Genomic DNA, 72,089 nt, shown 5'->3' on the forward strand with positions numbered 1-72,089 from the left:
GATCAACACTAACAACTGGTAAAAAAAATGTGATCTGTGGTCTATTTATCGTGAAGCTTTGATACCAGATTGATGTCGATATGTTTGACGATACATCAGTCCTATCGTTATCTTGTTATTATCATCCCATGGGTGATAGCTGTGATTTCCCCTGAATCCGGGTTTGATGCTGTAATATCGATTTGCTGTAATATCGAATGTTTTCTTGGTTTTTGCATCTTGATGAAAAATCCATTGTTTCCAATGGAATCAACTCGAAGGGTAAACCATTTGATGCATGAAACAATCCTAATGAAAAGTGTCTTTTCTTGTCCAAAATAAATTGTTTTTGGAATCGGGCCTGCTTCCCTTCCCACCATTTAAGTGTATTTTTGTCCATGGTAGTGGGTTGTGGAAGCTGCTTTCTCCACCTCACTGGTGTAACATCCATCCGAGGGACGACGCTCACCAGGCTGACAGGTTACAGCTGGGTCGGGATTCAAACCCAGGCTAGACAGCTCAGAGGTGAGTGTGCCTACCTCTAAGCATAGGCCATGCTGCCAGCTCCTGTTTTTCCTCCATCTCTCATGATGGCTGCCATGTCTGTAAACCTAAATGTCATTCCAAAGCATTATGGAGATCAACTCATTTCATCTTTTATTCCCTAAGAATAATACAACGCATAAACCAACTTATTTGCATCTAGTCGAGGAGGAAGGATAATGAAGGATGCGTGTCAGGCTCGCCAGGTGTGCGAGTGAGCGGTTCTGAGAACCATACCCACACCGGACAGAATGAACTGAAAATGATGGGTGTGCCTGGGAGGGTCTTGCATGTTTAAAAACAATTTAATAGTCCCGGGAGTTGAGGGTGGAGGAGAACCCCGATACTCTCCATGTGAATGTGTATCGTACAGTGTCACAGTTGGCCATCAAATCTGTGCTACATCTACTGTACATCGCAATTTATTCTTTCTAACCGTTTATCGATTTTAATTCACGGGGAAGGAGGATTGTGGGTGGAGGAGTGGGGATGGGTACAGTGGGGCAGGCACAAACATCACCAGGGTGTTTTATACACATATAATGTGACAAAATGTATATTATTAGTAGTATTTGAATTGTAAATTTTTGGGGTTTTTGTATACAGTCAAGGTTGGTGGAGGAGCTGGAACACAGAATGGATCAACACGTAACAGTAACAAAATGAAGAGTAGAAAGTGGGGGAGGGGGGGTGGGAGGGAGGGGGGGAACACACCAACTGGAGGGTTGATGGACAAATAATAGATGTGGGGAAGAAGGAGGGGTAAGGGAGGATGCATGGGGGTGTACAAGATGGAAGCAGAAGCAAACTCAGGAAGAAAAACTGGGAATTTGGAAAGATGAGGGATTGGAGGTGGGGGAGGAGGGCGTTAACAGGGGTAGAAAAGATAATGGTTTGGATGGGGGATGATCTGAGATGGTGGCTAACAGCTGTCTTGAAGACCTGGAGGAGTGAGAGAGATTGAAGAGAATGTAAAAGTTGGTTCCACATGTAGGGAAAGAGGGATGAATGAATGGAGATGAGAGATGATTCTGGATTTTAAGTGTTTCCCCAAAAGGGGATTGCTTGTGGATCACGTGCACAATGCAGAAATCTTGTAGGGGGAGGGGGGAGGGGAAGCAGAGGATGCAAAAACCAGAAAGGGTTTATACAGAGACCGCCGATATGTCTGCGATGTGAAAGTGATGGTGCAGGTGGTGATGAGGGTGCAAGGAGTGCAGGTGGTGGCGAGGATGCGAGTAGTGCAGGTGGTGGTAAGGGTGCAAGTAGTGCAGGTGGTGGTAAGGGTGCAAGGAGTGCAGGTGGTGGTGAGGGTGTAGGCGGTGGTAATGGTGTGTCGAGTGTAGGTGGTGGTGAGTGTGTGGTGAGTTCAGGCGGTGGTGAGGGTGCACCGAATGCAGGTGGTGGTGAGTGTGCTGAGTGCAGGCCGTGGTTAATGTGTGCCTAGTGCGGGCAGCCTTGATTGTGCAGCAATAGAGATAGGTAGGAATGGGGTCTGGGAGAAAGTTTTTGTTGGTGATGAAACTATTAAATATGTAGATTCTTCATTCTGTAGGAACGTTCGTTCACCAAGAGATGTGTAGTTTTGAATGCGTCAAAGTTAGGGGTATTGAAGGAAGGATAAATGACATCGTAGCCTTTCACAGTGGGAAGATGTTGGTTATGTTACATCTTGGAGCAAATTATGTAGGGAAAGTTTACTCTGAGGATTTGAAAAATAGATCCAGGATATTGGATAAGTGGCTGAAAGCAAAGCGTTGCGAGGTAATGTTTTCTGGGATTTTCCCAAGATTAGGAAATGAAATATAAATTATGAGCAGTGCAATAGATGTCAACCTATGGTTGGAATAATTGTGTACGGAGGAAGGATTTGCATTAAGGCAGTGGGAATAATTTTGGGGGCAAAGGAAGTGCTTTCAGAACGATGGACATACTCTATAATAAATACAAAGGTGGCAACAAGGTGTGCAGTGGGAATTGAAGGAATGCAGGCTTTTTTTTTTTAGGTAAGTAGAGTGTTGGGGAAGCTATGAAGGAAGGAACTGATGATGTCATTATGATTGGTAAGGCCAGGCAGGAAAATATAATTTCAGGAAGGGAAAACGTAAACATATTATATACCAATGGCAGAAGTTTAAATTAAAAGATGGAAGAGCTTGAGGCCAAATTAGAGAACGAGGAGTATTGTATAGTTACAGTAAGTGAGATGAGGTTTAATGAGAAGAGTAACTGGAGGAGATGATTAGAAGGATACAAGGTGTGTCAGTTTGATAGGAAGGGGGAAATAGGAGGAGGTGTATAAATCTGGGTAAAAGAGTATTGTATTGAGAGAAAGGGGATGACATTGAGGGAATTAATGCAGAGGATTCTGGGCAAGATTTCACCATCTCACTGTGCAAAGCTGGTAGAGATTACTTCCAGTATACTTCCAAGAGGTCTTATGCCAACATTTTCTGCTTCTCGTTCTGGATTCCATAGCGAACGAGCGCTATTGCTCTTGTGCAAGGAAGATTCATCATGAACGGTCATGTTCTGACATCTTCATAGTGATCGTGAGGAGGAAGAACTGCGGTTTCCCAAGCAAGAACGATGAGTGGACGGGCGCTGCCTGCTCGCTGCTCTCTCGGCGAGGCCAGGAGTGAGCGGACGCACAGCGAGGCCTAGTTCGCGACAACGAGCATATTTTCCTGCCAAGGACGCGAGGAGGTTTTGACGATTCCTGGCAAGATTCAAGAGCCGATTCGAGCTAAGCGCCATAAACTACACATTTATTTTCAGTTATTTTATCCCTTGTCTGTATGGGAGCGCTCCAATTAGGAATTTAGTTTATCGTGCATTTTCTTTGTTACTGGCATTTTGGTTAATAAAGCCGGCATTTTTTTGTACATTGTAAATACTTTGTCGGTTGAATTAATTATTGCAGGTTTGAAGACTGCTGGTGGGATCCGTGAAGGGAAGCGCTTACGGCTTCTCCCCCACTTGCTTCCCTCGCGTGTAACAAAGGTTCGCCATTGAATTAAACGCCTCGGAGTTAAAGCTCGTTTGGTCCTCCGTGTCAGTCTGCAGTGTTGACCACAGGGCAGTCACACGACAATATGAAGGAGAAGCAGAAAGAGGCCTGGGTGGTTGAGTAGTGGGATAAGGAATGATATTGTTACAGACGTGGCTTAGATGTTATTTACCGAGCGGTTTGGTATGACCACGTCTGCACAAGTTACCCGATTATACCCGAACGTTGACTAATCGCGCTACGCTAGGTCAATGAAGGAAAAGACACACGGCTGGGATTAAAATGACACGACACCATGGATACGGTTCTCAAGACCTCCGGAGGAGATTATATTCGTTCGGAAGGTCAGATTACAGGGACGAGAGGTACAGCATAGAAAGACAAGCACTTAGACACAATCTTATATTAACCCCAACAGACGACAGATAAACGGGACAAAAGGCTGACTCACACGGGGATTGATGGCTAGGAAAGGCAGGATCGATGGCTCCAGGTGCACCTGGGCTCAGGGACAGAATCGGCTCGGTCCGGTCCAGAGATGCAGCATGCAGGGAGGTCGCAGCGCTCGGAGGTAGTGACTTGCTCTTCTTCAAGCTGGGGGCGCATCTGACCTCACATCCGGTGAGTCGCTTCGTATATCCGGCGGGGAGTGACACGCCCTCGGCTCGTTAGCTCCGCCTCGTGGAATCGGCACGTTGCTTCTCATTGGGTGCGTGCGGGGGGTTTACCAGGCTCCGCCCTTGACGAGGAGCTGACAGCCAGCCCCTTCGTGGTAACCCCGTGGAGCGCATGGTCATGGCGGCTAACCGAGCTGGTGGGAGGACGCACACTCCCCCCGCGCGCCGTGGTTGTAGTTGTTGTTGTAGCTGTAGTTGTTGTTGTTGTTGTTGTTTGGGGAAGAAGATGGAAGGAGGTATGGGAAAGGTCCTAAACTCACTACTGGTGCCATATAATCACATTCTGGTGCAACGAAGAGTCAGAATTAATGGAAAGGAGTCCTTAACTGACATAGACTAAGAATAACTAGCAAGATGTCCGAAAGTTGTCTACGTGAGATGCGGTGGACCTGGGCACGACATTTAACGGGGGAAAAAGGGGAAGGTCGGCTCTACTGATTGTTGTTTACAGACAATGGGACTAGGGAATGGGGGATTGGGGATAGTTGGGGAGTATTGGGGAAATAGGGGAATATTTACAAGCGGATATGGAGGCCAAATTCCATATTCGCAACATTGCACCCTTCTCTACCCTCGGGGCGTCCCGACCCGATAAATTTTTACCTACTTTAGTGTGCCACGCAATGTAGTTCCCTCTACTATTAACTCTACCCTGAGTGCGACAGTTTTACAGATATTCACAAATGAGTAAATATGTCCCCCTGCGACGTTGCACCCTTCTCCTCACAGAAACACACCCACAGGCTAACCGAATCCGGAAAGAATCCTCAAACTAAACATACAGCCGGTAGGGAGCATTATTTACACAAGACTACGCTGATATTTACACTACGATCCAGGACCTGTTTCTGGAGGAACACATGCAGATGTTATGCATAGAGAGAGCACGCATGCTAGCATCGATACACCAACCCACGAGTGCTCTGTGGCCTATGGCCTTTAATAATGTGCAGAGCACCCCTTCCAAGCATCAAGCACCACCCCATCACACAGTGAGCACCATCCGGTGCACCAATAAAGTGTCTATAAATCATTGTGTGGTGTCGCAGCCGGCCGATGTTCTGCCGCTGGTCTTGCCTTCGTGTGGTGCACTTGGCCTTCTTACTTCTTTCAAAAATAAAGAAAGGCGCCAACCGCGTCCATTTCTCTATTGTGGCCGTCAGGGGGCCAACTGTTAGTGGTTCACCTTGTATGGCATCGGTGCCACGTTGACCCATAGGTCCTTCCACGGGTGGTGCTTGGCCGCAAAAGAGCTGCGGTCCATTGTGGGTGGCCACAAACATTGCGGTCCATATGGTGTATCGATCCAAGCAGCAAACAGCGAAAGTGCAGGCCCACAACTGCGAAGCCAGCACCTCTCTCTCCTCTCTCTCTACCCCAAAGCCAGATCCTCGGAGGTGGGAGACAAAAGAAGCAGACAAGTGAGTAAGGTGGTAAGGGCGCAAAAGTGCACGCAATGCAAGGTAATGCACACTGGGGGCACATGGGAACCAGGTGAGACAGGTACGTTCCTACCGTACGCTCCCCCCCCCCCCCCCCACCAGGTAACCTACATGGCCCCTCCCTTACCCCTTACTGTATCCACAAAACACAACACTACCCATAAACATCTACTTTACAAATCAACAAACATCCCTACTGTCCTCCCCGTTCCTCCCATATACCAAATTCGTCTTCTCTCCCTCCTAACCAATCAAATTTGCCATTTTCAACTCAACATCATAATTTGCCATTACCAATTCATCATCAGTCCCTCCTAGGGAGGGAGAGATGGAATCACCCCAATGTCTCATCCACGTCGTGATGCGTCTCACAATCCACACAGCAATTTCATTTCCTGCAACAAAACAAAGAAAACACAGGTGTGGAGTCATCATCATCACCACAGGTAAGTGGCTGCGTATGGTGCGACAGGTTCATCAATCCTAACTATTTCCTCAATGACTTTAACAACTTTACACTACCCGGGGTCTTTCTCCGGCCAAACCATTGGCCCTCTTACACTATGGGTTCTAAAAACCAATTCCCATTGGCCAAACTGTGGTGCTTTTCAATTTGGGGTCTCACTCCCCCGATTCATCTCCCGGTGCCCTCGCACAATTTCTGGGCTGTGGCGTGTACCTCTCCCAGCGGGTCTACCCACCTGCACACCTCCACCACTGCAGTTGCCACCCGAGCTTACCTAGCTCCTCACCCTAACCTAACTAACTGGGGCAGGCCCTCTGGCGCTCTCCCCACTCGGTGCCCTCTCTGGCACTGGGCTGCCCGATCCACACCCGGGATCCTCAGGCACCCACTCACAACTACCGGCTCCCAGAGCCCACCTGCGGCCTCACCTGGCCGACATCCTCACAGTGGTGGGGTGCCCAACCAACTACACACACTACAGGCTACACGCCCAGCCATTTCCACAACACTAATGCACCCATTCACAACACCATTCTGCAACCGCACCACAGATGCCAATATCCAACCACAATTTACCTATACCCTCTACCTAACACTTACACTACCCGCCCCGGGTACTCGTGATAGGGGTCCACTCTTCCCCCATCCACACCTTCGCACCATGCACACCACTCCGTACCACTTACTCCAACTCTCTCCACACACCTGTACCTGCACACCTGTGCTCTCACACCTGGTGCCACCTGCACCCTTCTCTCCCCAAGCGCATTCGCGCTGATCCACACCACTCACTACTCATACACTGCTCCACACACCTGTCCAGTTGCACACCTGTGCAATCACACCTGTTCAATTCTCACACACACAGCATCATCTCAGCTAACTACTCCCTTCTGAAACTTGCGCTTCCCAGTCGTCCCTTTAAACTATTGCGCTCCCTCGTCATTATCATCCACACTAATCTACCTGCGTCCCCACTACAGGTATCAGTCACTAACTAAACTTAACGTTACCTAAGGTCATCTTCTCTAGATCCCTACTAATAACCTAACCCACCCGGGCTAGTTTCCACTGCCATCAACCCCATAAGCTATTGCTCCTTTGCCCCCACATGGGAAGGATGGTGGATTTGCCATCCCACCACATCGGGGGTCTCTCACTACCAATTTTGCACATCAAATTCCAACAAATCGAAAATTTGCCAATCACTACCCATCATCTGCCAATCACTACTGCCAATCCCTTGCCAATCATCAAATTTTGTTTTTCTCTAATTTTGGGTCCAAAACACTAACCTCATCACCCAGTCTACTCACTAATGCCTCTCGGTGCGCCAATTCCTGTCCAAAGCCCGGCTTCGTAAAGCCAAGCCATGAATGCGGGTTGTTTGGTGCCAGCGGCTGGATGCGTCCGGCACTCGGTGCAGGGACGGGGGCTTACCCGGGCCGAGATCCCACGCACCATCTCGGCGTGGAGCCATCCAATGTCCCGATCTCGACCTGCCGGACTGCCTCAACAAAAAGTGGTCGCCATGACGACCCTTTCTATCGGGCTGCCCGCTCCGCCTAGTGGAGCACGGACGCGGCCGTTCAAAGCGAGGCCCAGCACGCACCGAGGGCCCGCTTCGGCTAAAAGTCGACCTAACCTCTAACCTGGTTACCGTCGATGCTTCACCTGGATTCTTACACCCCGCAGCCCGTTCCTTGCTCACACCTCCAGCCGTTTCCATGCTCCTCGTACCTTTCCTTACACACCCAGGTACTCTCAGTCCACTCACAGACTTGGTCACACACCTGACCACCGAACACTTTGGCACACATTCGTTGGTCGCACACCTCACCAACACACCTCTTCGCGCCCCTTCCTCGGTCACCTCCTCTGTGACAATCACAGGTGTGCTCTCATTCGCACACCCAACCACGTGCCTCACCACCAACTCCAGCGTGCATTCCCACTCACGCTCTACCATTCCAGGTGTGCATCCTTCCATCCCAGGTGTACATCCTCGCTCACCTGTCACAACCAACTCACTCTCCTTGTCACTCTCACTACTCTCACCTCCATTCTTGACAGCGCACTCACCCTTACTCTTGACAGCGCACTCTTTCCCCATGCACCTGTCCGTCACACACCTTTCTCGCGCACACTCTCCCGTTACACCCTCTGTAACACTCACCACAGGTGGACACTCTTCCTTACTTCTGACAGCGCACTCTTTCCTCATGCACCTGTCCGTTACACACCTCTCTCGCGCACACCCTTGCGCACACTCTCCCGTCACACCCTCTGTAACACTTACCACACCGCGCTTCCATGTGCTCCCTCGCACACTCGCTACGACCGACTCACTCTCGCCAGCACCCTCACTCCTCGGCGTGCACTTTTTCCTCACACACCCCAGAGTCGGACTTTCTCGCACACCTCCTTTTTCGCACACCAGACCTGTCGCACACTTCACCAGTGGCCTCTCACGAACACCCGGGTCTATCTCGACCCCCAAGCTTCTTAAATCCCCTGGCGCATCATACGCACGACCATATTGGTCACCACTTACACCGGGTCCTCTTCCTCTTCGCTTCTCCTCCATCACCTGCGAATCCCTCATCCGGTTAATGAGCACATCCTCACGATCCAAACACAGACTTTGGACCAATTCTTTTACTTCCTCCTTTATCTCCTTCTTATCCCCTCTCCGTCGCTTCTTAATTTCGCTCACCCCTTCTTCCACTTCCTCTAATTTCTGCTTCACCTCCTTTATTCCCCGGTACGTCTCCTCAAGCTCATCCTCTAAGGCTACCTTGACCGTTTCCAGGTGCGTCCTCACCTGCCGGTCCTTCGTCTCCATTACCTCTATCACCTCGTCCAACCTCGTTGTCAGTCCCTCACGTACCATCTGACATTCCCTCTTTGTCGCTATCAAGTCGTTTTTTATGTCGTTTTGTGTCGCTTTTAAACCTCCTAATACCGCAGTGTTCCTTTGAACCTGCTCCGTTACTTCTTTTTGTCCCTCCGTCAGCTGTTCCACCTCCTGCGTCAGGACCTCTATGCCCCCTTGTAACTTTACAGTCCCCTTTCTCACCTCCTTCTCCATGTGCTCCTTACAGTGCCTCACCTCCTCGCGCACTCCTCCGACCTCCTCACTCACTCCTCCTCTGATCTCCTCTCCCATCACTTGCATCTCCTGCCCAGATGCCACCCTCATCTGCTCCATTTCCTCCCTGTGAGCATCCAGTTTAGTTTCTACCCCCATTCTGACCCCCTCTATCTGCTGCCCCATTTGGTTAACTTCCCTTTCCGCTTGGTCCCTCATGTCCCTCAATTTGCCTTCCATACTGTTTTCTAACCCCTCTAACCCATTTTTCACTCCCTCTATCTGATTCTCCTGGGCAGCCATTCTATTTTCTACCCCCTCTAACCCCTTTTGCATTTCCCCTAATCTATTGTCTAATTTCCTAAAATTATTGTCTAATCCCTCACCAGTACCCCTCGCTTCGTCCCTCATTACCCCCATTTGGTTTCCCATTACCCCCATTTGGCCCTCCAATCGCTCACTATCAGCCCTCATTCCCACAATTTGGTTTCCCAACCGCTCACCCAATCGCTCAATTTGGCTCCCCATACTCATCTGTACAGCTGCCTGTAGCTGCGCAATGAGGGCCTGCATGTCAATCGGCTGCATGTTAAAGCCCGTTGATACAGCGGGCTCGGCTACCGCGCGCTCTTGCGAGGCGCCATTTTGCGCGCCCGCAACGTCGGGCGCAACGACGCTATTTTGTGCGTCTGCTACCCTCACTGCTTCGCTCTCCTCATGTCCCTCAATTTGGTCCTGGACCGACCCTGCCTCACTCTCCACTACCGGACCCCAGCTGTCTTGGTCTGCCATAGCGCGACTTTCAAAATTCGGGTTTTTATTTCCGTATAACAAATTCAAATTTCGCCGTTATAATTTCGCGCGGGAAACGCGCTCCGAATCGACTCTACTACAAATTTGGGCCTAATAAATTTAGTCCCGGGTCCGAATTCCACTCCTCGACACCAATTGTTACAGACGTGGCTTAGATGTTATTTACCGAGCGGTTTGGTATGACCACGTCTGCACAAGTTACCCGATTATACCCGAACGTTGACTAATCGCGCTACGCTAGGTCAATGAAGGAAAAGACACACGGCTGGGATTAAAATGACACGACACCATGGATACGGTTCTCAAGACCTCCGGAGGAGATTATATTCGTTCGGAAGGTCAGATTACAGGGACGAGAGGTACAGCATAGAAAGACAAGCACTTAGACACAATCTTATATTAACCCCAACAGACGACAGATAAACGGGACAAAAGGCTGACTCACACGGGGATTGATGGCTAGGAAAGGCAGGATCGATGGCTCCAGGTGCACCTGGGCTCAGGGACAGAATCGGCTCGGTCCGGTCCAGAGATGCAGCATGCAGGGAGGTCGCAGCGCTCGGAGGTAGTGACTTGCTCTTCTTCAAGCTGGGGGCGCATCTGACCTCACATCCGGTGAGTCGCTTCGTATATCCGGCGGGGAGTGACACGCCCTCGGCTCGTTAGCTCCGCCTCGTGGAATCGGCACGTTGCTTCTCATTGGGTGCGTGCGGGGGGTTTACCAGGCTCCGCCCTTGACGAGGAGCTGACAGCCAGCCCCTTCGTGGTAACCCCGTGGAGCGCATGGTCATGGCGGCTAACCGAGCTGGTGGGAGGACGCACACTCCCCCCGCGCGCCGTGGTTGTAGTTGTTGTTGTAGCTGTAGTTGTTGTTGTTGTTGTTTGGGGAAGAAGATGGAAGGAGGTATGGGAAAGGTCCTAAACTCACTACTGGTGCCATATAATCACATTCTGGTGCAACGAAGAGTCAGAATTAATGGAAAGGAGTCCTTAACTGACATAGACTAAGAATAACTAGCAAGATGTCCGAAAGTTGTCTACGTGAGATGCGGTGGACCTGGGCACGACATTTAACGGGGGAAAAAGGGGAAGGTCGGCTCTACTGATTGTTGTTTACAGACAATGGGACTAGGGAATGGGGGATTGGGGATAGTTGGGGAGTATTGGGGAAATAGGGGAATATTTACAAGCGGATATGGAGGCCAAATTCCATATTCGCAACAATATTAAGGAGAAGCATATAGAGGCCTGGGTGGTTAAGTAGTGGGATAAGGAATGACATTAAGGAGAAGGTGGTGGCTTAGCGGTTGGCTGAGCGGTTAGGGTGCCGGCTTTGGATCCTAGGATCCTGGGTTCGAATCCCGGTCGATCGCTGAATTAACGCCAGGGGGGTTGACTCAGCCTGTCATCCTTCCGAGGTCGGCAAATTGAGTACCAGCTTGCTGGGAGGAATGATCACGGTGTGTACCCCGATTTAGAATAGGTACACCGTATCCCTGCGCATCGTAAGAGCGTGACCAAGGGTTGGCGTCAGGAAGGGCATCCGGCCATAAAAACATTGCCTCAAACAGGGAACCATGATTGTCATGGGGCCCGCAAGGCTAACCCCGCTCTAGCAGGGAAAATGGCCTTAAAACGATCATTCTAGTCTTCTTCTTATTAAGGAGAAGCATAAAGAGGCCCGGGTGGTTGAGTAGTGGGATAAGGGATCAGACAGCTCTGATTTCCTGTTTGGCATTGAGGCAGCATTGTCCATTGTTGAGACAGCAGAAGCAGCATGTCCAGAGTAGAGTGACCTGGTCTGAAACCAAATTGATGATCAGAGATCAAGACATTGGAGAAGAGGAAGGATTTAATATCGGAAGCATTGATGGAACCCATGACCTTGCTGATTATTGGGAGCAGGCTGATTGGTCTGTAGTTGCAAGGATCTGTTTTTGCACCTTTTTGTGTAAAGCGGTAATGTTCGCTGATTCCCAAGCTGAAGGCAGATGACCTTGAGCAAAAGAGAGGGTGAAGAGAACAGAGAGAAGGTGAGATAGAGCGGAAGAGCAGGATTTTAGGACCCGTGGGCTGATGCCGTCTGGTCCGGTTGCAGAATCAGAGTCGAGGTTTGACAGAAACTTCTCCACCTTGTTGGGAGAGAAGGACACAGAGTCCTGGAGCAGCTGGGTTCGACTGGGAAAGGTGGGTACAGAGAGAGATTTCGTGGGTACAAGGAGACAGGTTTGAGAGTTCAGTCTTGAGAGTAGAGAGATAGTGCTTCCTGGCTCTCCTGAGGGTAGACACACTTTTTCCAAGCTTGGTGGAAGGAACTGAGATTGCCTTCAGTTGGATTAGCCTTCCAAGAGGTGAAGGCAAGTTGCTTCATGGCAACTGCCTCGCCACAAGATTCAGTGTACCATGGACGGGAGGAAGGGTATGACAACTGAAGACGAGATGGGATAAATGAATTGTTGAAAAATTGGATGCACCTGAGCTCAATTTGGATCGTCATAGCAAAGGTGTTGAATACTTATTGACCCAAGACATTTCAGATTTTCATTTTTAATTATTTCGTAAAAATTTTAAAACAAAAATTCCACTTTGACATTATGGAAGTACAAATGTGTAGATCAGTAACAAACAAAAAATCTTAATTTTGCCCATTTTTAATTCAGGTTGTACCACAACATAATGTGAAAAAAGTCAAGGGGTGTGAATACTTACTTTCTGAAGCCACTGTTACTGTATGTACTTGAACATTGTATAACACAAATCGCCTCTACCACTTTCAAAACCCTTCTGTTTAGAAGTACTTGGATTGGACAAAATATTTCGGCATTTCACGTCATCACGACTAATTAAATTTGCTGCTTGTAGACTCCGCCCATTGCCTTGTTTCTCAAGACACCCTGGGTAATGTGTTCTATGAACTCTCGAGTTACCCTCGCCAGAGGAGAAGGTATTGTATTTGAATCCGTTTGTTTGTCTGTTTGTTTGTTTGTCCGCACAGAATATATGATTTTCTCTGCAACCATTGGTCTGATTGACAGGAAATTTTCACATAGGTGGAACTCCACCTGTATAATTTTTAATGATAATTATGACGTCATAGGTCACGTGGTATGGGCGCCATTTTGGAAAAACCGAAAAACTTTGCACCTCTATATCTCTGAAAGCGCTGCATATAAAAAATTGAGACATGGCTCATTGTAAAGAACTCTCCATGTGGAATAGCATATGTTAATGATGCTGTCATAGGTGCCTCCATTATGACATCATAATTCGACAAGTACAAAACTTCATCAATCAAGATGAAATTTCTTGAGTGTCATCTAGGGATAAATTTATGGAGAAAAATAATAATGTTGACGTCATCGGTCACGTGGTTCGGCCGTCATATTTGTTTCAACACAAAAGCCTTAAAAACCACCGAAAACACGTCCTGGTGAGTGTCTGCAATCTCTGATTGCTCTTTCGAATTTAATCTGTTATTGGTGTGGCTTAGGCATGATGGATGAAATGGTCTCCTCCAGTTGTTATTCCTTATTGAAGTCCTCTACATGGGGATACCCGATGGGGTTTCCTCTTATAGGGTGACCTGGGCTAGCCGGAGAGCCAAGAACCCTAGGCCCTAGTGATATGCGTACTCACATGAGCAGTCTTACCTGGTTTTGAATCTTGACGCAGCTATAACTAGAACGGCACTGGTTGCCCATATCACTCAATGGTGAAGAATCACTTTAAAAATTAAATAATTCTCATATCTGAATCCATATTCAGATCTTCACCAAAACCGAATCTATTTGTCCTTGTCAGACACCCAACTGGTCTACAAAGTTTCGTCCAAATCCGTCCACAACGTTTTGAGATATCCTGCTATGTATCGTGTTTGGGCCCCATCTCCCAATGGTGAAGAATCACTTTAAAAATTCTCGTAGCCGAATCCGGATCTTAACCAAAATCTCATCATTTCGTCCTTGTGACATACGTACGCTACATCTCTGCCAAATTTCGCCCGAATCCGTCCACAACTTTGAGATATTTTTTTCACAAACGTACAGACAGACAGACAACTGGACAGACAGACAGGGGTGAAAACATAACCTCCATCCACCTTTGGTGGTGGAGGTAATGAAAGAATCTTGTCTAGAGGTTTTAACCCTTAGACTTAGATGCAGGCATCAAAAATCCTACATAAATGCAGCCATTGGGCCTCGGAGGCCCAACGGATGTATTCGTGTAATTTTTTTTTTGTTTTTTTTTTTGTTAATAGATTTTTTTCTTGCATATCCTTTTTCAATCCAAGTCGATGCTCATGGATGTGTATTTGCTCAGAAAATATGAATCATTGATCCTATTGTTTGGAAGAATCCCATACAAGTAATGAATGATTTTATTTTTTTTGCAAAAAAAATTTTTTGTTCTTGGTTTTTCAACTTTTTTTCTCTAAAAAGTTGAGGCTCATGGAGGAGTATTTGCTCAAAAAATATGATTCACTGATCCTTTTATTTCGAATGTATATGTCCACAACTGAAAAATCCTACACCAATGCAGCCATTGGGCCTCAGAGGCCCCACGAATGTATTCGTGTACAGTTTATTTTTAATTTTTTTTATAGATTTTTTTTCTTTCATATCATTTTTCAATCCAAGTCGATGCTCATGGATGTGTATTTGCTCAGAAAATGTGAATCATTGATCCTATTATTTGGAATAATCCCATACAAGTAATGAATAATTTATTTTTTTTGCAAAAAAAAAAAGATTGGTGCGGTTTTCACCTTTTTTTTCTCCAAAAAGTTGAGGCTCATGGAGGAGTCTTTGCTCAAAAAAATATGATTCACTGATCCTTTTATTTAGAATGTATATGTCCACAACATTGTCAAAAATCCTACACCAATGCAGTCCTGGGAGGCCCAGGAATTTTATTTACTTATTATGATTATGTGTAATGTGTAATAAGTGTAATGTGTCATGGGTAATGTGTGACGTGTTATGGGTAATGTGTTATGAATGAAGGTTTTACCTTGAATCTGAATGAAATATTTATATATTTATTCCATCGAATTATTTATATCCAAGTTATAGGAGCATACAAGAAGGCTCATGCAAAGCAAAAAATATATATAACATGGATATAACACAAGAAAAATTATGAGGCGCCTCTAATGTCCAAGGCCTGCATTAATGTTATGAATGAAGAATGAAGCTTTTCCCATGAACCTGAATGAAAATTTTCATATTTTTGTCACTGAATTATTTGTAACCAAGTTATCGGAGCATATAATGAGGCTCATATCAAGAAAATAATGATATAACATAGTAGTACAACAACATTTATGTGGGGCCTCAAAGGCCCCAGGCCTGCATTTGTGTCGGATTTGTGGGTTTTAAGTGAAGAATGAAGATTTTCCCATGAGCCTGAATGAATTTTTTATTTATTTATGTCTCTGAATTTTGTGTAAAAACATGAAAGTCGGTGAAAATGAGGCTCATTCCAAAAAAAATTGTACAACATAGTTTTTGCAACAAAAAAAACCTTGTGGGCCTCCGAGGCCCAATCACTGCATCCAAGGGTTAATTAACCAACCCTTGGCTCAGGGACAAATATTCATTTTATGATTTTGGATTTGGCTAATTCGCACAGTAATTGTGGCAGAATTTTCATTGTGCTTGGTGGTTGGATGATTTGGAGTAGTTTTACTGTGAATCACTTGATTTGGTGGTTGGATGATTTGGAGTGGTTTTACTGTGAATCACTTGAGGCCGGTTTCCGGAGTAAAAAAACCCATAAATTACTGCATTAATTTCAACCCGAATACTTAAATAACTCATCTTTACATCACTATCTTTGATCGTGTGAATCCATGGCAACGAGTGAAAATAATTGATATGCATTATACTGTGTATGCGATGAATTTAGAACGTGTAAAGATAATCTTCGCTCCAGCAAACTCGTAAGTGAAGAGGTAGGCCTACACGTTAAAATTCTGCACACACTGGAGAGATGAAAAATGGTCATCAATTTTGGTTCTGCTTTTTAATGTGATGGCCTGGCAGGATGGCCTAGAGGTACGCGCACTCACCTCTGAGCTGTCTATCTGAGGTTTGAATCTTGGCCCAGCTATAAACTGTCATCCTGGTGTTTCACAGTGTGTGCTGTCCCTCGGGTGGCCCAAAAAAAATCAAAAATTATTGTCCTAACCTCCCTGTCCTAAGGGAACAAAGTGCAAAATAATCAAACCCCAAGGGGTCGCTACACCCTTCAGCTGGGTACTGTATGTGGATTGGTAGTCGTAGTAGCCCCCCCTGTGCACACGAAGCAAAAATGGGTTACGCAATTGGTCTCTTTGTCTGTCTGTCTACAGACGTCAGCCTACGATCACGGAATAACTTTTTTTAATGTTACATTTTGACCACGAATCGACACACGAACCTGTAGTTGAGTAGTACTTTGGCTTTTAATTCGTCTCCATGCGCAGGGAGGAGCAAGATCATTAAGCGGTGAAGCCGCTTCAATATTTGGCTATGTCCTACCTTCCATCCGACTGTCAAAAAATGAAGAAGAAGAACCTTTATACCCCAGCGTGTTTAATTCTAAACGGTTCTAAAGGGTATTTTATGAAGAGTTTCGTTTGTTTCAAGGCCATTTCATATTAAAAATGCCAAACTGAAGCGCTTCCTTCGGACACGGGTGCGTTTTTTTTTTTTTTTTTTACAGTCAGTCAAAATTGAAAAATGATTCAAAACTGAAACTTATTGTTTGAGTGAGGTCATAAAGGACACAAACAACAGGCATGAAGTACCAATGTAACATGTTAAATAAGGTGGTGTACAATACGCTGCGTCAACGATGGCGAATTCCAAAAAGAAAAAATTCTACAACCTTTAAAATCTTTATTTTATTTAAATTTTATTATATACTGTAGATCATAAATCGCCCTAATGTCACTTCCAAAACCCTTCTGTTTAGCAGTATTTGGACATAATATTACGGCATCTGACATCATCTCAACCAATCAGATTTGCTGCTCGCAGACCCCGCCGACATCCTTGTTTCTCAATGCAGCGTTGGGTAAGGTGTTCTATGAACTCCATTTTTTCATGTTTTGCTATTCGATGTCGCATTTACATGTTGATTTTCTTCCAGTCCCTTCTGTGTTTACAGCCTGTTATTTTTAGATTCATTGCTTCCACGTTTCGATGTACAATATTGTGAACCTGCATGGTCCATTAAACAGGATATATTAAAGACGCCTGGCAGGATATAGCTTGCAGGTATGTGCACTCACCTTTGACCTGTTTTTAGCCAGGGTTTGAATCTCAAACAGGTTATAAACTGCCATACTGGTGTTTTTGATGCAGGGTGATGCATCAATGTGTCCACTGTTCATCGTTAGGACATTAAGCCAATGTAACTCATGTGACGGTACGGTCATTGGTGGATGATTTTTGCGAAGAGGAGGTGAGTTATCACCGACATTCTGAAGAAATTGCAAATTCCTACCTGAACTTCTTCTTTAAGAGCCACAATTATTCCCACGCTCTTGTGGTGTTGGCCAGGGGAGGCTTGGCACAAGTCTTTCACGAACCGACTGGCCAGGCATGATGTGGTTTTTAAAAAGTTTTGTTTTTGTATACAAGGTCGAGGCTCGTGTAAGAGCCAACATTGATCACAAAAAAGACAAACTGACACATAAAACATATGATAAAGCCTAAAGGGGAGCGGGAGAACAAGATGGAGAGCAGGGACATCGGGAGATCTGTCGGAGGGGGAGGGCTTGGGGGAGGAGGCATGGGAATGGGGGTGGGGGGAGGGGTGGGAGGGGAAAAAAAACACGTGGACACTGTTAGGACTTCCAGGAAAGAAGACGGTATTTCAAAAAAGTGGATCTGGGGTGAATTAATGGTGGTAGAAAAGATCAAGGTTTTGGATGGGGGAAGATAAGAGATGGTGGTGAACAGCTATTTTAAAGACCCTGGAGGGAGGAGTGGGATTGAAGAGAGTGAGGGAGTTTGATCCAGAGGTGGGAGAAAAGAGGAATGAAGGAGTGAAGGTGAGCAGAGAGTCTTGATTTTGGTAGTTTAACCATAAGAGGGTTGCTGGCAGATATTGTGCGACCTGTAGGAATATTTGGGGGACAGATCACAGAGAGAGCTGGGGGAGCAAGGCCGGAGAGGAGTCGGTAGAAGACAGAAAGACCACCAACCTGCCTGCGTTGAGTAAGTGAAAGGCCCTTGGAGTTAGCTTCATCGCGGAAGATTCCAATGATTCTGAAAGCTTTGGTTTCAACAGCGTGAAGCCGAGATAGGTGTGAGGCAGGAGCGCCAGCCCAGAAGGGAGAACAATATTCCATTGAGCTGTGGATGAAAGCCTTGAATGTGGTGAGGAGCTCAGGTGTGCCAAGGAAGGACTTCACACGACGGAGGATGCCCAATCGGCCACTGGCTTTGGAGGCCACCTTGGAAATGTGGTTTTCCCAGGAAAGATCATGGCAGATAGTGAGACCCAAAAACTTGAGTGACAGAACTTCTTGAAGAGGATTGTTGAGAAAGTAAATGGGAGGGTTGTCTAGTCGGTCTTTTCGAAGAAAGAAAGTGAGAGTGTGAGATTTGTCCGGATTGAAAGACATGTTCCTCTTGTTTGACCAGTCTGTGATTTTGTCCAGGTCTTCAGAGAGTGAGGAGGCTGCAGACTGCCGATCTGAGGGATGAGGTATGGAGTGGCAGAGAGTGGAGTCATCAGCAAAGAGATAGAGAGGATTTTCAAGAGAGTCGGAGAGATCATTGATGAGGACCAAAAAAAGCACAGGGCCCAGAACACTGCCTTGGGGAACTCCAGCCTAAACAGGAAGGGGAGATGAGAGAAAACCATTCAGGGCCACATGTTGACTACGATCAGAGAGGAAGTCCACAATTTCCATGGATCCCATGGGAGGAGAGTTTGGTGAGCAGAGCGGGGGGTTTGGGGGGTGGGCCAGACCGTGTCGAAGGCACGTGATATGTCAAGGGAGACAGCTCTGATTTCCTGTTTGACATTCAGGACCTCCATCCATTGTTGAGACAGCACAATCAGCATATCCAGAGTAGAGTGGCCTGTCCAGAGTAAAATGTTCGACTGAGGTTAGGACAGGAGTTAGTAATTTCTTCAGTGTGCCGGTGACAGCTCGCCAACTCTTCACGAAGGACATCTTGGGGTCTTTAACGTCCACCAACGAATGCCAGTAGATGGGACGCTCAGTTTAACGTCCATCCTAGGGATGGCACAAATATTGATGAATCACCCTGCCTGTGAAACACCGGGATGGCAAAAGCTGGGTCAGGATTCAAACCCAGGCTAGACAGCTTAGACGCGGGTGTGCGTTAATCTCGGCCATCCTGCCAGCCCCCAAATTCCTGCCTGAACTGTGGGTAGAAAATGGCCTGCTCTTCTCACATATCTCAAGACATCAGGTTACACTTGCTGCTATCTCAGAGTATGGTTGCTGTTGAGGAACAGCCACGACACCTTAACCGAATTAGTGTACCAGGTGTTCACCTGTGAACGGCCATCGGGCTATAAACAGTGAGCCAACAAGTGAAAGACCAAAAAAAGACAAAAGCTTCATTGGGGATTTGATCAGATATATTGTATTGATTTTGAGTTTATAGGCATAAGTAAGGACAGCAGCTGGTATTACACACTATAAATGTACAAGCAGCAGGTACAACAAAAAATATACCAGGTTAATTTGTGGATGCATGGTAGTGTGGTCATCGCAGCAGTTATGGATCAGAATCATTTGGATATCTTGTCCTGCCAACTCAGCTTTCCACCGTGCGAAGCCATGGTCTGTAATCGGCATCGGCTGTAATCGGCACCGGCCGTAATCGGCACCGGCCGCAATCGGCATCGGCCGTAATCGGCATCGGCCGTAATCGGCATCGGCCGTAATCGGCACCGGCCGCAATCGGCATCGGCCGCAATCGGCATCGGCCGCAATCGGCACCGGCCGCAATCGGCACCGGCCGCAATCAGCACCGGCCGCAATCGCCATCGGCCGTAATCGCCATCGGCCGTAATCGGCATCGGCCGTAATCGGCATCGGCCGTAATCGGCACCGGCCGTAATCGGCACCGGCCGCAATCGGCACCGGCCGCAATCGGCACCGGCCGCAATCGGCACCGGCCGCAATCGCCATCGGCCGCAATCGGCACCGGCCGCAACCGGCATCGGCCGTAATCGGCATCGGCCGTAATCGGGCATCGGTTGTAATCGGCATCGGCTGTAACCGGCATCGGCTGCAATCGGGCATCGGCTGCAATCGGGCATCGGCTGCAATCGGCGTCGGCTGCAATCGGGCATCGGCTGCAATCGGGCATCGGCTGCAATCGGCGTCGGCTGCAATCGGCGTCGGCTGCAATCGGCGTCGGCTGCAATCGGCGTCGGCTGCAATCGGCGTCGGCTGCAATCGGCGTCGGCTGCAATCGGCGTCGGCTGCAATCGGCGTCGGCTGCAATCGGCGTCGGCTGCAATCGGCGTCGGCTGCAATCGGCGGGGGCTGCAATCGGCGTCGGCTGCAATCGGCGTCGGCTGCAATCGGCGTCGGCTGCAATCGGCGTCGGCTGCAATCGGCGTCGGCTGCAATCGGCGTCGGCTGCAATCGGCGTCGGCTGCAATCGGCGTCGGCTGCAATCGGCGTCGGCTGCAATCGGCGTCGGCTGCAATCGGCGTCGGCTGCAATCGGCGGCGGCTGCAATCGGCGTCGGCTGCAATCGGCGTCGGCTGCAATCGGCGTCGGCTGCAATCGGCGTCGGCTGCAATCGGCGTCGGCTGCAATCGGCGTCGGCTGCAATCGGCGTCGGCTGCAATCGGCGTCGGCTGCAATCGGCATCGGCTGCAATCGGCATCGGCTGCAATCGGCATCGGCTGTGTTTATAAATCGGACATCTATGGCATCATCAGAAAACTCAAGAGTTCTGGCAATTTTAACACACACCGCCTTGTATATTCAAATCACAAAATGAAAAGATTATTGCCACACTCTATCAAACATATAATTATGTTTTTAGCAATATGCAGAGTTTTAACATTATATTCGATTGCGGGAATGCCTGTAGCTACGAGACTACTTTGGCTTTCCCCGTATGGCTTTTCTCAAAACGTAATCTCAAGCTCATGTCACACCCATTTCAGATAATAGAGAAACATTTAGAAATTAAGGCGGAGTGGAGAAGTCACTGAAATAAATAAATAAATAAGTAAACGACATTTGGATCGAGACTTGAAAGTTGAACGGTCACCAAATACTATCCGAGACTTCTGTTTCCGTTGAAAGCTTCTTCCATCATGCGTGATTTACCTGTAAAATATGTCGGATTTTTTTTTTTTCATCATTATCGAAATTGAAAAGACTGCAGTGCAGCAAATGCGAACGTACAGTCAAGTCGAGGCTTTGGAAAATACAGGCTCAGAAAGTTTCAACCTTAGTGGCCTTCATCAGGGCCTCATTTTGGCGACAGACCACAAGCTGTGTGTGCTCATATCTTAAATGCCCTCCTGGAGGATGATGACCATAAGGCCGACATTAGAATGAGACCTGGTGCTGCAATAGACCATAACCCGGGTGCCCATTCTGTACCGATGATGAAAATGGTTGCATATATATATATATATTAATATTGGCCTAATGATCATCCCTCAATCGCTCTTCCTTTTGTTAATGTAATTTCGTGCCCCCTTCCTGCTGCTCCTGTTCTGTGCACGCATAAATAGATGGTCCCTTAAGGGTTAAGCCTTTCAGTGCAATTTGAATTAATTTTCTGGTAATTTATACTGAGGCAGCATTATCCAGTCCGCAATCATTATTAGGCGTGACAGACGTGACATCACATGTGGGTCATCGTCAATCAAACATCCATGGCGACTTGGCGTTCTACATTTACTGTTTGAAATTGCTTGAAAAATCAATCTGTTACATTTGTTCCTCTTTGGCGGTGCATTATTTCCACGCAAGGACACAAGGTGAAACTTTCGATAATCACCTGATCTGGATTAATTTATTTATATAAAAAAACGTATTTATTGAATTTTATTTTATTTTTTAAATTTTTAATTAAAATTTTCAGTTAGATTTGTCTGTTCTCGCTTTAAAAGGAGAACTCATTGGCCCATGGTGCTGCGGCACTCGTACGTTGCGTGTTCAATATCGAAGCGTGCACGTGCCACGTCGTAATGAGGATCCAAATTGAAGTGGCCTACCTCCCACACCTTGACTCACACGACTCAGGATTGCAAACGAGCTTTCAGGCTGCACAATGCCCTTATTAAATCGCATTCAATTAAACACGTGAATCTGTTTTTACACCATTATCCTGCCATTTTTTCACAACAGCAAAACAAAAGGGGAGAATTTTAAAAAAAACCATTGTCCATCTTCCTTTTTCTCCCCTAGTTTCTAAAGCTCATGGAAGAATTTGTCTAATCAATGACATGAAGGACAAAGGTATGAACAAAATGTATATATGTAGGATTACATCTTGGGTATTCTCGGCATGAATGATACACTTAACCAGGCACAACGATCTTTCTATTTAATTTTGGGATTCTTCGCCCTCATTTTGGCTTTGATTCGGTTTTCCCCAGTTTTCCAGCTTTTTGCCTCTTGCTGTTGCCGTGGAGCGTTGCCCAGGTGGACGACTTTCACAGGAGCACTCTGACATTAACTCCGATTGTCTGTTTTTATGCCTACAGTGATCCCTCTCCTGTGTGGACATCATAAATAACGCCTTGTTAAATATAACAGCTCAAACTTCAAAAACTGACATTTATGAAGTATATGTTTTATTTTGATGGAAAATGCACCATGAAGCAGCAACTGCCCAACTTCAGTGAAATATTTCGTTATTTTTTCATGGAGGTCGCTCTGTCTTTGGCGTTGGGAGTATCTGATTGGCTGTGAAAAAGCATGTGATGTAAATATGCATTTATCAGCCAACCAGGGATCCACAAAATAAGACAAGGCTGCCTCCACACAAATGAATAGAGAATTCAGTAAATGCCATTTGTTACTTTTATAATGAATGATGATTATGAAACCGAGTTTCGTATTTTTTGGCCGATAAGTCGATGTGGAGTATAAGTCGAATTCGTAAATTTTCCAATTTTCTTTCCTTCATTTATAGATAAATGGATTTGGAGTATAAGACAAGGCAACAATCAACTACAGTAGTTAGAAAAATTGACAGTTAGAACAATGTGGGTGTTAATTCCCTCCCTGACTGTCACAACGCATCACTACGGTACTTCCTGGGTCATGAACATGAATGAGCTGTTTTATGCGTATTATTTGAACTACTTTGTGGGACGACATTTCAGATAAATTAGGAATGTAAATAGTGTTTCAACATATTTGTTATCATATAGAGGTACAGTATTTCAAACAAGCCACAGAATCATTACCTCAGCACGTTACACTTTGCCAATCTGCGACACATTTCTCGCTAACACCTTATTTCCTGTGTGCAACCATATTCCAACCATTTTCCTCAGCGATCCTAACAACTTCCAAATTGAAAGCTGCCGTGTACAACTTGCGTGATTTTACAGGAGGCATTTTGATATTACGAAGTAAGGATGGATACATAGGACAAGGATTCAAAGGAATGGGTCAAACGTAATAGGTGAGTGCGTGCTCTCTTTTGATTGGATAATATCGCAGGCTTCAGTGACAGTGAGCGATTAACGTTGAATTGATCACCCAATCAACGTTCTGGGCAATGATTTCACCGGTGTGTTTTAAATTAACGATTATACAATTTATTTCATTAAATATCACACTTTGCGATTGTTTTTCATCGATACAATTCAACGTTATAAACCATAGATGAGTCGATTCTGAGTATAACTTGGGAACCAGACCTCTGGGGGAAAACGTGCTTATACCGTACGTGCTTTTAAAAAATCGACTTGTAGGCCTACGCGGAAAAATATGGAAATTCTGTTTTTCTGGTTTGACTTGTTTTTTTTTTTTTTACAAGGAACTTCGACTCAGGAATAGAGACCATTAGGTCCGTCTGCATATTTCTGCCAATATCCATCTACCCCGCTACCCCAATAATCCAAAGTACCGGTACCTATCTTATTACATTTTCAACCTATCTATCATTTCTGGTGCCCTACCTTTCCAGGAAGACCATTCCATGCATTAGGGATTAGCTGGACGAAGTCCCAACTCTCAGCTTCTTCTTCTTCTAAAATTTTCTTCTTCTTCTTCTTCTTCTGGTCCTATCACTGTCTATTCTGCTGAAAAGTCTTCTGCACTTTATCTATATCCTTCAGCATCTCAAACATCTCTATCATATCTCCTCGTAATCACTTCCTTGTAACATATAATGGCCTCTCTCCTTCAGTCGAGTCCAGCTAGCCATTCATCATTCTAGCTTCTTGAATTTCAACTTAAAAGTTTCAGTCAGATTTAAATGTTCTTTTATCATCTAATCGAACCTTTGAACTTTATTGTGCCCATACTGCTTGTTTTTAGATCGTCTCGCACGTGTGTGTATATGCATAATGGAACGCAAATCAATGTAGCCTTATAAACATTCATCGTGGAGCACCAACTTAGAATGTGCACTATTCAAAATGGCGGTGATCCCAGAGGCCGGGCTCAGCGGAGTACACCTCGAGGTTTGTTTTGACAATGATGAAACATCTTGGTACCGTTCAATCTCACAGGCCTATAATTCACAGGTCAGTGTAATAGTCGTGTCATTACAAAAGCTTACGACAACCAGTATGACAGCTGTTTTTGTCCTCATTTTTACTGAAGCAACAAGACATTCGAATGAAGCAATGGGATACTGAACCAGCCTCATGTCCATTGTATAGGCCAAAAACAGTTGCTTACGTTTAGGCAATGCAAATGCAGCTACCGTAAAGAAAATGGAGGGTGATGGAAAGGAAAGATGTAAGAGGAAAAGGAAAAGTGATTAATATATCACAAAATGAAAGCAGAGATATAATCAGATAAGAGGAAAGTGAACATAACAGCACAGGCAATCACAAAACGTATGTTTCAGAAAGACAGAGGATGCAGACACAGAGGCACTGAGAGACAGACTCAAACACGGAAAAGACAGAGAGCTGGCAAACATTCCTTTTGGTTTTGGTTTGATTTCTTTATTTTTTCCTCAATGCTACGGCCACTCCTACGGCGACTGCAAGCAAAGCCACTGTGAGACCACCACAGACGAGTAGCAGGCCTGCTCCGGGCTTATCCTTGCCGTCACCGCATTTCCCCCAGAACCCGTGGCTCTTTTCTGAATTATCAGCGTCCCTTTGTTCCTCGGCTCCCGTAGCATCTTGAGCTCTACCTGGAGATCCCGATCCGCTTTTACCGGTAGGTTTTCCTCCTTTTGTGGCCTTCTCTCGGAGCTCGGGCTCTCCTTTTGAGAAGCGGGTTTGAATGACAGCCTCACTAGCGGAGCGCTGCCTCTGCCCAGGCTTGACTAGTAACTCTTGAGGAGCATGTGTGTAGGCCTCTGGATCAACCTTGCTTCTCGAGACAGTCCCAGTTGGCACACTTGGGATCTCCTCCTTCTTCACATGAACTATATCCGAGTTGAAGCTGTTTTCACTTGCCATTTTCTTGTCTTCCACAAAGTTTGCGTATACCTGATCCACAAAATATGTTCTTCTTGAGATTTTAAAAGTTATTCTTCCAGTAAGCTGTCTCCTTCAGAATGCTTGGATGAAAAACTCTGTGGATAGAAAAGCAATTATAGTGATAAGAATGGAACATTTTCCAGAACATGGCACAGTGATACACAAGTCTACATCTCAAATCTGAAATGACAGACCCTCTGATTTCTCGATGATCTATTACGAAGTATCGTGTGTGTGTGTGTGTGTGTGTGTGTGTGTGTGTGTGTGTGTGTGTGTGTGTGTGTGTGTGTGTGTGTGTGTGTGTGTGTGTGTGTGTGTGTGTGTGTGTGTGTGTGTGTAAAATATGTGTAATATGTGTGTATGCAATAAACTGTACAACACGTCGCACATAATATGTGTGTATGCAATACAATATGTGTATACAATGTATAATATGTGTATAATCTGGCTCCGGAAACCCAAAAGCACTCTTCTCGACAATAAACAAACTCCTCCGCCCCCTGGACACCACCACCCAGTCATTCACAGTAGACAACTGCATCTCCTTCCTTTCTTTCTTCCAACGCAAAATTGACAACATCTACAACAGCTTGACCACCGCCGCACCCGCTCCCCCTCCAACCACCTGCCCCCCCTTATCCTGCCTTCCCCTGTCTCAATTCTCCCCGGTCTCCCCTACTGACCTCTCTGAACTCCTCATAGGAATGAAAACTGCCACCTGCACTCTTGACCCCATCCCCTCCAGCTTTGTCAAGGCCTCCCTCCCTGCTCTCTCTCCACTTATCATTGCAACAATAAACTCCTCCCTGTCTACAGGCATCGTCCCACCATCCCTCAAAATTGCTGCTGTTACCCCCATTCTAAAAAAACCTGGTCTAAACCCTGACACCCTAAATAACTTCAGACCCATCTCCAACCTACCCTTTCTGTCAAAAGTTTTGGAACGCGCTGTAGCCACTCAACTCAAACATCACCTCTCTGCCAATAACCTGTATGAAACATTCCAATCCTGATTCCGCTCCAACCACAGTACTGAAACTGCTCTCCTCAAAATCACCAACGACCTTCTCCTCTCCTCTGACGCTGGCAACCTCAACATTCTCGTCCTCCTCGACCTCAGCGCTGCCTTTGACACCATCGATCACACCATCCTCCTCACCCGACTTGAATCCACCTTTAACGTTACCGGCACTGCCCTCTCTTGGATTAAATCATACCTCTCTGACAGACGCCAGTTCATCTCCATCAATAACTGCAAATCCCCCACTGCTCCCCTCCCCCAAGGTGTCCCCCAAGGTTCAGTTCTTGGCCCCCTCCTCTTCATCCTTTACCTGTCCCCCCTCGGTCACTTAATCCACCGTCATGGTCTCCAATTCCACTGCTTCGCCGATGACATCCAGCTTTTCATCTCCACCAAGTCCGTCTCCACTGACACCCACTCTATCCTGACAAACTGCATCTCTGAAATAAAATCCTGGCTTCAAATCAATTTCCTCAAACTTAACTGTGATAAATCTGAAATAATCATCATTGGCCCAAAAACGCTCACAAAATCCACCCATAACTTTGCGCTCAACATCGACGGTATCCCAGTATCCACCTCCCCTCTCATCCGGAATCTTGGCGTCATCTTTGACCAAACCCTCTCCTTCGACAAATACACTAAACAGATCACAAAGACCGCCTTCTTTCACCTGAAAAACATCGCCCGTCTCCGCTCATCCCTCTCCTCCACGGCTGCAGAAACCCTCATCCACGCCTTCATCACCTCCCGTCTGGACTACTGCAACAGCCTCCTCTATGGTTCACCCTCAACAATCACCAATAAACTCCAATACATTCAGAACTCCGCTGCCCGTCTACTCACCGATTCCCGGACCCGTGACCACATCACCCCCGTCCTTTACAAGCTTCACTGGCTCCCCATCTCCCAGAGAATCCAGTACAAAATCCTCCTCTTGACCTACAAAGCCCTCCATAACCTGGCCCCATCCTACCTGGCTGACCTCCTCTCCAGACACACTCCCACCCGCAACCTCCGCTCTGCTGGTACCAACCCCCCCCCCCCCCCCCCATCCGGACCAAATTCAGATCCTGGGGGGACAGGGCCTTCTCCATCGCTGCTCCCACCCTCTGGAACTCACTACCTCACACCATCAGAGACTCCTCCTCACTCACCACATTCAAAACATCACTCAAGACCCACCTGTTCAGCACTGCATTCAACATTCAACCCACAGCATTTAACCCCTGACTATCACTTCTCCTTCTCCATCCTTTTGCTTTAAATATTTCCCTATTGATTCTTGTCTTTTTGCAATTGTTGTTTTCATGTTTTGTTATGCATTATGTTTTGCACTCTGTCAAAGCGCCTTTGGGCTTCATGAAAAGCGCTATACAAAATAAATGAATTATTATTATTATTATTATTATAATATATATACAACAGGCATTTTAAGGCCATTTTCCCTGCTAGAGCGGGGGTTAGCCTTGCGGTCGCCATGACAATCTTCTCCATTTTGCCCTATTGTTACGGATTCGTCACTTCCGCTGTTGGGGTTTTCACCCACTTGACATATTTCTGATATTATGTACTATTATTATTCTCAAAAGGTTTATTATTCAGGAACAGCTATCTAAAGTTAAAAAGGTTAACTTAAAATGATACAGGAAACCAAACCGGAAGAAAAGGAGGTGAAGAGGAAGAGGCGGCACGAGCAAAGTTGGAGAAGATGCGTGACGTCAAGGCTCCATAGCGAGGCTGGTCTACCGAAAGTCACGAGGGAATTTTGAGTTCCTTGAAGGGACATCCGGCGATAGGAATTATCGCTGGAGTGGAAAATCTGCGTAGTCAGATTTGGGTGCTGAGATTTCGACGAATCCTCTCCTAGTCGCATCGGCTCAAGTAAGAGCCGTCGGCCATTTTGAACCCCGCACTTCGGACACCTACAAAGGTTTTGCCTCGTGTCATCTTCACCCCAACATCCTACCGTTTGTCGGGGATGTGTGTGCGCGATCGCTTCGTCTCAAATTACGTTGCGGTTCGCTGAGTGAGCGGTGAAGGTGCCCCTCTGAAGGGCGCCGTTGTACCGTTTCGGCGGGGCGATCACCATTGGCAACTGTACGCGATTCGAATATCGACGGGAGAGCAAGATTCGGGTTTCGACTGGATATCGTTTTCGCGATCGCTGGAGCGAATCACATTCGCTTTGAACTGTTAGGTTATAGAGACATTGAGGAGTGTCCGTTTCACTCGCTGGGAGCGCAGTGAGTAAACTGACTTTATTGATGGTATATAGAGTGCACTCTTAATTGCCATTTGTTGTACCGTTATTCCTGTGTGATTTTCAACATATTATTTGTTCATTTATAATCATTGGTGTGGTTTCACTATTGATTTCTAACACAGAGTAACATATTTTTCTGCCGTGGCTCCTCTCGGGGTTCGGAGGTTTACCGAGAGGAACACGTAACACTATTTTCTGCATCTCTCCTTGTTAACCCCCTTGCCTGCATTTCTTCTTCCACCACCTTTAGCCAAGTCTTTCTCGGTCTTCCCCGTCCTCTACTTCCTTCTACATTCATTTCCATCACTCTTCTCAACCAGTCACTTTCATCCTTCCTCAACACATGACCAAACCATCTCAACCTGTTTCTCTTCACACCATCCATCACAGGCTCTATGTATAATATACTGTATATATATATATATATAAATAAAATATGTATGTATAATATAATAACAATAATAATATGCATCATATAATAATACACATGTATAATATGTGTGCGTACAATACACAGCACAATATGTCACGCACAATATGCGTGCACATAATACACAGCATAGCATGTCACGCAAAACGTGTACAAGGCACAATTGTGTATGTGTATGAGCAAGTCACGACCCATGTACATGTATGAGAAAGTCATGTGTGCACGAGGCACCGCCACCAGTCCTCATCTCCACCCACAAGTCCCCAAGACGAAACTGAGCCCTCCCTGGTCCCGAAGCATCCATCCCCACCCCAGCAAGGAACCACGACCCATGTCTCCACATCTGTGCTCTGTTTCCCCCTCTGTCGTCCTGAAGGGCCTCTGGGGTACACTCAGTCTCTTCCCTCTAAATCTCATCCATCTCAATGTCATCCACCTTGGTCTAATCCTTCCTCGGTCCCATCCCTCCCCCATCGGGATATAGTTGGCAAAACGCATCAAGCCATGGACGCCACCCTCTTTCCCCCACAAAAGCTGCCGCACCCGGCACTGTACTGGATCCCATGAAGCCTGGTTCTCTGCAGGCAGAACGTGGCAAAAGGGGAGTTACCAAAGCTCGGGTTTTGGTTCTCAGCATGATGGGGGTTGGAAAAACCCAGCAAGCTGCAAGGCCAGGCCACATCCAGACAATCCACATGATCCACACAATCTCGGGCACAACGTGCGTGGTCCTCTGCCTCACCAAAGCTGCCGTGCACTTAGAAGCCGCAGCATCTGGTACGATCCTTGATCTCACCTCAGTCTCCCACATCCTCAATGGACGGAGCCCTGCAAGAGAAGGTCCCCCATAGCTCGGGCCTTCCCACCCGGCAACATGGGCTTTCCAAGTCCCATCAAGCTGAAGGCCCAGGTCACATCACAAACGCATGTTGAACGGCGTGATACCATGCACCTCATGCTCATATCTTGATGATGGGGTCAGAAAAACCCAGCAATCCGTAAGGCCAGGCCGCGTCCCATATGATCCACGCGACTCTGAGCAACACCTGCACGGCTTTCTGCCTCACCAAACCTCCGTGCACTTCCCATATAATCTAGTGCAGACATAGCCTAGGCCATCCCACCCGGCAGCATGGGGCCCACATGTTTCACCAAGCCCCAGAGCCAGGCCGCGTCCCAAACAGATGTCAAATGGCAAGACACCGGGCACCTCGTACATATCACGTCTCATCAAAGCTGCTGTTATTGGGTCAGTCTTCACTGCCTTCAAAACTGATGTATTTTACACAACCCTTGGACCTCAGGCGAGAGGGAGGCGGCATGATCGGAAAATCATGCCGCCTCCCTCGTCACCGCCATCTTCTATGTGTGTGTGCGTGTGTGCGTCATGTGAAGAAGAAGCGGGGATTGGAGCCTAATGTAGTAGTTTAAACGGTAACATTTATTATTCTATGACAGCAGGAACTCTTTCGGAGGACATAGGAGGACCACACAAACAACATCTACTTGATATAAAACATCCTTTTTCAGGTATTTCACTTCATTCCACAGTCTCATTGAGATTAATAGAGAAACATGCAATATGTTTGTGAAGTACAACTTGCTGTCTTTTGGACAACTTGTGGACAACCCACCACATGCCCTAACCCTAACCCAGCTAGGTCCCTGCCCACAAAGCGCCGGTGTGACAGGTTTGTAGTCGTGTCGGGAATACAAACCCACGCTAGACAGCTCCAAAGCACGTATGCTACCTCTGAGATACCCCACCAGAGTATCAAACCAGTTTAGACCATTTCTACCTATAAGGAATTTAATGGTTCACTATTTATTTATTTATTTTGTATGCAGAGGTCAAAAAGCTCTTTTCATTTCCTCTCTTTTTCACACCAATGCTGTTATGGCTCCAACATTCAAAGCAAAATTGACACAGCAGGAGCCAAGAGAAAATAAGTCTAAATTGAGCAAAATCAGCTTTTCTGCTCTCAGCAGCAAGATCTTCACGATCGTCACAATGATTAACGGGGAAAAAAAACAACTTTAAACAAGGCACTTCCTCCTCCATTTCAAATAGATTGTTTCCTCCCGAGCGACTTGCTTTCATCGCTGGGAAAATGCCTCCGAGGCCACAAATATGTTCCTTCTGATAACTTGGATTAAAAAATAAAATCTTTAATGCTATTCCTGTGGAATCTACCATATATATTAATGGGAAATCTTTCTTTAATCACAATTTCTAGAATGCAATGAAAACAATATGGCAATTATCGGATATGATGCGAAATACGAGCTCCTCAAGCCGTAACATCTATGTCCAATGAAATTCGATGCATTTCCATTCCCTCTCCTCCTCTCCCTACCCTCTCCACCTCTCCCTACCCTCTCCTCCTCTCCCTACCCTCCCCTCCTCTCCCTACCCTCTCCTCATCTCCCTTCCCTCTCCTCATCTCCCCTGCCTCTCGTCATCTCCCTCACCTCTCCTCCTCTGATCTCCCTCCCTTCTCCTTCTCTCCCTTCCCTGATCTCCCTCCCTTCTCCTCCTCTCCCTTCCCTGATCTCCCTCCCTTCTCCTCCTCTCCCTTCCCTGACCTCCCTCCCTTCTTCTCCTCTCCCTTCCCTGATCTCCTCCCCCCCCCCCTTTCCTCCTCTCCCTTCCCTGATCTCTCTCCCTTCTCCTCCTCTCTCCCTTCCCTGATCTCCCTTCCTTATCCTCCCCTCCCTTCCCTTCTCCTCATCTCCCTTCCCTGATCTCCCCCCACCCCTTTTCCTCCCCTCCCTTCCCTGATCTCTCTCCCTTCTCCTCCTCTCTCCCTTCCCTGATCTCCCTCCCTTTTCCTCCTCTCCCTTCTCTTCTCCTCCTCTCCCTTCCCTGATCTCCCTCCTCCCAGCCTTCCCCCCCTCCATCCTCCTCCTCTCCTCGCTCGCTTCTACCGATTTTTTTAATCCTTTCATTTTACCCAATTTTGCTCTCATTAATTTACATAGCATTTGGAGTTTAGAGAGTTGTTTTCACAAATGTGGTTCCAGGTAATAAAATACCTTCTTTCTCCTTTTCGACTTGGAGGCTGGTGTGCAACCCGGCCTTTTTTATGCCATACCTTTTTTCCTAGAGAGGGCATTCATAAATTAATCAACCATGATGGTATATGGACTGGTGATAGAGACCAGATGATGTGCAACAGAAAGAGCATGAATGAGTCAGCTGGTCTTTTTCTGATGAGGTCATTCATTCCCATGTGGCTCTCTCATTTCACTGAAGCTAATTGAAACCAAACCCTTGAAATTTAATGCCGCTGCCTTTAGCTTGATTAGAAACCACCACCCGTGGAATACATATCAGTGCAGTGCTCTCACCGCTCGATCTTCAATTTCGCAATTAAAGTCAAGGTTTCCAGATGCAAATATCAATTTCACAATTTAAGACTGTACAGGAGAAAACGGGACAGACAGGATGACCTAGAGGTACACACACTCTAAGCTGTTTAGCCTGGGTTGGAATCCCGACCCGGCTATAAACTGTCATCCCGGGGTTTCACAGAGAGGATGATTCATCAATGTCTGTGACGTCCCTCACATGGACGTTAAACTGGGCAGCACGTTTGCAGTATTACTTGGTGGACGTCAAAGATCCCTTGGTGTCCTTTGCGCAGAGTTGGCGAGCTATCTCTGGCACACTGAACAAATTACAAATACCTGCCCTAACTAGTGCTGGGAAGACGTTGGCAAACCACCTAGTGTAACCCTTGCCAAGAAACTGCAACGATGCTCTTTAACAGAGCATGGTACATTAGAAACAGTAGAAAAGGTAAATAACATATGATGCAATCCGAGTACAGTAATACCTCGCTTAACACTCAGGATGTGTTCCTGGAGAAGAGAGCGTTAATCGAAAATGCGCTAAACGGGGTCATTATACCATTGCTTATATGGAGATGCGTTCCCGACAACGTTGTTTCTTACGCATGAGAGGTATATGAGGGCTTCATTGGGGTATCGGTAATACACTACCAGTCAAATAATACAGATGGTAAACATAGTATTTTATAAATACTGTTATACAGATGGTAAATAGCAGCTCAGGGAAATCAAGGGCTGCCACTGATACGGATGCTGTGCAAGTTACAGCGTGCTTAAATCTGTCGAACCAAGCTTAACCGGCTCTCCATCTTCTCCGACAAATATCTCCTTGAACAAGTCATCTTTGTTTTCGTTAACAAAGTGGTAGGCAGAAGCTTTTATCTTATCTGCATTGTTGGAAGTTGTTCTAATGGTCGATGTAGCCAAGTCTAACACACGACCCACTTCCAGCTGATTGGCTCAGAGCGTGTGCATACAACAACAATGGCGGTGGGTGCTTGACTCGCTGAGCGCTGCGTGTTGTGGATCCAGGCCAAAGAGCTTTATAACGAATCGGCATTATATGGGGTAGCGCTAAGCCAGGTATTACTAGACAGATTTTCTGAGATGTTAATTACTCGCCATGTAGGAAATGTAAACTCCAAAATCAGTTGCAAACTCGGCATCTTCCGTCGTTCCAGGATATTCCTCAATTAGAACTACTGTATATACTCACAACCCAAGACCTTTGTCTATATCCCATTGGAGTGCTGCTCTCCCCTATGGACAAGTTTCCGATGATGTCACTGTGATGAAATCGACATCCAAGTTACAACACTGATGTTATTCTCCTCATGGCCGCTACGCGACACCTTCGCGGCTTCTATATATAAGAGACTGCCTTTCAGCGCAGACAGGAGATGTACATCCATTATCGCAATGTAACTCTATAGCTCCTCTGGGCTTCCATAGAAAGGTAACGATTCTGCTATATATATCATAAGCTCATTTATAGTTATACCACCTGTACGCACCTGTATTCACCTGTAATATTAATACAATGTTTATTGGTTTCTCTCTAGATGCTGTTGAGAACGAATTTCGATTAAACCTACTTTTGGGACGATGTTGTATCTTGATTTTACAACACTTAATCGAAATTCCTCTCCTGCCATAGCTCGGAATCGAGATGATGCCCACGCTCCTGCAATGCTCGCCTCGGAGAAGAATGCCCAGCGGAGGACCCGTCGAGCTGGCGTAAGCCACGGAGAAGGGACCGGATGCATCGGAACCACGCAAGCATTTTGTTTCGGAACTACGTCGCCAAAGCAATGACCTGCGGCAGAAACCCGCCGGGTCGACGGACGTGCTTGGAGCCGAAGGTACGAGTCTAGCCGCAGTTGCGGGGAAACGCTAACGGCATTCCGATCGTCAATCGCCTCAACGGAACCTCCTCGACTTGTGTGCCTCGGCCCGAGATGAGAGTCCCACGCGAGTGATCACGACTCCCATGTCGGCCATGCCTCCACACGGCCGGCACACTCCGACCACTCGCTACTCGGTGGAACCATCTCCTCCGCGCGAATCGCGCACTGCTCGTCGGGATCACGCCGTGCCTCACACGGCCGGCTCACCCTGACCACTCGCTTCTCGGTGGAACCATCTCCTCCGCGCGAATCGCGCACTGCTCGTCGGAATCACGCCGTGCCTCTCACGACCGGCTCACTCCGACCACTCGCTACTCGGTGGAACCATCTCCTCCGCGCGAATCGCGCACTGCTCGTCGGAATCACGCCGTGCCTCTCACGACCGGCTCACTCCGACCACTCGCTTCTCGGTGGAACCATCTCCTCCGCGCGAATCGTGCACTGCTCGTCGGAATCACGCCGTGCCTCTCACGACCGGCTCACTCCGACCACTCGCTACTCGGTGGAACCATCTCCTCCGCGCGAATCGCGCACTGCTCGTCGGAATCACGCCGTGCCTCACACGGCCGGCTCACTCCGACCACTCGCTACTCGGTGGAACCATCTCCTCCGCGCGAATCGCGCACTGCTCGTCGGAATCACGCCGTGCCTCACACGGCCGGCTCACTCCGGCTGCTCGGTGGAATCACCTCCTCCACGCGAATCGTCGTGCACTGCACCCATCGCGTGCTAATACTCTGGGAGGCCCGCGATTCCATTCTGATTCCGATCACCTCCTCGCCGCGAAGCCGCACGTTGCTCCCTTTTGCGGGCCCTACTCGGCGAGGCCCACGATTCCGATCGTTGCTCGGAATCACCTCCTACGCGAAGCCACGTGGCACCCATCGCGGGCCCTCTCTGCGACGCCGGCGATTCCTATCGCTGCTCGTCGGAACCCCTCTTACGCGCGAATCACGCGCCGCACCATCGCTGGATGGAATCCCTACTATGCACGACGCGCCATTTGCGCGCGCCGCATCTTCGCTGGATGGACCCCTTTCGCATGCGATTCCTCTCGCAGGCCCTACTCTGTGAGGCCGGCGATTCTGATCGCGGCCGTCGAAATCCCACCTACATGTGGCTACTCAACGAGGCCGGCGAACTCCGCTGCCCGGAATCGCCTCAATGGAGGCTCGCTTGGCACCATGCGAGGACTCGTCGCAGCACGGATGAGTTTCTAAGGACGTCGAGCGGGACCTTCATAGCCTTTCACGACACTCGGGCTTATGATAGATGATCGTATACCATGTGTATTCTATAAGATGATCGTTCTTCTTCGTCCTTTGTTTTACCTGATTTGTTGTTCCCGATCTTCAAACGGCGTATTCGTTAAACACCTGCGACCATTGTACACCGACTGCTTTCATTCCTTTTCCACACCCCGCGTTTCACCCAATTAATTTAATTTGATAAACTGTTGAATTAATGTGGTGTTGATGTAGAGCAGGCTTGACGGACCAAATGGCCTCCTCTTCATCCTGCATGCTCAATGCACCTCAAACGAGACGCTACTTCAGGGCGTGATATGTATTCGCTCCTTTGACCCGACAGCAAAACAAACGAGACGCTACTTCAGGTCGTGCAGTCTATCGCTGCCAAGCATGCTCGCCCTCTCGACTCGGCGTGCTCGCCCCTCGACTCGGCGAAGCCGCACTGGTTCAACGGGCCGAGCTCAACTTTCGGTTTCCCTCGTACGCGGTGCGCCCTAGATAATACTTTTCGCTCGTCGGCCGGGTTCGTATTCCGTATACCGATCTCGAGCCCGCTCGAATGCTGCTGCCCAATGGACGCGAGACTTTAGATTTCGGAGTGCTACTTTACTCCGTCTGGGGGATACCGCTCAGCTAGAACTCGCCGTCACACCCGCCCGCACGCGCCCGAACCAATTGATGACGTCATCGACTGAATCACGCGTTTGCTTTACAGCATCATTAACGTAATTGCGTGCTTCCCGCGATCTCATCGGGGATTCGTTTACATTTCCATGTACCTTGGTAAACTACGTACCAAATGTCCTTTACGTAAACGACGTAAACTACGTAACGCGGCGCTACCTCAAGGTCGCACGCCCGCGCCGTTTAGGGAGTACACGGTGACCTCGTGAAATGGTGACATTGAGCGTCGCGCCCGACTCCCTTGTCACCTGCGCGAGTAACGGGGGCACCGTACTGCCTGCTCGCCCTTGACTCTGGGCTTGCTGTTTATCGGACAGAGTTCTTGGCTCGTGTCCACGCACCTTTCGAGACTGCGAGACGCCTCGTCTGCTTCCATTTTCCCTCTGCCCCAGACTGACTGTGGCTCCGACTGACCCAGACTGTGAAGGTCGTCTGACTTCGGTATGCAGCGCGCTGCTGCCACCTCGGGGGGTGGGGGGGTGGGGTCCCTGGAGGTTATTGTTGCTCCCCCGGATCCCTGGAGGTTATTGTTGCTCCCCCGGATGCCGTCCGGTCTAACGCCTCCCACCTCGCCCCTCGTGGGGACCCAGGATGACGTCCATGGATGTCTTTGTGTATTTTGAGTCTTTGAGTCCGTGGATGGTCAATCCATCCGGGTCATCTTGCATGGATGGACAGTCCATCCGGGGCGATGGGTGTCTTTGGGTCTCTGAGTCTTTGCGTCCGTGGCTGGTCGATCCACCCGTGGTCCGGCTGGATCCGTGCCATGCAATGAAGGCGTTGAATGGATGGATCGGTCGGACATCCGTGGATGGTTTGTCCAGCCGGGACTCTCTCTCGGTTTGTGTATGGGACAATTCAATTCGCGAGAATTTGTCCGATGTCTTTGTCTATCTGGACAATCTTACGGTTTGTGGGTATGACCAGGAGCATCACGACGCTAATCTGAAACGCTTCCTCGAGGTCGCGCGGAAATATCGCTTAACCATGAATGCGGCGAAGTGTCAATACTCTCTACGCACGGTAGACCGTTTGGGGTACACCGTGACCTATGGCTCCGTCTCTCCGGATAAGGAGCGTCTGCGCCCTTTGCTCGATATGGCTCCGCCTAGCGATGTATGCATCACGGAGGTTCTGCACGCTCCGCTGGGGAAGCGCGTTCCGGACGTTTTGTGCGTCGTCGTAATCAGTCATGCCGGTCGTTCGGGCAGCCTACGGAGGGCACCCGTGGCAAACGTTTTGCTTGAAACTATTCGCCGGAGCTTGTAATCCGTACGCGCTGCCATCAGAGAGCGCTCGAGTCTCGTGATTTCAACACAGGGGGACTCCGAGGTATCGCGTAACTCTCGTTATGGCTCTCGTCGGTTCTCTCCCTCAGCAATTCCATGACATGGATCTTATGTGGATCGACCATGTACCCTTGGGAGCCAAGGCTGTTACAGCTTACTGTAAAGAGGCTTACTGATTTACACATCTTCCACATCGACACATCTTCCTGTAATGTGTTGCCTTGCGACGAATGGACATTCGCTCTTCGACAAGGCACACCTTATGTAATGAGTTGCATAACGCAAAGGTACACCTTATCCATCTAGCTACTGTGCCGACTACCCCACTGTTCAACGAGGTACAAATTATCTAATCTAGCTACTGTGCCGACTACCCCACTGTAAGACTACTGCTACCCACGGGCTCATCGTCTTCTCCCTGGGATGAACACTGCTTGCTCGGTTCGATATCTTCTTGATTGGGATTTCCTCCTCGATACATCTATATCTGGGGATTGATTGCTAACCAGGCTAACAGGTTGAAATGCAGTAACTCTGCCATCGGGATTGATGGCCCCTGGACGTTCGACTGGCAGTAACATCCTTCCGATGTATTTCGTTCTTTGCATTATCAGTATGTGTCTGCTGTTCATTACCGCCTAGTTAAGTTCTAAGCGCGGGGAGAATGTGATGAAATCGACATCCAAGTTACGACACTGATGTTATTCTCCTCATGGCCGCTACGCGACACCTTCGCGGCTTCTATATATAAGAGACTGCCTTTCAGCGCAGACAGGAGATGTACATCCATTATCGCAATGTAACTCTATAGCTCCTCTGGGCTTCCATAGAAAGGTAACGATTCTGCTATATATATCATAAGCTCATTTATAGTTATACCACCTGTACGCACCTGTATTCACCTGTAATATTAATACAATGTTTATTGGTTTCTCTCTAGATGCTGTTGAGAACGAAATTTCGATTAAACCTACTTTTGGGACGATGTTGTATTTTGATTTTACAACATTCCTTTTGAGTTTTTTGCCCCGCAAATGTGACGTCACGGAAACTCGTCGATATTAGTGGACGAGTTTCCAATGACGGAGGTGTTTTCACCTGTCCTTGTCTGTCTGTCTGTTTGTTTGTGTCTGTGAGCAGGATATCTGAAAAAGTTATGGGTGGATTCAAACTAATTCATAGGCAGGTTGGGTGTATGACAAGGATGAATTGATTAGGTTTAGGTGAAGATTTGGATACGGATACGAGAATTTTTTCCTGGAGAAATTCCTCTTGGAGGTTGTTCAATGTATTATGCAATGGTTTTCCATCATTAGTCTTTTGATTTTTTTCGTTTTTCTTCCTATCCAAATAATCGATAAGGTCTTAGGCCACCACATTTTTCACTAATTTGTAAATTCTCTCTTGCAGGTGATATAAAATCACATCATGCCCAAGAAATCAAACTCGACGAGGCTCAAAATAATAGTTTTACACCAAGAAGGCAATTCCCAGAGAGAAATATTCCTTAAAAAAGGTATTTCCAGATGTGCCATTAAAGCAACAATACAGAAGCATAATGAGACCGGAGAAGTTAAAGATAGTAAAGAAATTGGAAGGCCAAATAAATTTTGCAAAACAGATGAGCAAATCCTACTATATTAAATAAGGTAATTATATGTATATATGTACGTATATCTGAAAATCATAGAAAAAACCAGTGCTGGATCGATCTCCACCAAATTTTGCATACATTTTGGAAGTGCACAGGGTCAGTCATAGGCCCAAAAAATCCCTCCTCCAACTATAAGAAGGGGAGGGGATGACTTACTATTTTCGCCTGTACACGTGGCACAGTGCAAGTGGTTTACTGACCCCTGCTGCAGACAGAGGAGGATTATTAGCCAAAGCCAAAAATAGATTTGCCCCACTACTCCCCACTATCCCCAGACACCTTCCTCCCCCCCTGAGCAGGCTGCTCCTGAAGGGAGCAGGTGTTTCTTTAACTTAAAGAAAGAGAAAAAAATCCAAGTGCTGAACTTACACGAACTGGCGCAGACATTAGGGATTCAAGCAGATTCATGTACTGTCAGAAGGTCTCATCAAAAGTGGTCTCCACGTTGCTGTGAAAAGCCCTCTCTGCGTAAAGGTTATGAAGCCAAGAGACTTAAATATATCGGAGAATATCAGTTGTGATGCTAATCAGTGGGAAAGGTGCTTCAAGATTGAAATTTTTGTTACAAAGAGAAGGCAGTATGTCAGAAGGAGGGTTGATGAGAAGTATGAGGATATGTCTACAGCCGAATGTGATGCATGGTGGAGGCTCTGTTCAGGTTGTAAATGTATTTCTGCTGCTGACTTTGGTAATTTGGTGAGAATTGAAGGAACAATGAATGCTGACAAGTATAAGCAGATCCTAATCCACCCTGATATCACGTCAAGAAAGAGGCCAACTGGTGACAATGTTGCTTTCCAGCATGATGGCGACACCAAATACTTAATATGTCGTTAAAACATATTTACAAAGAAAAGCAGTCAGGAACTCGACAAATATTAAACGGTCCCCTCTCAAAGTTCTGACCTTAACATCGTGAAACCTGCCTGGGATTATTTTGACAGGAAAAAAAGGCAAATACAACCAAAATCAAAAGACTAATGCTGGGAAGCCATTGCAGAATGCATCGAACAAATGCCAATGTGACAATAAAAACGTTTATTTTCAGTGTCCTAAGGCCTTTAAACAAAATAATAATGTATATATTTACAGAAACACATATATAAATATATATATATATATATATATATATATATATATATATATATATATATATATATATATATACATATATATATATATATATATATATATACATACAGAGTGGTCCAGAAATCTTGGGCACCTTTTGAAGAACGATACCTGCAACAAACAACTAAGTTGATTATTGTTCTTTGTTGCAAAACAAAACATGATTACTCGTTAAATAGTCTAATCAGTCTAATATACATGAAACAGATCAGTTCAAATGTTCAAACTGCTTTCCTTCATTGTCTATGCACAGCTGTAGCCGTGACGAAACACTCTGACATGCAATTCTGCATGCATCAGTCGTTAAGGCAGCAGTCTCATTGCAGATGAATTGTGTCAAGTCTCAAAGGGTTGTAGGATTTCTCGCATACACTTTGTGTTTGAGGAAACCCCAAAGGAAGAAATCACAGGGTGTTAAATCACAAGACCGCGGCACCCATTCAACCGGACCATGACGGCAAATCAATTTGTATGTAAAGTTCAAATCAAAGGCCTGGCATGCACTGGCAGCATAATGAGAAAGTGCACCACCATGCATGAACCACATTTGGCCATCATTGAGTGGAAATAAATGCTGCTCCAACATAAGAAGGTAATTTGCAGCATTCACATTTTCTTCGAAAAATATTGGTCCAACAATGCCCCCAGAAGAAATGCCTACCCAGACGGACACACTAGCTTGATACTGGACGTTGTGCTCAACATTAAATCGTGGGTTGTCTGCTGCCCATATCACACTGTTATGATGATTTACAGAACCAGATAAAGTAAACTTGGATTCATCTGACCACAAGATCCTGTTCTGCAAATCATTGTCCATATCCCTTAACCCAAGCAATGTCTCACATGCCTCAACGCACCTGTCAAAAATCATCCTCAGATAGTTGGTGAATTAATCTGGGTATGTATGGTTTCGCATTTAGGTCTTTCAGTATTCTTTGAATTGATGATCGGCTTATGTTGGTAATGTTTTGATAAACGACGAGTTGATAATGATGTGTTACTGTTGAGTTGTTGTTGAATGACCGCTCTGCTTTCCTCTGTTTGAACAATACGAGGCCTACCTGGTGACTGTTTTGGAAGAATGCTGCTGGTTTCATCAAACTGCTTGTTTATTGAGCTGATGGTTCTTCTGTCAATTGCGTCGGCACCACTTTCTTTGACAAGTTGTTTGTGAACTTCAGCTGAATTTCCAGATACAGAATACAAGCGTACAGCGCAAATTTTCTGTCTCACGATATCCTCCATCATATTAGGGTGTCTAATTCACAATGAACTGAACTAATGCAAAGACAAATGCGTGCAGCACAGTGAGTGAAGATCACCCCGATCCATATCAGGTGATGCACCTCACCCTGTTGCATATCATGTGATGCCTGTGCGTGTTGTAGCGGTCACATCCATTTACAAATACTCATGTTTTGTTTTGCACCAAAGAACAATAATAAACTTTGTTGTTTGTTGCAGGTATTGTTCTTCAAAATGTGCCCAAGGTTTCTGGACCACCCTGACACATATATATATATATATATATATATATATATATATATATATATATATATATATATATATATATATATATATATATGTATGTATATATATATATATGTATGTATATATATATATATATATATATATATATATATATATATACATACATATCTATATATATATATATATATATATATATATATATATATATATATATATATATATATATAAATATATATATATATATATGTATGTATATATATATATATACATACATACATATACATACATATACACTACCAGTCAAAAGTTTAGGTACACCCAACATTTTTTGATATTTTACTGTTTCATGTGCAAAATGAACATAAGATGTGAACAAAACTCTTACTAAAGATATATCTGCTTATCTAGTGAAAATAGTGTGAGGATTGTGGGGGTATATTGAGGAATCCCATAGTAAAGATAGGATTGTATCATTATAGCATGGAACATGGATGCGTAGGAGACATCTTGATGTATTTTAGCAGGGAAACTCGAGCTTAAGATTGTTTGTGTCTTCAGACAAGGGGTGAATAGAAGCTGTGTTAACTAGTTAGGGATTAAGGTTAGTTCTCCCTGGTACGTGATATTCCCTCTGTGATTTTTGTCCCTATGTTTTTACAACTACAACCGGGCCAGCCATGCAAAACCTCCATTAAACCACCACAACCGCCAACAGTACCCCAACATTGCTGATCAGCAAGTAAGGCCCGCCTTAATTAACACTCACACCAAGCAAAGCCAGCAGCCCATGCCCTGAACTTCATGATTGGTCGAGAGGAAAGTAGGGTGATTTGAAAGCACTTTGCGATTGGTCGGGGTGATATCAGAGCAAAGAAGCTTCGAGATGAGTGAGAGGAAGAAGAGTGCGTCTCGCTCGCGCTCTCGATGTGGGTTTTTGCAGGAGGAAGGCAGCGCCATTGTGTGGTCCTGCAGCTTGGAGTTTGGGGCGCACTTTTGAAGAGAATGGGGAGCTCTTGGCTGCGTGGCCAGCATTGTGACGTGTTGTTTTGGCTGTGGTGCTCTTCAGAGGCGTAGGAGGCCGCCAGCGAAGCGAAGGAGGCCATGCTGTCTGCTTGCCTCATGCTGGTGGCTACTTCGGGCGTGGCGTGACCACGATCTTGTGCCGGGTTCCTGCCGAAGAGACATCTAGCTCTGGGCCTCGTCCCCAGCTGCAAACCTCGCAGAGGAACTCATGAGGCCTGAGCTAAGTGACTGCACTATAAAAAGGGAACATTTATTTTATTTTGTCTTTCCCCTTGTCTGTATTTGAGTCCGTAGGTAGAGGTACCTCACATAGGAATTCGTTTTTACCTCAACATTTCATTTGACTTTTTTTTGTCTGATTTATTTTTATTAAATCATTACTGTTGAATTTCCTTGTCATGTCCGTTCGTTGTGGGTTCCGGATTCAACCCGTGTGTTTCGTTTAATTAAATAACTCAAATTCCTTCACTCCCGCGCATGCCAAAAATAACCGTCATCTTCAGTGGATGCCTCAGAGTTAAAGCTGGTTCGGCTATTAGTCCAAGGCTGGTGTTCATCAGCTATGGACAGGACAATATATTGTGCTTCAATGGATCTTTCTTGTGCGAAACGTAGGTTTAAAGCAATTTTTGGAAATAGGTCAAAAAGTGCAATACTGTACTAAATCCAAACTGAAACGTGAAGTTAATGTTATTAACGTTTCATCTCAGGAGCAAAAACTGTTTCCAAATACTCTGCTCTGTGTGGAATGAATGTTTATGTTTGGTTTCTTCATCACGTGCAATGTATATTATTGCCAGGCGTTGCAAAAAATGTTTACAGAAAGGCCAGCCATACAATCTAATGAGTGTTTTTGTGTTTCAGATTGCATGAACATGGGTGCCAAAGCTCAGCTAATGCCAGAAAAAGACAGGAAATTGTAACTATGAGAAAAGAAGGCAAATCCTTGAGACAAATTGCAAAAAATTACAAGTGTAAGTAAATGCAGTTAGTTGCTTGTGCCATTAAACGACAACAAAACTGGTAAAAATGCGGATAGAAAACGTTATTGTCAACGAAGAATCACAACAGAATCGCAGGACAACTAATCTGAGCCACCAGTCTGCACAACAGATGTCTTACAGCACCGGAAATTAGAGCCCAGCTAAACAGCTCCAGCATTGCAACTGTTTCGAGGCCTTCTTATTTTCAAGGGGAAAACACCAACAGCAGGGTTAAGGCCAAAATAGAGGGAGACTTGGAGAAATAAGAGATACGGGTAAAAATGGTTGGCAGGAAAGGACGCATGGGGTGATCAAAAAGGATACAGAAGCAAACTCTCAAGAAGGAAAACCTGGAAATTTTGAAGTTGGGCTGAGGGGTGAGGGTGGACGGGGTGGAGGGGTTGGGTGGGTCAACGTGGGGTCAAGTTAACAAGAAAATATCATGCTTTTGGATGGGGAATAATCTGAGATGGTGATGAACAGCTGTCTTGAAGACCTGGAGGGAAGAATGTGATTCATGAGAATGTGCAAGTTGGTTCCAAAGGCTGGGGAAAAAGAGGAACAAATGAGTGGAGGTAAGCAGTGATCCTGCATTTAGGTAGTTTCACCAAAAGGGGGTTGATGGTGGACAGTGTGTGCCCTGCAGAAACCTGGGGAGAACAAAGCACGGACAAAACAGAGGGCGAAAGACCAGAAAGGAGGCGGTAGAAGACAGAGGGGACACCGACATGCCTGCGATGAGAAAGTGAAAGGCTCATAGACTCAGCTTCATCACAGGTGATTACAATGATTCCGAAGGCCTTGGCTTCTGCAGCATTAAGCTGAAAGTACCTATTTTATGCACTATAGCTACATTCTTATCATTAACCCAATCAAACTTGATGCCCACACCTTTTATAATTTACACATATCCTATTTAAATTATAGGCAGGGAATTTGGTCAAGGTAGCAGCACACAATGCCTTCTGCATCAGGACAGCCATATTTGACTATATGAGTGAATAACACTCTTCCCTGGTCCCCCCGCCCCCCTCCTTCCTGCCCAACACCCCTAACACTTTCACAAGCATTGGTGAATTTGAGGCGAATCCAAAGTGATGTTTCCAGGCAATAGTGTGTAGGGAATTATTATTTTACAACGACGTGTAATTCTCATTTGACACACTCGGCCATTTCTGTAGGGTCTGGATGGTTACATTTCGAATCGATCTCAAACCTAAACTCTACATCTTAGAATTGGTTGACAACTCATTAATATTACTCACTGAGGAAGTCCCGGTTGCTCAAATGCAATTTGGAATGCAGCGCTTTATAATTATCCACCATGTTTCCTGTGAGAAAATGTCACCGCGTGGTCAGCTATTATGGTTCAACAGAAGGAAGATAGTCACGTGGGAAGCAGCCTCCGTAAAAGATGTAACCATTCCCAACGTGTCTTCAGCCCAAAGATGGCCAAACGAAATAGTTCCTTCACCGGTGTGCGTCGAGCGCTTGCCGCACACATGTGAACAGGTAGAGTTATCCCTGCACTGTTTAGGAAACAATGTTACAACAATCTATCTTTCCAGAGACCCCAAGCGAACCTGATCGTTCGATCGACAGGTCCACCACCCCTTAGAAAATAAATAATTCACTGCACAAAGACACAATATCTAAAATAATTTGCACGATCTAAAAACGGCAACTTACACAATATAATACCTATCTCCCCAGGGCCGCCACACACACGAGCACACACAGGACTCGAGTAGTATTCGAAGGACATGCCAGCATCAGGTGGGTCTGTGACCACAGCAGAACATGTGGAAAGCAGGAGAAGATGACGCAGGTAAAGGTAGTTAGTGAAGAGGACTCAGCCAGGCCAGGGACAGAAACTGCAGTGGTCAAACCACACCTCAGAATCCTTCAGTTCCTTCCTCCCTTCTCCCACGAACCACTGAACCAGGGCTTCTACCAATCTCTGGCGGAAGTCTTCCACTTATCTCCACCTCGTTTCATTTGCTATTAAGTACAATCTTGAACTGTAACAATTTTTTCAACCTTAACGAATCTGTTTTATTTTAAATATCCACATTTACCTGTTGAGTGGTGTATATATATCTATATATATATAATTATATATATATATATATATATATATATATATATATATATATATATAATTTTATATATATACACTACCGGTCAAAAGTTTTAGAACACCTCAATTTTTCCAGTTTTTATTGAAACTTATGCAGTTTAATGTCCAGTGAATAACCTGAAATGGTACACAGGTAATCAGTAAACTGCTCGAGGTTAAAAAAAAAAGTTTAGGTTAGCAAAAACGGGAAAATAATGTAAATTGCACAGTTATATTGTAAAAAGAAAAAAAGGCCTTCTTCAGGGAACAAGTAATGGGATAACAACTTACAGCTGTTCTGCAGCAATGTAAGTAAATTAAGCCTTGGAAGTTGATGCAAACAATTCCTTCAGGTGTCCCAACCTCTACTGATTACTTGATTACAAACCCCCTGTCTGTATAAAAGCAGTATTGGAACAGACTGTTATTACACCCTCTGAAGCATTATTTGGACAATATTGCACTGCAGGAAGTAGTATATTGGAAACTGGAGGAAACTCTGACAGGAAGAGGTCTGGTAGACCCAAAGCCACAGCAGAATCAGAAGACAAGTTTCTGAGAGTCAACAGCTTGCGTGATGGGCGGCTCACAGGACAACAGCTTCAAGAACAGCTTAACACTGGTCGAAGTAAGCAAGTCTCAGTTTCAACTGTGAAGAGAAGACTTCGAACTGCAGGTTTGACAGGTCGAGTGGCAGTAAGAAAGCCATTGCTAAGATGGCAAAATAAGAAAAAGAGGCTTGCCTGGGCCGTGAAGCACCCCAGTGGACTACTGGAGACTGGAAGAAGGTCTTATGGACCGATGAATCAAAATTTGAAATCTTTGGTTCATCACGCAGGGTTTTTGTATGCCGTCGAGAAGGCGAAAGGATGGTTCCTCAGTGTGTGACACCAACTGTCAAACATGGAGGAGGAAGCATGATGGTCTGGGGCTCTTTTGCTGGATCCAGAGTCGGTGACTTGCACAGAGTGACTGGCACCCTGAACCAAAAGGGCTACCACAGCATTTTGCAGCACCATGCAATACCCTCTGGTATACGCCTAGTTGGTCAGGAGTTCACCCTACAGCAAGATAATGACCGTAAACACACCTCCAGGCTGTGTCAAAACTACCTTCGAGGAAAAGAACAAGACGGTAGGCTTCAAATCATGGAATGGCCAGCAGTCTCCAGACTTAAACCCCATCGAGCTGGTTTGGGATGAACTGGACAGAAGAGTGAAAGCAAAGCAACCTACAAGTGCAACACATTTGTGGCAACTTCTGCAACAGTGTTGGGAAGAACTTCCCGAACAATATTTGATTTCCATTGCAGAAAGAATGCCACGAGTGTGTTCGGTGGTTATATCTGCAAAAGGTGGCTACTTTGCTGAGTCAAAAATTTAAATTAAATTTTGTTCAACAAAATGATTCTATGATTTCTTTTTTTTAATCTTCAATTGTTTATTTGTTCTATGCTGAATTTCAGAGTACATTGAGACATTAAACTGCGTAAATTTGAATAAAAAGTGGAAAAATTGAGGTGTTCTAAAACTTTTGACCGGTAGTGTATATATACTTATACAGTCACGTGAAAAAGTAAGTACACCCCATGTAAAGTTTTGACTTTTTCAACATATTTCAACATACAGCTATTTGATCTTCATTTCAACAATATTGATAGATAAAGGTGATATACAACAACAACAACAACATGCATTTTAAGGCCATTTTCCCTGCTAGAGCGGGGGTTAGCCTTGCGGTCCCCATGACAATCTTCTCCACTTGCCCTATTTTCTGCATCTCTCCTTGTTAACCCCCTTGCCCGCATTTCTTATAAAGGTGGTGGCGACATTTACAGGTGGTATAATATACCTTATAAAGGTGATATAATATAACAAATATCATGAGACATTTACATTTTGTCATCCATTGTATAATTTAAATAAACATCAATGCAAATTTTGCATGTGGAAAAAGTAAGTACACCCCGACATTTATCACTACTTCAAATACCTAAAATTAGAATCAGGTGCACCAGCTCAGGTGCAAATGATTAGAACATCGTTACAGAGGATCCTGGAGGAAGCTGTCTGATTTAAACCTCAGACATTTAGTTTGGTTTGCTCTTTGTTGTTGAAGTGTGTGGCGTCACCATGCCTAGATCAAAATAGTTCTCTGAGGCCTTCAGAAAGAAGGTTATAGATGCCTACGAGTCTGGGAAGGGATTTTAAAAGATCTCCAAACAATATGAAATCAATCATTCGACTGTCCGGAAGATCATCTACAAGTGGAGAAGATTCCAAACAACTGCCAACTTGTTCATGCCAGACCGCCCCAGCAAGTTCAGCCCGAGAGCAGACCGCAAGATGCTGAAAGAAGTCTCTAAGAACTCCAGAATGTCATCACGGGACCTACAGGTAGCTCTTGCCACTGTTGATGTCAAAGTGCACGAGTCTACCATAAGAAAGAGGCTGCACAAATTTGATCTACATGGGAAGTGTGCCAGGAGGAAACCTTTGCTGTCCAGAAAGAACATCAGGGCAAGACTAAAGTTTGCCAATGAACACCTAGGCAAAGACCAGCACTTTGGAACAATGTGCTCTGGACAGATGAGTCAAAGGTAGAGCTATTTGGCCACAGTACCAGAAGACATGTTTGGCAAAAACCAAAGACAGCATTTGACCACAAGAACCTGATACCAACTGTAAAGCATGGTGGTGGAAATATTATGGTTTGGGGCAGTTTTGCTGCATCAGGGCCTGGGCAGCTCACCATCATAGAATCCACTATGAATTCTTCATTGTACCAGAGGGTGCTTGAGGATAATGTGAGGCCATCTGTCGGAAAGTTGAAGCTCAACCGAAGGTGAACCTTGCAACATGACAATGACCCTAAACATACCAGTAAATCCACCAAGGAATGGCTGAAAAGAAACAAATGGAGTGTTCTGGAATGGCCAAGTCAAAGCCCGGATCTAAATCCCATCGAGAAGTTGTGGGGGGATTTGAAACGAGCTGTGCATGCAAGAAACCCCTCAAACATCGCACAGCTGAAAGAATTCTGCATGGAGGAGTGGGCAAAAATTTCTCCCAGTCGATGTCAGAGATTGGTAGACAGTTATAAGAAACGCCTACTTGAGGTTGTTTCTGCCAAAGGGGGCAATACCACCTATTAGAGCCAAGGGTGTACTTACTTTCTCCACATGCGAAATTTGCATTTATGTTTATTTAAATTGTACAATAGACTACAAAATGTAAATGTTTCATGATATTTGTTATATTATATCACCTTTATCTATCAATATTGTTCAAATGAAGATCAAATAGCTGTATGTTGAAATATGTTGAAAAAGTCTAAACTTTACATGGGGTGTACTTACTTTTTTACGTGACTGTATATATATATATATATATATATATATATATATATATATATATATATATATATATATATATATATATATATATATATATATATATATATATGTACAGGGTGAATCAAAAGTAGCGCCCGCGCCCGATTTCTGTTTTTTCGGCTGTCAGATTCTTTCTGGGATGTCATGTTGTTAATAATTGTCTTGCAGATTATTAATTTTCTTCATTTATTTATTTTTGTTTTATGTTTTGCAGGTTATTGCTGAGAGTTTGGAAAGTTACTGAATTTGCACCAAATTGAACCATGAATTACCTTTCAATGAATCAACACATTGCGGCCATGAAACATTACTACAAATGTAATGAACAACCAACGATGGCGGCACGCCGTTTGGCACAGGAATTCTATATTAAACCCACCCCAGGGAAGAAACATACGATTGATTGTCAAGAAATTTGAAGCAACAGGATCGGTAGCCACTGCAAAGAAGTCCGGTCGTCCGAAAACGGCAACGAATGTAGCTAAGGCTGAAGAAGCCATCAGGAGACTGGAACAAAGTCCGCAAAAGTCAACTCGCCGTTTATCTGCAGAGTTTGAAGTGAGCCAATCAAGTGTTATCCGTATCCTTCACCAGAAAAACTGGAAACCTTACATTCCACGCTTATTGCATGCCCTTCATGATGGAGATGACGACCGCCATGTTCAATTTTGCGAAGAGCTTTTAGCTAAACTTGACGAAGAGGACACAATGCTGGACAACATCTGGTGGTCAGATGAGGCATGTTTTAAGCTTAACGGCACAATTAACAGACACAATTGTGTCTACTGGGCTGCGGAGAACCCAAGAGTGACAGTTGAGAAGGAGGTAAATTTACCTGGCGTGACAGTTTGGGCAGCCATATCTCCATTAGGGATAATTGGACCCTTTTTCTTTGAGGGATCTGTCACTGCAGAAATTTACCTGGATATGCTGCAAACCTTCTTTTGGCCCAGGGTACAAGATCAGGACTGTTATTTCGAGCAAGATGGAGCTCCACCTCATTATGGACGTCATGTTCGTCAGTGGCTTGATGAAAACTTTCCCGGAAAGTGGATCCGCCGGCGCAGGTCCGATCGAGTGGCCGGCACGCTCCCCAGACCTTACACCTCCAGATTTCTTTCTTTGGGGGCTCATGAAAGACCTTGTTTATCGTGAAAAGCGTCGTACCATTCAGGAATTGAAGGCTCAAATCACTGCAAAGTTTGAGGAAATTGATATTGAACTCTGCTTCAATAAAACAGCTTGGTACACATCCGTAATATTTCCGCCCCCCGAATAAATGGTTAGATAAACATGTCATTCATTTATTTCTACCTTCTTGTACACTGTAATACAAATGGCAAACAAACAATTAACTGACAGAAATAAATATATATATATATATATATAAACAGAAATCGGGCGCTACTTTTGACTCACCCTGTATATATATGTATATTCCGTCAGACCCCGCTATTCGCGGAGGATACGTTCCTGGAAAATGCCGCGAATTGCGAAACCGTGAATGGCGGGGCATTGTTTCAATGGAAAAATGGGGGTACAGGTTCAAATCCTTCAAATCCGGGAGAACTGGAGCAATTTGCACAAGAGGAGTGGGCCAAACTGCCAGTAGAGAGGCTGTAGGAAGCTCATTCATGGCAAAAGGAAGCGCTTGACTGCAGTTATTTTGTCCAAACGCTGTGCTACCAAATATTAAGTCTAGGGTGTCAATAATTTTGTCAATGACATTTCTTTTTTATTTTCTGATTTAAAAGGATATATTAAGTTCTGAATCAAAAACAAAGGAAAATTAATTAGAGAAAATTAGATAGTAGTATGCAGTACTGTATATAAAAATATAAAATGGCTATCCTGGGTTTGCAATTCCTTATTTTGTTTGTGCTGGTTATGGAGTTGTTGATACGTGCGGTGAGTGGACATGGGAAAGAAGTGGAGCTAGCCCTGGTCAGAGTTTGCCAGCGATGTTTGCTTTCATGGCTGACCTGACAGTTGTCCAACAGTCGGCTGATGCAGCAGTAGGGCAAAGGCATGTGTGACTGGGACGACTGGAAAGGTTGATGCGGTGGGCAAGAATGGACTTTAAAGCAAGAAAGTCGACAGTGTGGTGGTGAGACGAGAAATGGTGGATAACATGCACAGGTTTGAGCTGGGAGGGGAGGTGGTTCCATCATTGGTAGAGGCCCCTGTGAAGAGTTTGGGAAGATGGTATACAGTGGAGTTGAATGACGTGGGAAGGGTGGAGGAGGTGAGGAACAAGCTTTTGAGACGTTTGAAGAGGATTGATGGATGTGGTTTGCCAGGTAAGTTGAAGGTGTGGTGTTTGAAGTTTGGATTGATGCCACGAGTATTGTGGCTAGTGGAGGCGTGGCGATGACGTGGCGATGGTACAGCATGGAAAGCATGGCTCGGGGTGGATGCAGCATGAGCGATGGGGAAAGGCATATATGAAAGAGAGGAGGAAGATGGTTGAGAGGGAGGTGAGAAGAAAGGAGGAGGAGGGGAGATATGTGAAAGCAGTCGGACAGGCACAGCAAGGTGCTTGGACGTGGTGGGAAGGTGTGCGGGTGAGGACATTGAAGAGGCAAGAGATTTGGAGGATGGAGACAATATTGTTGAGTTTCCTGTTGCGGCAACGTATGATGTGCTTCCATCACCAGTAAACTTGAGATTGTGGGGATTGTTGCAGGAGGAGAGATGTTCTTTGTGTGGAGATTTGGGAATGGTGCAGCATGCACTGGGTGCATGCTCAGTCGCATTGGCAGCAGGAAGTTACAAGTGGTGGCATGATCAGGTTTTGGCGGTGGTAGTGCAGAAGGTGCAATAAGAGGTGCTGAGACCGAGAGAGAGAAGAGTGCAGAAGGAGACCGACAGAGGAGAGGTGTTGTTTGTCAAAGAGGGCCAAATAGTAAGAGGTGGAAAGAGGAGGAGGTGGAAAGCAAGAGGGCTGTCAGATGCTTGTGATTGGCAGGTGGTGGCAGACCTAAAGCCACAATTGGTATTCCCAGAGGAGATCGACAGTCACGTGAAAAAGTAAGTACACCCCATGTAAAATTTTGACTTTTTAAGCATACTTCAACATACAGCTATTTGATCTTCATTTCAACAATATTGATAGATAAAGGTGATATAATATAACAAATATCATGAAAAAATTTACATTTTGTAGTCCATTGTATAATTTAAATAAACATAAATGCAAATTTCGCATGTGGAAAATGTAAGTACACCCTTGGCTCTAATAGGTGGTATTGCCCCCTTTGGCAGAAACAACCTCAAGTAGGCGTTTCTTATAACTGTCTACCAGTCTCTGACATCGACTGGGAGAAATTTTTGCCCACTCCTCCATGCAGAATTCTTTCAGCTGTGCGATGTTTGAGGGGTTTCTTGCATGCACAGCTCGTTTCAAATCCCCCCACAACATCTCGATGGGATTTAGATCTGGGCTTTGACTTGGCCATTCCAGAACCCTCCATTTCTTTCTTTTCAGCCATTCCTTGGTGGATTTACTGGTATGTTTAGGGTCATTGTCATGTTGCAAGGTCCACCTTCAGTTGAGCTTCAACTTCCCGAAATTTGGCCTCACATTATCCTCAAGCACCCTCTGGTACAATGAAGAATTCATAGTGGATTATATGATGGTGAGCTGCCCAGGCCCTAATGCAGCAAAGCTGCCCCAAACCATAATATTTCCACCACCATGCTTTGCAGTTGGTATCAGGTTCTTGTGGTCAAATGCTGTCTTTGGTTTTCGCCAAACATGTCTTCTGGTACTGTGGCTAAATTGCTCGACCTTTGACTCATCTGTCCAGAGCACATTGTTCCAGAAGTGCTGGTCTTTGCCTAGATGTTCATTGGCAAACTTTAGTCTTGCCCTGATGTTCTTTCTGGACAGCAAAGGTTTCCTCCTGGCACACCTCCCATGTAGATCAAATTTGTGCAGCCTCATTCTAATGGTAGACTCGTGGACTTTGACATCAACAGTGGCAAGAGCTACCTGTAGGTCCCGTGATGACATTCTGAGGTTCTTAGAGACTTCTTTCAGCATCTTGCGGTCTGCTCTTGGGCTGAACTTGCTGGGGCGGCCTGGCCTGAACAAGTTGGCAGTTGTTTGGAATCTTCTCCACTTGTAGATGATCTTCCGGACAGTCGAATGATTGATTTCAAATTGTTTGGAGATCTTTTTAAATCCCTTCCCAGACTCGTAGGCAGCTATAACCTTCTTTCTGAAGGCCTCAGAGAGCTATTTTGATCTAGGCATGGTGACGCCACACACTTCAACAACAAAGAGCAAACCAAACTAAATGTCTGAGGTTTAAATAAGACAGGTTCCTCCAAGATCCTCTCGAACGATGTTCTAATCATTTGCACCTGAGCTGGTGCACCTGATTCTAATTTTAGGTATTTGAAGTAGTGATAAATGTAGGGGTGTACTGACTTTTTCCACATGCGAAATTTGCATTTATGTTTATTTAAATGATACAATGGACTACAAAATGTAAATGTTTCATGATATTTGTTATATCACCTTTATCTGTCAATATTGTTGAAATGAAGATCAAATAGCTGTATGTTGAAATATGTTGAAAAAGTCAAAATTTTACATGGGGTGTACTTACTTTTTCACGTGACTGTATGTGACGAGGTTGCGGCCCGACATTGTCATCTGGTCAGGTGCAACAAGACAGGTCATTTTAGGAGAATTGTCAGTACCTTGGGAAGAGAAAATGGAGGAAGTGCACGAGAGGAAAGTACAGTGAGCTGGAGGCAGAGTGTCGGGAGAAGGGTTGGCGAGTTTCTTGTCAGCCATTTGAAGTGGGGTGCAGAAGATATATTGGCAATAAGCTTTCTGCATTTCTTGCTCGGCTTGGAGTGTGTGGGACAGAAAGAAGGAGGATGTGTGATAGAGTGGCCCAGGTTGCCTTGAAAGGCTCACTGTTGATATGAAGGACATTTATGGAGGCACGTCGAACGGTGTAGGTTGAGGTTGTGGGTGGTGGTTCATTTCAGTCAAAGGGGTAGTGACTGAGCACGGAAAAGAAATGGGAGATGTGTGAATGGTGTGTGTGTTTGTGTGTGTGTGTGTATATGTTTGCAGGAGTGGGTGTGTGTGTGTGTTGCATGGGTGGGCATGGTTTTGCATGAATGTGTTTTTGTTTGAGTGGTGCATGTTGTAAGTGTAGGTGGTCGGTTGTTTTTTTGTTTTTTTGTTGGTGTGTGAGTGAGTGGATGAGGGGCTGTGAATTCTGGGAGTGGAGGCGGTTTTGTTGTTGTAGTCTGTGTTCTCACTGGCTGGGATGGGGGTGTGTATGCATCCAGGTGTAGCTGCTGCATGTGGAGGCGATGTATGTGCCCCTGCTGGCCCACCTTAGCTGACCGTATCGAGGTTGAAGGGCCGGAACGGGATGATGCAGAGGACCTCGACTGAGGACCTGGTCAGTGAGGCACACTTGTGACCAGGTGTGTTTTGAAATTATATATATATATATATATCTGTATGTATATATTGTCGTGTGGAAGGCTCTCAGTTAAGACAGAGCGTCCACGGATGGAATCGAGCTTAATGAGGCATTTCCAATTGATGGCGGATCATACACGAGATGGGGGGGTTTGGGGGAGAATGCCACAGCTTACCAGTCGGTCCGACGATGTCTTCACCTGCAAATTAATAACTCAAACCAAAAGCGGAGTTGCTGTCCAAAAATACACGGCTTTATTGCCGGACTCCCATAACAAAGAACGCGACGGAAGATAAATGTCCTAAATTGGGACGTCCCCACACCTCACTTCAAATGCAAGACAATGGCAAGGAAAAATAAAAGAAACGTTGTTTGTGGATGCGAGCTTATCTGTCCCTGGATGTAGCGTCTATCAGGAATCGTCCAGGCTCTGTGGTGTTCGCTCTCCGTCAGGCCCACGTACGCCGCTGCTGGCAAGCCTCGTGCCCTGCTCGATCGCCCGCGAGGTCCTGTGCATGAACGCCGGGCAAGAGGATCGTCGGCGCTCCAACGTCTCTCCAACGTCCGTCGTCAAGCAGGCAGTTTGCGGATCGCAAGGGAAGAGGTCCGAACGGTGAGAAAGGCAAAAGCAGAAGGAAGCTCTGGGCAGGAACGAAGCCAAAGCGAGGAGGACCATGGGAAGAGCTAAAAATGCTGGCGAGCAAGATGTTTTACTGGCCGTCTTCTGACGTCAGCTCGCTTTTCCTCCAATCAGTGCGTCGCTTACTCGTGGCTTTCACACCTTTTCACGTCACCGGCACTTCTCCTCTAATCAGTGCGTAGCTTCTTGGTAGTCGTTTTGCGCCTTCTGCACTGATTGGCCATGGTGTCATTGGTCAGTGGCCAATCAGTGTGTCGCTCCTTCACCTTCCTTACCCCCAATCACGGGGAAGCTTTCTGCCCCATGGTGCGATCTTCCCATCAAAACCCTTTTGACCGATCACGTGTGAAGTGGGCGTGGCCTCAGCCTGCCTTGCACGCTGTTTGCCTGCTATGGCGCCATAGTGCCTGGTTGCCTCCTGTTGGTTCTTCCGGTCAGTTTGATCGTCTTGTGGTGGAGGGGGAATTTAATTAGTGTTGTGCTAATGGGCCTACCGAATGTGTGTGATGTGCTGCCATACGGGACAAAGGAATGATCACCAGGTCTGACACACAGGGGAATTAGCTTAGTCCCTATTCTACAATTCTACCGATCACCCGATTCTACCCATGAATGCCCACAGAATCTTGTTTCTCACAGTCTGAGATTCCTTTAGGTGCTTTTTTGCAAACTCCAAACGGGCTTTCATGTGGCTTTAACTGAGGAGAGGCTTCCGTCTGGCCACTCTGCCATAAAGCCCAGATCGGTGGAGTGTTTCAGTGATGGTTGTCCTTCTGGAAGTTTCTCCCACCTCCACACAGGATCTCTGGAGCTCAGCCAGAGTGACCATTGGGTTCTTGGTCACCTCTCTTACCAAGGCCCTTCTCCCCCGATTGCTCAGTTTGGCCAGGCGGCCAGCTCTAGGAGGAGTCCTGGTTGTTCCAAACTTCTTCCATTTAAGAATTATGGAGGCCACTGTGCTCTTGGGAACCTTCAATGCAGCAGAATTGTTTTTTGTAGGCTTTCCCAGATCTGTGCCTCGACACAATCCTGTCTCTGAGCTCTGCAGGCAGTTCCTTCGACCTCATGGCTTGGTCTTTGCTCTGATATGCATTGTCAGCTGTGAGACCTTATATAGACAGGTGTGTGCCTTTCCAAATCATGTCCAATCAATTGAATTTACAACAGGTGGACTCCAATCAAGGTGTAAAAACATCTCAAAGATGATCAAGAGAAATGGGAGGCACCTGTGCTAAATTTCAAGTGTCATAGCAAAGGGTTTGAATACTTATGTAAATGTGATATTTCAGTATTTTCTTTTTAATAAATTTGCAAAAATTTCTGAAATCCTGTTTTCTCTTTGTCATTATGGGGTATTGAGTGTAGATTGATGAGGGAAAAAATGAATTTAAACGATTTCAGCATAAGGCTGCAACGTAACAAAATGTGAAAAAAGTGAAGGGGTCTGAATACTTTCTGAATGCACTGTATATATGTATTTAATATATATATTAATTGACATATGTGGGAAAATTACACACCCAGACCAGGAATCGAACCCAGGTCCTCTGGTGAACCCAGGTCCTATTTATAATATATATATATGTATATATGTATGCTGTCTTCAAAAACTGTCATGCCACCCGATGGGTAGGGGACGAGAAGATCTCCATGTCCATCTGGTTAATTTGGGGCAAATCAGTCTCTGAAAGCAACGACCACGGTGGAATTGCCGACAAGATAAAAAAGCGAAGCCTGTCGGTGATGTGCGTTTGAGGACCCAATTTGCTCGTTTGTCGGAATAATACGCCAATCTCTCCAGTGCTATGGTCCTGCTTCCTGAAAACCAGGTGAGATTTAATTTTAAAAAGTGCATTTAAAATAGACAAAAGGAAGGAAGTCATGAACACGGCCGTTCTGCGGCAATCACAATCAAATAAAGAAATTACAAATAACGAGCCCCAAAACCATTACAACCGCTACAATTACACCTTATCTTATTCATTCAGGGGAAATACGAGACCCAGAAGGTATTCGACGAGACAAAGAACCTGTCCTGTGCGGCACTGCTCGTGCACGTGGTGTGGGCCTGTCGTCCAATGTGAACTTGTTCTCCACTCCGTCCAGACGTTGGACTTGCTTGGCCATGCAGCGGTTCAGTGCAGGTGTTGGTCACAACTGTGCATTGTTTACCTTCCTTCCGGGCTCTCAAGCTCATCCACCGACAATGAACCCAGAACTCAACCAGCAGCAGCGCCAGCACCCACACAACAACCAACTATCTTGCGCCAGCCGCAGCAACCAACCACACATCGCTCTCCATCTTATTTTTGCACATGTTGTTTGCGCTCTTTTAAAGTCCCCCGAAGCCCATTGAATGGCACCGTGGGGCATGTTCATTGGGCATCACAGACAGACAGATCTCCATATATGGGATAACTTTCAGCCTGCTTGGCAGCCTCGCGCTGACCCTGCAATCACACCGTGGGCTGCGCTCATTGGCTGTCACATTCAGCCAGATCTACATACACGGCCAGGTTTTTCGTCTGTTTGGTGGCCTCGTGCTCACCTCCGTAATAGTGCCATGGCCCATGGGCAGCAATCAATGGCTGTCATAGTGAGGAAAATTCACATTACAGGACAGACAGATGATGGAGGGTTATTTTAGAATGTGGGGAGGGGGGAGGCGGGGCTTAGATACAGACACTGAGGCAGGTCGACCAGAGGTTTCTAAACACTGTGTTCAACACGTTTTATCATCATAAGAATTACACTTACGCTAATACGTAATAGGAAATAACAATTCCTACCCCTAAGGCTATATATATATATATATATATATGCATTGCTAGCATGATGGCCTCGACCGAGAGGTACACACACTCACCTGTAATCTGTCTAGCATGGGTTTGAATCCCGATGAGCTATAAACTGTCATCTCGGTGTTTTACAGGCAGGGTGGTTCATCAATGTGTGTGCCGTCCCTGGGATGGACGTTAAACTGGACGTCTCATCTGCTCGCATTAGTTGGTGGATGTGAGAAAATCCCACGCTGTCTTTAGCGAAGAGTAGGCAAGCTATCGCCGGCACCGTAAACAAATTAAACATTCCTGCCCCAACTAATATCAAGAGAGCGATGGCACACCGCCCAGCATGACCCTTTGGGCAAGGTAATGCGTTGGCAGAACCAACGATCTGTAATGTAGAATATTTAAATTGATTTGGGCGAGCCAACCCCGTTGGTGCTCCTGTGGTTGGCAGCGAGTGCCCCGGAAGCATTGACCGAAAGAGAGTGGCAATTATATGTGGAGGAAAATTGCATGCTTAGCCAGGGTCGCCCAGATAGCTCAGATGGCAGAGCACTGGCATGGTTTTCCAGAGGACCTGGGTTCGATACTTGGTCTGGGCACGTAATTTTCCCACATATATCAATTTAAATATTGAATCTTGTTCATTAATCCAGATGTGGAATACGTTGTTTAATAAAGTATTATATTTAGTTCCCCATTTGCTTGTGCGGATCACCAGGAAGGTTTTTTTGCCCCAATCTTTCATGAAGTGACTGGCCAGGAATGCAAGATGCCAGGAATTTGTATTTTGTTCAGGGTACCGGCGATTAATTGGTCCACTCTTTGCGAAAGACACCGTGGGGTGTTTAACATTCACCAAGTGGTGCTGCAGACTGGTCCTGCAGCTTAACGTCCTCCCGAAGGACGACGCACATCGATGCCTCCTCACCGCGCATGCGCAACACCGGTTTACAGCTGGGTCGGGATTCGAACCCAGAGTGCGCATACCTCTGAGCCACGTTAGCTGCACCTTGACCGTTTTTCTTCTTCATTCTCGGAACAATTTTTGTAGCTACAACAAAAGGCATGGGACAACATTTTGATGGTTACAAAATAAAAAAAATTAAATCATGTTCCAGGGAAAGCAAAATACATTTCCTATTAATTCCAGTAAATTGCAAAGATTTTATGCAATTGCAACATTTTCCAACATTGGACTTGCGCAGGACAACAAATTATACTGTTCTTAAACCACAAAACGATTATACAACCAGCAAAATTTCCGCACATACAAGGACGTCATATACTTCGGTATAACTAACTATAAGTATTTAGTGATTTAAATATGTCATTTTTAGATTTAAAAAAACAATTCGACAAGACGTGCTTTCATTCTAGTTAGAGATCACTCAGCAGAACATTGGGAGCAATCCATTGTACAGAGGAATGCAATTGTTGGCTCACCAGTAAGGAGCAGCGCTCACGTCCACCGAACCAGACCCAACAACGCTTCTGCTGCTCTGCGGGCTTTTAAAATTGGATATTCCACTCACGTACCGCCTCTTCTTCTTCCTCCACTCGGCCCCGCCCCCGAGCCACTCCCTCCCAATCTGGTATCCTCTGATCATTTCTCTCTGCTACCCCTCACCTCCCCACTTTCTCCAGGCATCACTTCACTGCACATCCTCGATCCTCCTCTCTGCTCTCATATCCAATCCTCTCGGATTTTATTCTCCTTCCTTTCTTGAACGTCCCTTAACCTTTTATCCTGTTTCTTTTTTATTTCTCAATCCCATTAATACATTCGTCGTTGTAACCTCCCTGGGTAGAGTCTTCCCCCCTTTTTAAAAAATACAAACAATTCCGTCGTTTATCTACTTTTTACAGCAAATGACAGATTTTAATTTTTTGCTTCCTTTTTTTTTTTTCTTTTTTTTTTTTGTATACAAGATCGAGGCTCGTGAAAGAGCGAACATTAATCACACAGAAAGACAAACAGACACACAAAACAAATAACATCGGGAGCGGTAGACAAGATGGGGAGAGAGGGGGAAGGACACAAACACAACATTTGAGAGCAGGGACCGAGAGACATGGAGACATCGAGAGAACTGTGGGAGGGAGAGGGCTTTGGGGGGGGAGGCATGGGAAGGGGGTGGGGGGGTGGGAGAGGTATAAAACATATGGACACTGCCAAGACTTCCAGGAAAGAAGTTGGAATTTCAAACAAGGTGGATCTGGGGTGAATTAGTGGGGGTAGAAAAGATCAAGGTTTTGGATGGGGGAAGATAAGAGATGGTGGTGAACAGCTGTTTTGAAGACCTGGAGGGAGGAGTGTGATTGAAGTGAGTGTGGGAGTTTGTTCCAGAGGCGGGAGAAAAGAGGAATGAAAGAGTGAAGGTGAGCAGCGAGCCGAGATTTCGGCAGTTTAACCATCAGAGGGTGGCTGGCAGATCTTGTGCGACCTGTAGGAATATTTGGGGGACAGAGCACAGAGAGAGCTGGGGGAGCAAGGCCGGAGAGGAGTCGGTAGAAGACAGAAAGACCACCTACCTGCCTGCGGTGAGTGAGTGAAAGGCCCTCAGAGATAGCTTCATCGCGGGAGATTCCAATGATTCTGAAAGCTTTGGATTCAACAGCGTGAAGCCGAGCCAGGTGTGAGGCAGGAGCACCAGCCCATAGGGGAGAACAGTATTCCATTGAGTTGCGGATGAAAGCCTTGTATGTGGTGAGGAGCTCAGGTGTGCCTAGGAAGGACTTCGCACGACGGAGGATGCCCAATCGGCGACTGGCTTTGGAGGCCAGCTTGGAAATGTGGTTTTCCCAAGAAAGATCATGGCAGATGGTGAGACCCAAAAGCTTGAGCGACAGAACTTCTTGGAGAGGATTGTTGAGAAAGTAGATGGGAGGGTTGTCCAGTCGATCTTTTCGGAGAGACATAGTAAGAGAGTGAGATTTGTCAGGATTGAAAGACATGTTCCACATGTTTGACCAGTCTGTGATTTTGTCCAGGTCTTCAGAGAGTGAGGAGGCTGCAGACTGCCGATCTGAGGGAAGAGGAATGGAGCGGCAGAGAGTGGAGTCATCAGCAAAGAGATACAGAGGATTTTCCAGAGAGTCGGAGAGATCATTGATAAAGACCAGAAAAAGCACAGGGCCCAGAACACTGCCTTGGGGAACTCCAGCCTGAACAGGAAGGGGAGATGAGAGAAATCCATTCAGGGCCACACGTTGACTACGACCAGAGAGGAAGTCCGCAAGCCATGCATGGAGATTTCCATGAATACCATAGGAGGAGATGTTTGTTTGTTTCTAAACACTCGGACGATTCTGCCAGAATTAAATGATTTGCTTCACTTCCGATATTGAAGAGTGGCTCACCACCACCCCCACCTTAGGTTATATAGCAACCACTGTTTCCAATAGCATACATATATTTAGCATATATATATATACTGTCACGTGAAAAAGTAAGGACACCCCATGTAAAGTTTTGACTTTTTCAACATATTTCAACATACAGCTATTTGATCTTCATTTCAACAATATTGATAGATAAAGGTGATATAATATAACAAATATCATGAGACATTTACATTTTGTTGTCCATTGTATAATTTAAATAAACATAAATGCAAATTTTGCATGTGGGAAAAGTAAGTACACCCAAACATTTATCACTACTTCAAATACCTAAAATTAGAATCAGGTGCACCAGCTCAGGTGCAAATGATTAGAACATCGTTAGAGAGGATCTTGGAGGAACCTGTCTTATTTAAACCTCAGACATTTAGTTTGGTTTGCTCTTTGTTGTTGAAGTGTGCGGTGTTACCATGCCGAAATCAAAACAGCTCTCTGAGGCCTTCAGAAAGAAGATTATGGATGCCCACGAGTCTGGGAAGGGATTTAAAAAGATCTCCAAACAATTTGAAATCAATCATTCGACTGTCCGGAAGATCATCTACAAGTGGAGAAGATTCCAAACAACTGCCAACTTGTTCAGGTCAGGCCGCCCCAGCAAGTTCAGCCCGAGATCAGATCGCAAGATGCTGAAAGAAGTCTCTAAGAACCCCAGAATGTCATCACGAGACCTACAGGTAGCTCTTGCCACTGTTGATGTCAAAGTGCATGAGTTTACCATTAGAAAGAGGCTGCACAAATTTGATCTACATGGGAGGTGTGCCAGGAGGAAACCTTTGCTGTCCAGAAAGAACATCAGGGCAAGACTAAAGTTTGCCAATGAACACCGAGGCAAAGATCAGCACTTCTGGAACAATGTGCTCTGGACAGATGAGTCAAAGGTAGAGCTATTTGGCCACAGTACCAGAAGACATGTTTGGCGAAAACCAAAGACAGCATTTCACCACAAGAACCTGATACCAACTGTAAAGCATGGTGTTGGAAATATTATGGTTTGGGGCAGCTTTGCTGCATCAGGGTCTGGGCAGCTCACCATCATAGAATCCACTATGAATTCTTCATTGTACCAGAGGGTGCTTGAGGATAATGTGAGGCCATCTGTCGAAAAGTTGAAGCTCAACCGAAGGTGGACCTTGCAACATGACAATGACCCTAAACAACAACAACAACAACAACATGCATTTTAAGGCCATTTTCCCTGCTAGAGCGGGGGTTAGCCTTGCAGTCCCCATGACAATCTTTTCCATTTTGCCCTATTTTCTGCATCTTTCCTTGTTAACATACCAGTAAATCCACCAACGAATGGCTGAAAAGAAAGAAATGGAGGGTTCTGGAATGACAAAGTCAAAGCCCGGATCTAAATCCCATCGAGATGTTGTGGGGGATTTGAAACGGGCTGGACATGCAAGAAACCCCTCAAACATCGCACAGCTGAAAGAATTCTGCATGGAGGAGTGGGCAAAAATTTCTCCCAGTCGATGTCAGAGACTGGTAGACAGTTATAAGAAACGCCAACTTGAGGTTGTTTCTGCCAAAGGGGGCAATACCACCTATTAGAGCCAAGAGTGTACATACTTTTTCCACATGCGAAATTTGCATTTATGTTTATTTAAATTATACAATGGACTACAAAATGTAAATGTTTCATGATATTTGTTATATTGTATCACCTTTATCTGTCAATATTGTTGAAATGAAGATCAAATAGCTGTATGTTGAAATATGTTGAAAAAGTCAAAAGTTTACATGGGGTGTACTTACTTTTTCACGTGACTGTCTGTATATGAAAGATATTGTGGTATATGACCTCTGTATTGAAAGAAACAACAAAGGAGAATCCATCGTGCGAATTATGGAAAAGTATACAGAAATGGGTCAGAGGTGAGAGAGGAAAAAAATTCCCTTTCGTTTGAGAAGGCCCATTTAGGTTGATGCTGGGGGTCTGCTCTGGACCGGAAGCAGGTTTTTGCACAAGCGGCATAGGGCCGATTGTGCTACGATTCCCAACATTATTACTACATTTTGAAGTAATCGTGGAGTGAGAATGTTTTTGTGTACAGATATCTGGACTCAATGCAGGACCTGAACGACAGAGGGCAGCAGGTTCACAGACAGGCAGAGGATCAACTGGGAACAGCTAGACAAGGAAGGACATCGCACATTGGTGTCCTAAAGGAAAGGAGCTATGATGGAGGGGTCAGTGAGGCTAGAATAAATCATGGCTGGAAATGGGAGAAGGCAGGAAGTGACAAAATGGGCAACAATCTTGGAAGACTGGTAGTCCATGAGCTAGATTCCATTTTTTTTTTTTTTTTTTTTTTTTTTTTTTGTATACAAGATCGAGGCTCGTGAAAGAGCTAACATTAATCACACAAAAAGACAAACCGACACACAAAACACAAAAAACAAGGGGAGCGGCAGACAAGATGGGGAGAGAGGGGGAAGGACACAAACACAACATTTGAGAGCAGGGACATCGGGAGGAATTGGGGGGAGGTGGGAGAGGATTAAAACATATGAACACTGCAAGGACTCTGGGGTGAATTACCGGGGGTAGAAAAGATCAAGGTTTTCGATGGGGGAAGATAAGAGATGGTGGTGAACAGCTGTTTTAAAGACCTGGAGGGAGGAGTGGGATTGAAGGGAGTGTGGGAGTTTGTTCCAGAGGCGGGAGAAAAGGGGAATGAAAGAGTGAAGGTGAGCAGAGAGCCTAGACTTTGGCAGTTTAACCAGAAGAGGGTTGCAGGCAGATCTTGTGCGACCTGAAGGAATATTGGGGGGACAGAGCACAGAGAGAGCTGGGGGAGCAAGGCCGGAGAGGAGTCGGTAGAAGACAGAAAGACCACCAACCTGCCTGCGGTGAGTGAGTGAAAGGCCCTCGGCGTTGACTACATCGCAGGAGATTCCAATGATTCTGAAAGCTTTGGCCTCAACAGCGTGTAGCCGAGCAAGGTGTGAGGCAGGAGCACCAGCCCAGAGGGGGGAACAGTATTCCATTGAGCTGCGGATGAAAGCCTTGTATGTGGTGAGGAGCTCAGGTGTGCCAAGGAAGGACTTCGCACGACGGAGGATGCCCAGTCGGCGACTGGCTTTGGAGGCCAGCTTGGAAATGTGGTTTTCCCAAGAAAGATCATGGCAGATAGTGAGACCCAAAAGCTTGAGCGACAGAACTTCTTGGAGAGGATTGTTGAGAATTTTGGTACCATATTGAGGGGTAATACGTCATGGTGATTTTTTTTATTGCGTTGCATCTCTACATAACAAAAACCCATGTTGGCCTGGCTGGATGGGCAGCTTAGTGGCAGAATAATGGTCAATACAAAATGGCGGACGAAAAATACTATAGTTCCCATAAATGCTATAATAACTTACTGATGATGACTAGCGTTACAATGGCTGGTATGAAAGACTGATGTGTAAGGAGCATTCATTCCAGTTACGTAACAGGACTTTTCACTATGTATTTCACATATTCCTTCACAAATGTTGACAATGATCACACAACTCACTGTGAGGCAAATCTATGCAGCCACTGATATGTAGTTCTGAATGAATATGGCTTGCTAGAAATGTAAACTGCACCGAGTTTTGGCCACCTGAACACAATGGCCGATTCTTCTCGTAAATCTCAAATGTGGTTAAAATCTGTTTGTTTGTTTTTTCTGTTGACCCGCTCGTTAAATATTTCGCTATCACTGGGACTAGAGAGCTGAAAGTCTTACATACTTTCTTTTGTATCCGAAAATTGAAAAATGAACAACATTCATTTATGTCTTTCAATCCTGACAAATCTCACACTCTTACGATGTCTCTCCGAAAAGACCGACTGGACAACCCTCCCATCTACTTTCTGAATAATCCTCTCCAAGAAGTTCTGTCGCTCAAGCTTTTGGGTCTCACTATCTGCCATGATCTTTCCTGGGAAAACCACATTTCCAAGCTGGCCTCCAAAGCCAGTCGCCGAATGGGCATCCTCCGTCGTGCGAAGTCCTTCCTTGGCACACCTGAGCTCCTCACCACATACAAGGCTTTCATCCGTAGCTCAATGGAGTACTGCTCTCCCCTCTGGGCCGGTGCTCCTGCCTCACACCTAGCTCGTCTTCACGCTGTTGAAACCGAAGCGTTCAGAATCGTTGGAATCTCCCGCGATGAAGCTAACTCCGAAGGCCTTTCACTTAATCACCGCAGGCAGGTTGGTGGTCTTTCCGTCTTCTACCGACTCCTCTCCGGCCTTGCTCCCCCAGCTCTCTCTGGGCTCTGTCCCCCAAATATTCCTGCAGGTCGCACAAGATCTGCCTGCAACCCTCTTATGGTTAAACTGCCAAAATCAAGACTCTCTGCTCACCTTCACTCTTTCATTCCTCTTTTCTCCGGCCTCTGGAACAAACTCCCCCACTCCCTTCAATCCCACTCCTCCCTCCAGGTCTTTAAAACGGCTGTTCACCACCATCTCTTATCTTCCCCAATCCAAAACCTTGATCTTTTCTACCCCCGCTAATTTCACCCCAAATCCACTTTTTTGAGGTGACTTTTGTCTTCTTTCCTGGAAGTCCTTGGTGTCCTTGCGTTTTATACCTATCCTGCCTCCCCCCAGGCCCTCTCCCTCCCACACATCTCCCGATGTCCCTGCTCTCAAATGTTGTGTTTATGTGCTTCCCCTTCTCTCCCCATGTTGTCGACCGCTCCCCTTTTTATATACTTTGTTTGCTTGTTTGTTTGATTTGTTTGTTTGATAAATGTTAGCTCTTTCACGAGCCTCGACTCTGTATACAAAAAAAACAAACAAAAAAAAACATCATGACTTCGTATTCATGGAATTTTCCAAGAATTTCCATGAATTTAGTGCCTCTGCGACCAACTACTCTAATATTTGTGGGGGTTTTTTTTCAAAAAGTATAATAAATATAACAGAAAATACTTACTTATAGCAAAATAAGTTACTTTCATGTCCTTTTATACAAGACAAATGAGAAAACGTGGACAGGAAAACAACAAACGAGAAAGGCACTTGATAGAGCGCTCACCTCCGCCAGACTGAACTGTTTACGTTTTGTATCCCTCTGATAGGCGGGATCTGGATTCGGATCTGAACCAAAATCGAATCAATTTTTCCATGACACACACCCAACCTCTCAATGAAGTTTCATCCAAATCCGCCCACACCCTCTTGAGACATCTTAATTGCTACATGTCGTTTTTGGCCCATTTAAAAATGAAGAAGAATTACTTTTAAAAACTTCTCGTATCCGGATCCAGATCTGGATCTTCACCAGAATCTCATCCGAATCCGTCCATAACTTTTTAAGATATCCTGCTCACAGACAAACAGGGGTGGAACATGTCCGACGTTATCCTTAGGTAGCGGAGGTAAAAATGAGCTTTTTTGCAGATACATATTGGCAGCCATTTTGGATTTTCTCATGATCTATTAGATCAGTGATGATGCGCATAGGCTCGAAATGACGCACAATAAGTCGTACTAGCACTTCTGAAGGTTTCAGCCCCACGTTTGTCTTTATTCCAACTCTAACGTGAAAAGTATGCTAGGGGAAGGTGGGGCCAAAATGGCCACGTTAATCATTGGGGTAAATTCTTTCCGACCGATATCCAATGTTTAAAATGCTAAGAGTGCTTTAATAAAATTTATTTTATTAAGAATGATATAACTTGTATATGAGACTAGCAGTGCCAACGAATTACGGTCAAAATTCTAACAAAAGGAAACATGGACCTGTGGGCCACCTTGCCTACCAGGTTGGGAAACATGGGCACTAACTATGGGGCAAAATGACCAGTATGGGGTAAATGGTACACCTGAATAAACGATTCAAACACTACGAAACTTGAGACTGGGAACGTTGTTAAGCGTACAAGTCAAAAAGGGTAAACGGTTGGCATTCAACTTCAGCGTTAAAACATGGACTTAAAATCAACGAACATAGACAGCATTGTGATATGGATACCGTACACCACATGTGAAAGCCAATCAACGAAGCGCTGTCGTACTTACACCAAACATCATTTCCTCCATGTGTGGTACATACCGAACCAACTATGATTCCATTTCATCGGTAAATACAGTCTTGTTACGTCCAAGGAATTTGAATGTGCCTTTAGCTGATTTGTCTGTGTTCTTGTGAGTCGTTTCAGGGTAGAACGGGAGACTTGAATTGTTTAGCGGCTTCATATGGCCCATCTCATTCCGTTATACTGCCTGGAGTGCTGACCTCATAGCTTCAGCAGTCCAAGATTGTTGATCACTTATTCTGGTATAATTGTTCCTCTCCCCTATCCTCCAACTCCCCCCTTCCCTACCACCCCACTCCCTTTCCCTTAGTCTTCCATCCCCCTCCCCTCTTCCTCCTACCCATTCCCCTTCCTTCCACTCCTCCTCCCATCTTCTCCCACCGCTCCCTCACCTCACCTCTTCCCCTTCCCCCCTCTTCCTCATCCACTCCCCCTCCATCATCCCCTACCTTCCCTTCTACTCACCCTCCCCTTCCATCCCTCCCCTTCCCCTCACGTATTCGTATTCCTGGCACAAAGCGACTCTGCGTTGCCTGACAATGCCGGGTGTAGTTCCCTGTACGGCCGAGTGGGGCTGCTGTGGGCGGGGCTGAGTGAGGCCGCTGTGGGCGGGGCTGAGTGAGGCCGCTGTGGGCGGGGCTGAGTGAGGCCTGTGTTGCGGTTGCCTGGAATAAAGATGGTGCTTGATCCTATCTGCGTGTCCGCATCTTTATAACAAAGACATTACAATTGGCGACGAGGATTTTTCAGACCATGGCTTTCGAACCCTAACAACACACGGGGGGTGAAGCTGTGTTAAGATTAGTTTCCCCCAGTATGTGATTGCCCCCTTGTGGCTCTTCCCCCACGTTTTTGCAATCTACAACAAGGCGGTCCATGTAACCATCCATTAACCAACCATAACCGACATAACTGCTGGCAGAACCCCGATCATTCTCGATCGGCAACGAAACACAGCCTCCAAAGGATCGTAACCGGCAGGCCACGCCCCGAGCTTCGTCATTGGTCTTGGAGACACGGGGTGATTTGATGGGGCTCAGGATTGGCCAGTGACGTCATCGAGAAGCTTTGAGGAGGAGGAAGAAGAGCGCTTCTCTCTCTCGGTCACTTTTGTCTCTCTGGTGGTCCGGGTGCTCCTGGCTCATGTGCGTTTGTGAGGAAAGCTTTTGGGGCTTTTGTGTAACTTTTGTGAAGTCGGAGGAGGAGGTGTTGTTGGACTGTGGTGCCCTTTTGGGGAGCTGGGAGCCACGTTTTGCTTGGCGGTGGAAGCGAGGAAGGGCTGTTTTGCCTGCTTGCTCACGCCTGGGCATTTTAGACGAGTGGCGCCGGCGCCATTGCTGGCGCCGTCTACACCGGCTGCAGCGGTCAAGGTCAAGCCCTTAAACACATTTTGGACCAGAGTTGAGTGCTGGCCATTTAAAAGGGAAACATTTTATTTATTGTATCTCCCCCCCACTGTGTGTGTGTTGTGAATCTGATTGGAGGATCCTCAAAATAGGAAATATTAGATTTACCTCACCTTTCATTTTTATTCCTTGCTTTATTTTTATTAAATCATTATCGTGGTATTTTTCATTTGTTGTGTCATGTTTCTTTGCTCGTGGGTTCGGGAATAAACCTGTGTAGCTTCTGTTCAGGTAAGCACTTCGCTGCCTTCCGTCCCGCGTGCGCCAAAAAGTACCGCCAATTTTCGGGCTGCTGCCTCGGGAGTAAAAACGATCAGTCATTCGGCGCCCAGTGGTCTTAATCGCTGGCTAACGTGACAATATTCTATGAATACCATCTCGTTTTTACATGTTTCTTATCACCTCAACAGGTAATTTATATAATGTTGCACTACCATTGGTGAACAATTGTGTCAATTTTGTAAAACAATTGTATGAGATCGATTACATGTACAATGCTGTAGTTATACTAAGAGCTGTTACCGAGGATTTGGCGTTTTATGTGACGCCATCTTGGATTTACCCACCTATTGGCTCTGAGCTGCCAATTTGAGACGTCCAGCAGTTTCTGTACCCTACAGATGTCCCGTGATAAGTCAAACATTCTGAGGCTTTGCCGCTCAAGATGGTACCAAAATGTGAAATTTGTGGTCCAAGCTCACAATGGAGGGAGGGCTTTGAGACAACACACACAGGTAGTATGGTTGTATGTGTAAGAGTACACTGCTGTGCTTTAGTTCCTTGCCTGGTCGTTGTAATTTGAAACAATTTATCTAATTTTGTTCGCTTTGGATAAATTAAACTTTTTATCTTGATAAAAATGAGGAGCAGGAGTGAAAGGCCAGAGGATTAGGGGTTTAGACAAACACAAAGTACCAAGACGGAACATTGAACAATGCATGGCCTCCCCGGGGTATAAAGATTGCAGTAGATCTGAGAATGAACAATAGATATACATGTATTAACGTCGATATGCGGACTCACACACTCACTGACACACAGACTGATTACAATCCCCTCTTCTGGTCCTTTGGAAATGGCGAGGCCAACAAAATTGGGCAGACATACAAACATGACCTCGTAAGGTAAAACTAGGCAATGACGGGACTTTTTCAGGAATAAAAAAGATCTGAATGGAAAAGGACACGAGATGGCAACGAGCCACAACCCTGGGGTAGTAGAGGGAGGAACATGATTGGACAGATCCCGGTAAGGCAATTTGCTACACAGGAAAAGAGAGACCTAGAATGGCACTTGGTAATAGAGCGCATACCTCGCCTACCTCGGCCAGGCTGAACAGTTGATATTTGGTATCCCACTGATGGGTCACATCTGGATCAGGACGTTAACCAAAATCAAATCGGTTTGTTCTTGTCGCCTAACCAACTCATCCACATAGTTTAGTCATAAGTCATCCATAACTTTTTTTAAATATCATGCTATGTATCGTTTTTGGCCCTATCACTGAATGGCGAAGAATCACTTAAACTTAAATTCTTGTATCAGGATACGCATTCGAATTTTCACCCAAATCTAATTAATTCTTCCTTGTCACACACCAAACCTGTCCACCAAATTTCGTCCAAATCCGTCCATAACTGTTTGAGATATCGTGCTATATCTTGTTTTTAGCCCGATCACTCAATGGTTAATTAATCGACCATATCAAACAGAATCTCAGTTGGTGTGTTTGTACAGATGTCTGTCCCCCTTCATAAGGGTAGGTTTTAAAGGAGAATCTTTTAACACGAATGTGTGGTCACTACGGTCTATTTTTGAGGATAAAACAACCTCGAAAAACATTTTCCATGAAAAAGTAATTATGTCTCTTCTATTGGAATTGTAGACGGTGGCTTGCAAACCGAGCCTCAAGGGCGGTGTACAGAAGCGTTTTTTAAAATAACAATAAATACAATGTGCAGGGAGGTAAAATTCGCTGCACGTGATGTGCAACGTGCGCAGAGTAAAACGAGTGTTCATTTACGTCCGTATGATGTCTAATATATAAAGAAGATATAAGCACAGATGATACTAGGCCGAGGCTTCAGACTTTGGCACGTTCATGAGGCTGCACCGTCGAATAAACTGTTCCAACACATTTTTGATTGGCTTTTCACGAGTCACTTAATAAATTATCTTATCCGGATCCAGATCTTCACCAAAATCTAACCATTTCGTTTGTCACATACCAAACGTCTACACAAAATTTAGGCCGAATCTGTCCACAACTTTTTAAATGTCCTGTTCACAAGCAGACAGACAAAGACAAACAGACAGATAAACAGCCAGACCAAGACAAACAGACAGACAAGCAGACAAAGAAAAACAGTCAGTTTAACAGACAGACAAAGACCAGCAGATAATCAGACAGACAAAGACAAATAGACAGATAAGCAGCCAGACCACGACAAACAGACAGATAAGTAGACAAACAAAGACAGTCAGATAAACAGACAGACAAAGACAAACAGACAAGCATATAAGCAGACAGACAAAGACAAACAGACAGATAAGCAGACAAACAAAGACAGTCAGATAAACAGACAGACAAAGACAAACAGACAAGCATATAAGCAGACAGACAAAGACAAACAGACAGATAAGCAGACAAACAAAGACAAGCAGATAGGCAGACAGATCAAGACAAACAGATAGATAAGCAGACAAACAAAGACAGTCAGAT

At 45.6% G+C, this 72,089-nt stretch overlaps 1 long non-coding RNA gene across 1 annotated transcript; it reads right to left on the minus strand.

Moving 5' to 3' along the window:
* Window positions 1-24,789: 24,789 nt before the first annotated feature.
* On the minus strand, window positions 24,790-60,036 carry LOC137438876 (uncharacterized). The gene is made up of 2 exons (XR_010986809.2): window positions 59,979-60,036; window positions 24,790-25,746 (listed from the first exon to the last, which is right to left on the minus strand). It is a non-coding gene; the product is annotated as an uncharacterized LOC137438876 (long non-coding RNA).
* Between the last annotated feature and the right edge of the window lie 12,053 nt (window positions 60,037-72,089).

Source organism: Myxine glutinosa, chromosome 13, assembly GCF_964187855.1.
Source record: "Myxine glutinosa chromosome 13, kmMyxGlut1.1, whole genome shotgun sequence".
NCBI classification, from domain to species: Eukaryota; Metazoa; Chordata; class Myxini; order Myxiniformes; family Myxinidae; genus Myxine; species Myxine glutinosa.